At 25.3% G+C, this 66,271-nt stretch overlaps 5 protein-coding genes across 12 annotated transcripts; 2 read left to right on the plus strand and 3 right to left on the minus strand.

The window, feature by feature from the left end:
• Positions 1 to 8,950: 8,950 nt before the first annotated feature.
• On the minus strand, positions 8,951 to 24,284 carry LOC113552209 (estradiol 17-beta-dehydrogenase 11-like). Its single transcript, XM_026954961.1, has 8 exons — positions 24,055 to 24,284; positions 17,138 to 17,264; positions 16,909 to 17,062; positions 15,610 to 15,764; positions 11,792 to 11,969; positions 11,577 to 11,706; positions 9,751 to 10,003; positions 8,951 to 9,145 (listed from the first exon to the last, which is right to left on the minus strand). The coding sequence occupies exons 2-8, from the start codon at positions 17,185 to 17,187 to the stop codon at positions 9,070 to 9,072; spliced, it is 996 nt and encodes a 331-aa protein (XP_026810762.1). The 5' UTR covers positions 17,188 to 17,264; positions 24,055 to 24,284; the 3' UTR covers positions 8,951 to 9,069.
• Positions 24,285 to 25,643: 1,359 nt separating this feature from the next.
• On the minus strand, positions 25,644 to 41,716 carry LOC113554373 (resistance to inhibitors of cholinesterase protein 3-like). Of its 3 annotated transcripts, none has more exons than XM_026958189.1 (10): positions 41,563 to 41,716; positions 35,851 to 36,016; positions 35,475 to 35,786; positions 31,602 to 31,744; positions 30,352 to 30,501; positions 30,033 to 30,150; positions 29,913 to 29,933; positions 29,030 to 29,127; positions 27,541 to 27,978; positions 25,644 to 26,553 (listed from the first exon to the last, which is right to left on the minus strand). In XM_026958189.1, exons 2-10 carry the CDS (start codon positions 35,978 to 35,980, stop codon positions 26,473 to 26,475), a joined length of 1,491 nt encoding a protein of 496 aa, XP_026813990.1. In that variant the 5' UTR covers positions 35,981 to 36,016; positions 41,563 to 41,716; the 3' UTR covers positions 25,644 to 26,472. The 3 variants fall into 3 exon arrangements, with proteins under 3 accessions (XP_026813990.1, XP_026813989.1, XP_026813991.1); XM_026958188.1 differs by lacking the exon at positions 29,030 to 29,127 and adding an exon at positions 29,576 to 29,691; XM_026958190.1 differs by lacking the exons at positions 29,030 to 29,127; positions 35,475 to 35,786 and adding an exon at positions 29,576 to 29,691.
• A 335-nt stretch (positions 41,717 to 42,051) lies between these two features.
• On the plus strand, positions 42,052 to 44,959 carry LOC113554547 (RNA-binding protein 26). The gene has a single exon (XM_026958432.1). The coding sequence runs from the start codon at positions 42,261 to 42,263 to the stop codon at positions 44,616 to 44,618; it is 2,358 nt and encodes a 785-aa protein (XP_026814233.1). The 5' UTR covers positions 42,052 to 42,260; the 3' UTR covers positions 44,619 to 44,959.
• Positions 44,960 to 47,883: 2,924 nt separating this feature from the next.
• LOC113551224 (striatin-3) lies at positions 47,884 to 55,065 on the minus strand. Its single transcript, XM_026953337.1, has 13 exons — positions 54,359 to 55,065; positions 52,762 to 52,865; positions 51,146 to 51,328; positions 50,896 to 51,091; positions 50,613 to 50,834; positions 50,445 to 50,547; positions 49,681 to 49,838; positions 49,441 to 49,616; positions 49,202 to 49,371; positions 48,961 to 49,131; positions 48,742 to 48,872; positions 48,454 to 48,655; positions 47,884 to 48,386 (listed from the first exon to the last, which is right to left on the minus strand). The coding sequence occupies exons 1-13, from the start codon at positions 54,614 to 54,616 to the stop codon at positions 48,217 to 48,219; spliced, it is 2,244 nt and encodes a 747-aa protein (XP_026809138.1). The 5' UTR covers positions 54,617 to 55,065; the 3' UTR covers positions 47,884 to 48,216.
• Positions 55,066 to 58,162: 3,097 nt separating this feature from the next.
• Positions 58,163 to 62,551, plus strand: LOC113552976 (ubiquitin thioesterase otubain-like). 6 transcript variants are annotated; one of them, XM_026956054.1, is made up of 7 exons: positions 58,235 to 58,251; positions 58,322 to 58,377; positions 58,789 to 58,840; positions 61,315 to 61,367; positions 61,438 to 61,737; positions 61,807 to 61,998; positions 62,293 to 62,551. In XM_026956054.1, exons 3-7 carry the CDS (start codon positions 58,801 to 58,803, stop codon positions 62,491 to 62,493), a joined length of 786 nt encoding a protein of 261 aa, XP_026811855.1. In that variant the 5' UTR covers positions 58,235 to 58,251; positions 58,322 to 58,377; positions 58,789 to 58,800; the 3' UTR covers positions 62,494 to 62,551. The 6 variants fall into 6 exon arrangements, with proteins under 6 accessions (XP_026811858.1, XP_026811857.1, XP_026811859.1 ...); XM_026956053.1 differs by having other exon boundaries at positions 58,237 to 58,255; XM_026956057.1 differs by lacking the exon at positions 58,322 to 58,377 and having other exon boundaries at positions 58,163 to 58,251.
• Positions 62,552 to 66,271: the final 3,720 nt, after the last annotated feature.

Here is a 66,271-nt window from a genome sequence, read left to right on the forward strand (position 1 = left end):
TATGGATATTATACATTGTGGTGTTATTATTATTCATTATTATAATGAGTATACGAGTATTTACTATTTTACAATACGTATATTTTTATTTACTCTAACTTGTATGAGAACTACAGGAATAACTATTATTTATACTAGTTAATAATAATTATTATTTTTATTCATCTGGAAATAGTGGAAATATAACAATAGAATAATAACAACCATATATTTTTATTTTCTAATAAATATAAATTTACATTTCATAATATTATACTTCACATTTATTAAAATAAAGTTATTAGTTAAAATCACGATATGAATGTCTTTCATATGAAATAATTGTTAGATTTTAATCAAAATAGATAAATCTGTTCTAATAGATTACAATAAGTAATAATAAAACTGACCACTACTTTTTAAGAAGTAAAGAAGTTTTAAGAAATTGTTTTATCATGTATATTTAATTAATAATATCTACCGTTTTGTTGCAACACTAAGTTTTAATTGTTTTAATATATACTTTTGAAGTTTTAAAAACGGGACAAGCATGATATTAATAAAATACAAATATATTATACGACTATATGTAGGGTATCTACATTTATCATAATAACTAAGTACAAAAAAAAAATTACAATTGGACATTGATTAGTAATGATTGAATACTTGAATATATTATATATTAAACAATATATACAATTATTATATTGGTATCTACATAAAATATTGTAGTACATATTATTATCGATTGAATACATCAAAATGACGGAAAATAATTTGTGGCCAATTTCATCATTCAAAAAAGAAAGGACTGTTACACGCGTCATATTCTTAAGTATGTTGGTATACTAGGTATAGTACTATAAATCATTTTCTCCGACAAACCTGCAAATGGCTTCGTTAGTAAAACTATATTATCCTGAACTCTTCTGTCAGTTAAAGTCAATTATTCAAACAATTATATTGACGGTTATAGGTAGTACTTAAATTAATCAAACTTGGATTGACTTGAGATTTCGAAATTTCTATATCTTTAAAAAAAGTTACTTAAATTTCATAACTACTTAAACATATTGTGAGAAGAAATTACTTTATTATTACAGTTATTAGGTACAACATACAAATAAGTATTAATATTTGAAATTTATCACGTCATGTTATATGATACATAAAACATGATTATATGACTGTGTGAGTATATTTTATAAATAATTATTCAGTATTTTTATTTTTCTTATGAATATATGATAATAGTTATATTACTAATATTTACGTATGTTTTGTAATTCGTTGCTGTTTTTGATGTTATTCCATTAATGTCTGTATGTATATTAATTATTAATGATTATTAATTAATGAAGGATATGTAAGAAAAAATGAAATGGTGATAATCAAAACAAAATAACATATAAATTTTATTGTAGAGAGAAGTTTAATAATAATAATCTAATAACGACTTGAATATCATAAATAAATGTAGAAGACTTTTGAGGATATTGCTATAGCGAATGTATGAAATGTAAAAATATAGTAATATACTAATATATAATATATGTTATGTATAACAATAATATATTTGTATAGTTATTACGAAATAAGTATAGGTACCTTAATAACAATGATTTTTAACTTTTTGAATTTTTGTAATTTCTTCTTTAATATACATATTTTTTGACAGATTATTTTTCTTTGCCATATTTCCAACAGTTTGGATAAGTTAGTTTGAAAGTTTTTGAGCAAATGTAGTTTTTCTGAAATATTAACTCATTTAATATCCGTCGTATATAATTATTTGAAAATTTGTTTAAACATTAGAAAAAGTAACCCTAATTAAAATTTAAAGAAATTTTAGTTATATACGACTTCAAAAAATATTTAACAATATATTGGTATTTAATACTTAGTGACATACTAACATATATCAATACATTTTATGTATATTAAATTATTCATTGTTTGCCCATAGAAGAATGAGTATTTTTATAATAGTCTAATTACTATACCTATTATATAAGTAAAAAACTATAAAACATTTCAAAAGGTTAAAACTAATATAGAAACGATTGCTAATTGGTAATTACTATATAATATAAAATGTAACTATTAACGTGTGATAGATAATTAGTTATTAACGTTAGACATTGAACAATGAATATAATATTCTATTAGGTGACTATAATACAATGATCTAAATCAATCAACATATTAAAAAAAAAAAGTAATATAATGACCCATATTATTTAGTTTAAAATATGTTATTTTTTGAAACATGTTAACTATATTATAATATGTGAGGCTTTTGAGGGAGAAGCTACCCAATAGTTGCACTACTTAGTTTGAGTTTTTTTTTTTTTTTTAACTAAGTTAGTTCAACGATAATTAAGCAGATCACGACACCATTTTCGCTTTAGCTGTTCTGGGGGATTACCTAGAATAGATAATGTTGATAAATTTTTATAAGAAAATAATTACTCATCTAAATTATTATTCGGTGTACAAAATTGATTTAATTTGACAGATTCGGAGCAACATATCTAAACCTATAATTATTGTTTCGTACTGTAGTAGCCAGTAGGTAACAACTCCGGAATAATAATTGCTCCGAAATTTTCTCTTTCACTCCGGATTGAATTCTAATTTTAATAGCCAATTTTATTATTCCGGATCTAATACATCGGACTCTGATTAAAGTTTTAATCTTAATTGTATTTACTTACTATACAGCTATAGCTCTATAGGTTTTAAAATAGAACGACAGCTTTGAAATACATTTTTTTTACAAATGTTCAGCAAACTTTGTTTTTGATGATAAATGTTTTAAAATTAATTTTATCAATCTCTTTTAACTTCGACGGTATTTTCATATTTCTGAGTAATCCATTTTTATCCATTTTTATCCATCAATATCTATTTTATCAATGTTTCATATTATACATTTTTTTAAATCTTGTACAACAAAATACAAAGATATTTGAAAATTTAGTTTGAGTGTAAATTAAAATTACTTCTTACATTTTGTAATAAATATTTGAAAACATTAATATTTATTTCTATTTATATATGATATATTATATACATAAAGTAGGCACTTGGTTAATTGAATATAGTGTATACACTCGTTTCTTTTAAATTACATTCAGAGTTTTATAAATAGAAATAATTATACAAATTAAAAACATATTCCATGTTAAATAAATTTAACAGAAACTTGTTTTTAAAAGTATTTTTATTTATTTTTTAAAGAGTGTTTTTATTTAAAAATTATGGCCTTATTATGCATAATTCACTACCAAGGTACTTTATTTATAGAAAAACAACTTTAATAACAGTTGTTTAAAACAAAAAAAATATGCAATTGAGAAAAAAATCAAGACGTTAAAAATTCAGAAATTATGCGTTTTGGTATATAAAACATATTATATATAATTAGGGTTTTACTCATAGCATTGTCCTTTTACGCCAGTTTTCCTGTATGTATTTAATAATACAGTAGAACATTTATTTAATATATCTACCTAACTCTATACAACGAAATATTTTATGGAACCATTAAAATGTCTATTTAACGAATACATTTTGTATTATTTTTCTCACATACAATAGAACCTTTTTTATAGAACTTAAAGATTCTTTGACAGAAACTCGTTAAATAAAAATGTTGTTAAGAAAATAATATTTTTTTCACTTTAAAATCTTATTTTTAGTATACGAAAAGTATGTAAATAATAATATATAATATGCATGTATATTGTATAATATTAATAAATCGATTGAAATAAAAATAAAATATTTTTAAACGAGTTTATTTATAATTATGTAGTATCTATGTAAATTATAATTTTTTTTTTATGTTGTCGAAGAACTTTTGATATCTTATTGGATAATATTTGTTCCACTTTGATTTTTGACAATAAAAATGATTGCACTTATTTAAATAAGTCTGACTGACGATTGTATACTTTATAAATATGTATGAATTATAATAATTATACAATAGTTTTTAAATGTTTAGAAAAATAAAACAAAATTAATTTATTAAATATAAAGTTTTTTAATGGAAATTGTATGATTTCATAAAATATTTCGTCATATAGAGAGTTTTGTTAAACAGAGGCTCCACTTTATATGTATCGAACACTGAAACATACGTATATTCCTGCTATACAATAATATAATATATCATATATGTATAACAACATAACTACATTTAGAATTTGCAATTTGAGTCGCATTTATTTTAGTTTGTTTCATAGATAAAATAAAGTTTGATTTTTAAAGATATGATGTGAGTTTATTAAAATCCAATACTATTATAATTAAGATAATGAGTAATACATTTATTATACTGCATACACGTTAATGATTTTTGAAATTGAAACCACATGGTTTTTTTTTCTGTGGCGATGTGCCGAGTTTGTATTTCGCATGAGACTAATCTGGAAAAAATTCCGGTGTATGGGATATAGTGATAAATTTGAATAAATTCAGGCCACGTGATATTGAATTTGAACACACTAGTTAAAAAACAAAAAACAAAAATGATTCCGTTTGATTAGGTATCACCCATATGTCAACTGTTGCCCGTGGTACATCTATGATATAACTGCCTATATGCGGGCTTTTTTGTAGACGGATATTTCGTATAATTATCCGACAATTAATAACAAAAAACACACACAGACACGCAGACAGCTCTCGACAAATGACGGCAACTGTTTGAACGCTTTTATTATATTATTGCCTCATTAATAGTTGGGCGCTGCGATAACTATTATAGTAGTTGTCTCACGCCGTGCTATAACATTGCGATATATATATATATTATGTACGTTTTACGAAACACACTTACACACACACATTTATATACGTATTATTGTTGTTGTTGTACAAATAGGATACATAATATGTAGGTAACTATATGTAATATTATTGTAGGTATACACATAAAGTAGCGTACTACGCGTATTATTATAATTATTACCGCGCATTACCAATTCATCGATCATTTAATGCGATACGTCGTCAACTTAACTACAGCCTCGTCAGTTATATATAATTTATATTTTTAATCACCCGTTATCAATCATAACATTCATGACGTTCAGTCATACAGTCTTATATAGTGTACTTATTAGTCATAAACATATACGTTTATATGTATATATATTAATTATTAATATAAGACAATGTGTGTGTGTGTGTTTGTTAGCAACTTACGGCCATGTCTTTGACGCACAGTCATAATTCAGAAATTTGATACATAGGTAATACTACATACCTAAGGATGGGTACCTTAAATTAAATTTCTTGATTATACATTTTAAAAAGAGGCTTCCACGAAAATTTTTATTTTGGCTCAAGAAAAACGAATATTTTCTTATTTGTATATAATATGATTGCCAATAGTTTCAGAAAATAAAATACCTAGTTATTAAAATTGCATTTTATAATTTTAAACCTGTGTTTTATATTTTACCAAAACTACACAAATAATTTTGCTAAACATATGTGTACCTATAGTCGGGTGAATGAAAAGTGGCCGCTGGCAATATGATAGGAACCTTTTTTTTCGATAAGCCATGGCTTCTCAAAGTGAATCACGCATTGATTGATTAATAAATGATTAATAATTCGAAATACGCGCGCTTTTTTCCATAATTTTTGCGGTTCAATGATAAAAATTCACCGCTAAGCGCGTAGGCATAAGCGGCCACTTTTCATTCACCCGACTATAGTTAACATTTAACGGAGTTTAAGATAGGGTAAATCCACTGGCATTATTTAATTTGTAACGGACAATGACCGTACTGAAGAATATCTACTAGAAATAAAATAAGCCTTAGAACGGATTATTCTTACGGACCTTATGTAAATTTACAGTTTTTGACCAACTCTAATAAAATGTTCGTCAATAGATTCAATAAGATCCGTAGTTTCGTAGGCTATTTTATATTTATTATACTTTTAACTTTTCAACACACAAATGTTGACTCATAAAAAACCAATGATGTAATTTTTATTAAAGGCTCCAGAAAATAAATAGTAAAAATAATAGTTATTATGATTTAATAAAACTATATACCTTTGTTTTTTTGATCAAATTGGATCAAAACAACTCAAATATCTGTGTTGAAATCTGTTAGGTTTACGTACAATATGGTTAAAGAAGTAACTATACGGACATTTAATTTGCCATGGGAATTGATGTGCGGTATTATATACAATACACATAGCTATATAGGTATATGTTTATCTATAAACTTGTGGCAATATTTTATAATAAGTATGTACTAGGGGTGACCAATATGAATATGTTCGCGAGTTAAACATGGAAAATACAATGATACCAAGAACCAAAATCTTTAAAGGTATACAATTTGTATAATTTGATAATTTTTTTTTTTAATGTCTACCAAACAATTATGATTCATAATAAATAATAATAATAATTAAATTTTGTTTTCATAGACAAGACGCGAGCCGCATCTGACAATGACGAGAGTCGCAAGTTGGTCAATGGCCACCCTTGGTTTATACTATATATAGTGGATTCCAATTATATAATACTTGCAGATATAATTATATAAGGTTCAGACACAAAAATAAAACTAAAAAATACACGCCTTGTTACTTATAGTATATACAACAGATTGTATCGAATTTTACATCACCCAGGCACTAATATTATACGAGTAATTATGTATCTATAAATAATTAGTTCTCTTAATTTGATTTATTTAATACGTGAGATTTTATGATTTAGACTTTATCCTAAAACTTTTCGTGATATGAACTACGAAGTAAACTGTTTTCCTGTTTATAATAATATGTATTATGTTTTCTGTCGGAGAAGTGGATTATTTGACTGTGTGTATTGCCATATTGGTCGGTATAATGTCCTCTAAACGTACAATACGCATTATGATCAGACTCGTCAGGTGTATATACTATATAGGATTTGCCCCCAGAGTGTATAGGTATAGAGACGACCTCCGATGGTTTGCTCTTCTATAAAGCGATATCAAACTATGACGGAGATACTGAAAATATAACTATACTCTCGTGAGTTATGATATTACTATAATTACTCGCAATAGAACCGCATTAAACGGTACCTATATGTTTATTTCATGGAACATGATTTGTTTTTTTAAGTAATTCAAATTTTAATGTTATACGTTTACTACTTTACTATTTATAATATTGAGCATGCTACATGCGTAGGCAATCATATTGTATACACTGTCATATTTATCACGTTCGATGTTCGAATGATCCACCGATAGTGATCGATACTGAAATCGCTGCATAAAATAAACCGGTTGCTGTAGTAACTATATTATAGTGTGTGTCGGATACTCGAATGTGTGACTACTGTGACTGTACGAGTGACTAGCATATAACATTATTAAATATATTAATAATATAAAAAAAAAAAATTATTTAATTTATAATTATCGAGAGATTTATACCGCAAGCGTTGTACCGGAATTCATCGTGACGTTGATTGGTAGGTATGAAGTATAATAAATGCAAGTGTATAAGATAATGATAAATATAGGTAGATGACGAGCATCATGTTATATATCAAAAAAAATTCAATCAACCAAACTTAGTCCAGTACAGTTATAGCTTTAGTAGTTTAGTGTGACCCGTAAATGGAATTAATAACGTTTTAATTAATTCATTCTTATGATTTAAATAAACACTTAACACTTAACATAAACACCACTTAACCATCCGATAAATGATAAATAATATTATTGCAAGTAATACATCAAAACTATTTTTATTTTTTAACAACTATAGAAAAATCTTATGGTAGGTATGAAACATGAGTTACTCGATTTAAAAAGAGGAATGACAATAGCATGTTTTTGGATTATAATTTATAATCTATACATAGTAACGACCGACTAAGTTACGTGGTAGAGGCGAGGCGATAGAGCACGCCTGTCGTGTCGATGGTCCTACACTATAATATACTTAACACCTAACCCACCTATAATATTTTGTAGGTAAGTACAAATTATTTAAACAATTATATTGTATACGGTTTTTCTCAAAATTTTTATTTCATAAATTAATGGCCTAAGTAATTTTGTCGAACAACAAAAAATTAAGCCACAGGAGCTGTCGTTTAGTAGATATTTTCAGTTGATGAATATTCACACACATACACACACACACCATACACATAAAGGAAAACAAAGGCCCCCAAAGGGATTAGGCCATAGGTGAACTATATTTGTAGTGCGCCTATCTTCTATCTTCTATTTAAATATAATAATATGTTGATTATTGAATAAGATCAACCATTATTCATTACATTCGAAAATACGATTAATTAACTCACGGGTCAATTATAATTTAATTTATATTAAACTAAAATCCGTCATCTATGTTAAGTTTTTCTAAAAAATAGAAAATAATATGCTGCACAGAATTTGTTGAATCATTTTTATACACCTGCGATAACTGAAATAAGATAAATTGATTAAACGGCATTTACATACCAATCGTACTTGAAATATTCAGTTGTTAATTGTTATACATATTTTGTCAATTATATTATATGAGCAAATATTCTCAACTATGATAACTGCTCACTTGCATATAATGCAAAAACTATGTTAACCATAGGTTGGTTGGCTATTTACAGTTAAACAATGATAATAATTTAAAATTCAAACAATGCTTATAATATACAGCGGTACAGGAGTCAGTTACCCTAATACATTCTTTACACACATATTATAAATTATTTTGGTCGTACATGTCTTGCAAATAAATTATTTTTCTAGAAAAATATATAATTTTAAAGTTACATCTTGTATTTATTGTACAAACAATTATTTACAAAATCATATAATTTTAACAAGCAAGAAGTATAGTAATATTATATAAATATACAAAACCATAAATACCTTAAAATACAAATATAATTACTGTTGAAAATTCGGACATCATTAAATAAAAACGAATATAAAAAAAAACAATTATCAAGTAATTTAAAAAAAATATTATCAAAAGCTTTATAATAATATAATTAATTATGTTAGCGGTAAAACGATTGATACCTATAATTTAATCATCTGTGTGTGGATCCAAGCCGGTGTCGATGAAATCTTTAACGTTCTGAATGAATTTACCGGGCAATAGTCTATAAAATCGTGGACACATTATTAAAAATGTATAGAATTTACAAATACAGTTTTTATGACTTATCAATATTGGATAATGATATTTCATTTATACTAGTACATTAGTAATAGATATATATAAGTTAGGAGTATAGGATATTAGTCTTCGTGTAGTAGTACTTATCAATAATTTTGAATTATAGATCCGCAAATTGTATTATATTGTTAATTAAATTACCTATTTACTGGCTGAACATAATAATATAATTTATCGTGTTAATTAAAAATATAAAATAGTCAATTCATATTATTAGTTGATGGGGATATATCAAGACAAGCATGATGGGGCATATAAACATCTCGTCTAAGTATAATATAATTTCATTTTTTATTTGTATAGTTCATTCAATATAATAAACAGTAAAAATGCAATGTATCAGCTGTAAAGAATTTGTGGATTTGTATATTTTACATTAAAACTAAGTATCTTCACCAACGGTACACAATTTCATCAATTCAAAATAGAAGGGTTCGATGCGAATTCCGTTATTATATACCAAACTTTATAGTTTGTAATAATAATATTGGTACTCACGGATCACTCTGTATAATATTATATAGGTACCTGGATATCCGGTCGAGAGGCATCAGCATCCACGGTATACTAACTTCTTTGTAGTTACGCCTCATCGATTTTACAATGATATTGGCTACTTTTTCAGGCGATTGCATATCCAACAAGAATGGGAATCGATTTCTAGGTTTCTTAACTAGTCCTGTATTAACCATAATTGGGTAAACTGTAGTGAATTTGATTTCAGATTTATTGTTTTTCGTATCTCCAACTCTTAATTCTTCGTATAAGGCTTCCATGAGTCCTGCAAAACCCGACACGCTATTATATTTAATAAGTCAATGACAATATTGAAAATAATAATTACTTATTACAACTGCAACTGCGTATAATATATATTAGGAAATTGACAAAATAAATTTTAATTTATATATACGATATAATATAACTATATACGTTTTCAAAGTACATCGTTGCATATTACATAATGCAATCTGCAGAATGAATAATTCATAGGTAATATATTATAATAGTAGGTACTTTAAAATAATTTCTAGATGATAATTACTTTATAACCTTATTTTATGAAGTAAATGTAAATAAATATTATACAATTTCTATTTAAGGATAACAAAACAACATACAATTTTCTAAGAACTATTACTTATTATTATACGTCGTTGATAAAATAGTATACAATTTATATAATATGCTGTAGGAATATATCATATGGTTATCAACAACCTACTGTTTGAAAATACAATTTTTTTTAAAGAATTTTATATTTTTTTATTAGGTACTGTTGTGCAAACATATCATCCAAAGTAGTACTGAATTATAATAACATTAATAACTAATAAGTATTATATATAATACACAATCTACCAATATGGAAGACGGTGGTACCAGGTACATCATATTTATCATTTTATTTTGTTTCATGAAACAAAACGTTATTTGTTTAAAAAGTTATTTAACTTATGTTCAATACGTAAATAGTTTCATCAGTGTTTTGTATTTGCTAATGATGTAAATGCTATCACTTATCAATGTTTAATAATTATAATAATTTTCACATTTCACACATAAATATTAAACCATAAAACGTGCACACAAAGAATCGCAATAAAAAGTATATGTATTTATTTTCACTAAATGTTTTTTAAACAATAATATATAACTTATAACTCATCTGTCAACTTATAATATGCGTACAGTTCATTTGCGTGTTTTAAAAAATAATTTTAATGATTAGAATCCATCTTTAATTAAATTAATAAAATAATTAATCATCCATTCTATACATTCAATCTTAATATCTTAATATTGTACTAAAAAATTCATAATTTTTACGAAAGTTTTTATAAATGAATATACATTTCAAATTAGGTACTTGATATAGGTAGTATAAAAAAAATTATGCGTCATGTGTATAATTAATATCATAGAAATATTAATACTTAATAATATGCCATGTTTTATAATTTCATATTCGTTTATATAGCTTGTAAGTTGAAAGTTGAAACCCATAATAAATATCTTCATAAAATATACGTTTCAATGACTTCATAAAGAGCTTGAATAAACGTAATTTATTATATTATAATAAAAAAAAAATATATGTATATGATATGTCATTACATAAAAAAGCATCTCATTGGATTACTCTCATTTTTTACGACCTTGGTTCTTGACTACCTTGAATACCGCTGAAAACTCAAACGATTAAAAATTTTTATTCGTGAAAAAAGAGAGAGTTCATAATGTACACATCACATTTATTATATTTGTATTTAACGTAAGGCAATGATAACTGATAAGTGATAAGTAACTGGATTTGTAAAATTATATTCGAATTGATAAACAAACTATAATACCTCTTACGGCGAATTTCGAAGCGCAATATGGAACAACATTTGGGAGGCCAATGACACCGCACATCGAAGATAAAGCGATTACGTGACCATGGTTATTTTCAATCATGTTTGGCAAAAAAGCTTCTAGAGCCTAATAAAAATTTAAAGTTAGTACGTAGAAAATATTAATATATTAGTCAAATATTCAATTTATTTTTAGCATTGAGTTTAGGTACCCAAAAATGAGCTAAAACGTTGACGTTGAATACTTTTTCAATTGTCTCGTGGCTTTGAGAAAATAACGGTCTACATGGCATAATGCCCGCATTGTTTACCAAAACAGAGACGCTACCGACTTCCTGTTTAACTAAGGCTGCAGCATCCACAACTTCTTGTCTATTGGATACGTCTACTCTGAAAAAATATAAACAATAGTGAATTCGGATATCAATACTAGTATAAAAGTAACAATTAGGTATTCAATTTGTAAATGTCGTATTATAACGACATTTTTAAAACCTTTAATATAAACTATGTAATTTATCGTATATTAATATAAAATATTATACCATTAGGAGCTTTGGAAGGAATAAATAAACTGGACATCATATTACATAATATACCTATATTTTTATATATAAGGTAAGGTATATTAATAGTAATTTATAAGTTATAATACATTTAAAGTTACACATATATATAGTACGTACCAACTACCTATATGGCTATAATATAAGATAAACAGTTAAATTGCTTATGTTGCTTATGTAATAAAAATTTTTATATGTAGATAATGTATAATGTAAATGCGCGGCTCAAGATATACCGTAAAGATATTGTAGCATATTATCTAACTAAAAAATGATAGTAACGATAGTTACAATTAAAACGTGCAAAACTTTAAAAGTGTTTGTCCTAATTTCTAAAAATATAAAAATATCTAGGAATATTATATTAATTAAAATTATATACGACGAATTATTACTAAAAATATTTTACCACTTAATTAATATCATCTAAGAAATATAACAAAATAAAACATATACTTTCTTTCCTGGTTATTTTCTTTATAATTAAAAACTTCAAGTTTATTAAAAAAAATAAAAATACTGTTAGTCTTTAATGTTATCAAGTATTTATTTCACACGCAAATATTTAGTGTTCCTGTACATATATGTCACAATAATAACTTAAGTAATATGATTGATGGAGATTATTCGCATGAGAATATAATTTTTTCTTCATTAGTTCTTTTTTAATTCCAAATACAATATTTATTAATTGTTTGTGTCAAATTTAATTGGTGGGTATTAGGTGTACCAATGGCTGCAGATTCTTACAAAATAGATAATGTATTAATTAAATTTCCTTTTAAAGAAGATAATTGACGGTCTAAAATAATAAACGGAATTTAGGTACAAGAATCATTATACGTAGGTATTAAGTTATTCCACCATTATATATAGAACCAGTTAGAATATGTAGTTAAGTTTGTGTCGCAGATACTTTTACTTTCACTTTGTAATTTTATTTGTGTATTCGATATCCATTGGAAGGTGATCTCTGGAGTTATACAGTAAATTATATACTGTAATATAAGTAATATAAGTATTAAGTAATATTAACTGATCGTGGTGGTGCAGGTTTCGGTGGTTGTGTGTTGGAAGGAAGATTGCCTATTTATATCCTATATTTCGCTTTAGAGAAATAAAGCAGGATTTGGATATTACTCACAAGAATTTTAGTAAAGGATATTTTGAGATTCATACATTTTACATTTTACATTTTACTACATATGGCATTTATACAGATTTATTATTCATTTATACCTATATTTATTATAATTACATAATTTTAATTTGTACTTTGTATTACTGAAACATGATGAAAATGGAATACTATCGCTAATAATAATATATTTTTAAAATAACTAAACTGAATAAGTTGAAAACCTAAAACTATATAAATGAGCTTCTTTTATAGTCGTATATAAAAAATTTAAATATTTTTTAACTATATACTACAAATATGTCTATATATCTAAATAAAATAATATAAAAATTGTGTAAGATGTTATCAAAATGTTTGAAACGCATTGTTATAAGTATATACAATTCTTATGGCCTAAATTAAACCCAAATCCTATTGAGTTTTCAATTTACTTAACTATTTAAATATTTAAGATAATTATAGAATAATGTGAACGTCCCCAATTATTAAATTCTAAATTTCAAATTGAACACACTAATCTTCGAACTATGTATTTGTTAATCAATTTTACTAGTTTTTCAACTAAACGATTTTGATATCGGTAGGTATAATTTGTTTATTTTTATGTTAATTGTTCATTCGTGTAAAACATAGAGCTATAATATTTAAATTATAAGTTATTAATATAAGTCTAAATCAAAAATAAAGAATAATTTTTATAGTATATTACAACTTTGATTGGTCATGGCATACGCAACTAAAAGTTTCAATGTGTTCTTAAACTACGTAGATTTTTTCTAATTCAAACAGTTAAATATTTGCTTTCTTATGTGAAATTTCATTAAAAAATTAAAAATACTTATGTTTTTGTCTAATAGTAATGTTTCAGTCAAATCACGTATTAAGCAATTTTAACATAGAGATTGTATACGTATATCAAGACCTATGTCAATGTCATTCGTGAATTTTGGCTAGGTCAACGTCATTTGTTTTTATATTCTTTACGGTTCAATATAAATAATAGAACTATGCATTTCTTATGATGATATACAATTTATAAACCCCCGCACCTTGATTTATGTGATTATTATGCAATAATATTACTAAGTATTGTATACAATTAGGGCTCACAGTAGACAAAGACAATTCTACATACTGTTAATATTTATTATAATACTTAAATAAATCAGCATCAGTCAAGATCAACTTATTTAATATCCATTATTATCAAATTCATTAAGACTTCTCTTACGTCATAAATTACGAAATGTAAAAAAATATAAAAGACTTTAAAATACAGGGTTTTATTATACATTATAATGTATTACTAATATTTCCTAATAAAAAAAATAATAGATTTTGTAAATAAAAAAGAAAAACAATAAGTTTATTATTATTTATTGACTTATTTTAAACGGGTAATATACTTTAAAAAGCATTTTAATTATTTTAAAAAGTTCTGAAAATATTTAATTTTGACCTCTTTGAGATCCAATTTGCTTACTTGTAGTGTACAGTGTACTTATAGATACACAAAAAACATTATTTTAAAATGAATAAATGTAAAGTCTCGTTCAGAATCTAATGTGTTTTATGCTTTTACATAAAATGAAAACTTAATACCAAAAAACAATTAATCAATGATTACAAAATTTAAGTTACATCAACTATTTTTAAATTATTTATTTGTATTCAATTAATTATTTAATTATTTAACTCAAATTAATTTTTTAAATTTTAATTAATCTTTTTACTATAGTAAATACAATTTAAACATAAAGAGTTTATCTAATAGTATCAAAATTTGAATAATTAAAATAAATTATGCATTTTCTGTAAATAATAATAAATCATATATCTATTATACGAATTATGTAAAAACTAAAAATGTTAGTTCAGCAGTATATACCTATATACCTATATATATATATCTTATTTTGTAGTAATAACATCATATATTTTATTTTTATTTTGTTACCTATACAATTACTGTCTACATATAAACATTATAAACCTATAATTTAGTTTAAATGTTTGATGTTATTAATTTTTGTGTATCTATATTATGCCAGTGCATAGTGATGTTATTTAAAATTAAATGAAAAATATATATTTTAATAAAAATATGCACATTAATTTCCAATGCATATTTTATTAATAGATTTTTATTTTATTTACAAATAAATAATATTATTTAGATATCTTACTTATTAGTTATTATATTTTTATATCATTATTGATAGACTTTACTTTTTTTTGTAGGGTTGGGCCAATGAATAACAGTTAGTCAAAAAAAAAATCCTATTTCAAATGTCTAAACCTGAAATTGTAAAAATATACTTACTTGTAAGTGTAAACACGTTTATAACCCTTGATCTTAAGAATTTGTTTAGTTTCATTATTTCCTCTTTCATCTAAATCCCAGCATACAATAATTGCATTTTGTATAGCAAACAATAATGCCAATTCTCGACCAATACCATGACCAGCACCAGTTATCTAGAAAAAAAATAATATGACAAACAAAAATATTACTGCTAGTATTAAAAAAAAAGAAAATTAATTAAAAATTATAATTACGTATTTTATTAAATTGTTATTAATTGTATATTTATTTATGCAGCCCAAAAATCAATAAAAACATATATTAACGTCATTAATAAGACTGTTAAATTTATTTAAATAAATATTTGTTTTTGACACTTGTCGACCGGTTTTTGAAATTATAATTTAGAGTACAATATATGTAGTTTATGTAGTGCCAAAAAACGGTAAATACGTAACAAACTACCTTATGACAATATTGATATAATCTAATATGCACGTGGAAGTACAGTGGTTTCGTAAGGTCTTTCAATACATCTTGTTCGCTAAAAAGGATCGTTTAAATGACTGTATAATAATTTGTAATATTGAAAGACGTCTTAAATATTAGTGGTAAATCCTGTGAAACATTGAAACTTAATCTCTAAAAAACACTAAGGACGTAACTGATATATATATATATATTATAGTTAAACTTCATACCAAAGGGTCAATCCAAGCGTTCCAATATATATATCTTCGCATAGTTACCAAAGTACCCTGGTATGTCATTAATGCTGCTCTACACAAAAACCTCAAAGTTTCTATCATAAACCAGACTGCGAGCACGTTCTACCAAAGATTACACTGTAAAATGCAAGATTACTCAAATCAACTCATATCCAAACTGCACACAAAAGCACTTCCAGGTAACCCAACTGGACGACTCAACCGAAAATAATCAAGAGACCACAACATCTTGTAATTCTTCAACACTTCTACTACTTAAAGTCATTGTACAGGTAGCTGCTTTAATGTGAACTTCCTTTTCGCCGCCCCATCATTGTCAACTCCCTCCAATGTACTAATTGTACAAACTTTGTATACATTGTAAATACTCAATAAACGTCTTTAAAAAAAAAAAAAAGTTAACTCCATAATCATTAATCGGTATTATATTATTTTATATTTTTACAGTTAGATACAGTACTTAAAACACCCACGACTTATCTATACTAAATATGTATCAAGTCTAAAACCAATTAATATAGACATTAATTAAAGCATATATTAATTTTTCCCTTAAATATAGCACTATATAATATACAAAATAACTTACTAATACAATTTCGTCTTTAAGTGATTTTTCTAATGGTGGTAAAAATGTACGTATAATGGACTCAACAGTAGTATAAATGAATTTTAAAACCAACAGAATTAACTCTACGAGTAATAAACCAGCATAAGCAACTGAATTTCCCATAGAATTCGACCTAAAAATAAACAATCAATATGCAATTTTCGTTTTATAATATATATTTATTGATACTAGATTGATTTGTACTTACCTATATCTCTTAAGAGGTGGATGAGTTGATTCCTTTTTATTTTCTGTCATGATTACTGATAGCCTTGTATTTATAAAACTGTTTAAATTACTATATTTTACTTCATTCGAATAGTGTTTATGCTCACCTAAAATAAAAATAAAAATAATGCACAATAATATTATTTGTTATATAATTAATAACAATGGTTATGCAGAATATAGATATTTTATGTGTAAATATAAATACTAATGTTTATTTATGTGCAATATATATTTCTTCAGTAATACATTTAAGTATTTAATACAATAGTTATACAAATTTTTAAATCAATTTTGTGCTTAAAAATTAAGATTTAATATTTTTGTATTGTTGGAACTTTAGAATTATATATATTATATTTAAGTAATACTATAATTTTGCAAAAATCATCATATTTTATTATAGAGAGCTTCTAAAACTATAACTTACGAAGAATAAAGTTATAAATTATACTGGGTTACTACCCTATCACTTAACAACTATTTATCTAAATACATAAAAATTAAAATGCATATAAATAAAAAACTATTGGTTAAATATAAGATATTTATAAATCAAAATCTTCAAAATGTTCAATAAATGAAATCAAAAATATGGTGAAGCGCAAAAACTTTCTAAAAATGTATAATGATAAAAATTATAATTATATTTTTTTACGAAAATAACATTTATTAATGACAAACTTAAAATTATATGTACACTTTTTTAAACAAATTAACTGGGAATCGGGATAATCGACAATGAGGGTTTTACGTCAAATTACTCATTATACTTAATACTTTTTTATTATATATTTTACATAAACCACAAATTAACATTATCAACAATTATTACTTTTTTTTTTACTGTATCAATATATTAATATAACTATATTGATAAATGATGACTAAATAGTAACGATTAATATTATGATATATAAAATCATAAAATAATCATCTCATAAATAATTATTATTACACAATTTAAGCGTTTATTTCCTAAAAAAAACTAATGAAAGTGAAATTATATTTTCTATAATCATTATATTCTAAAGTTTGAATTTCTTGTACTATCACTTATCGGGATGTACATGGCTGCATAGTACATATGCAACTAGAGATATGTTTTACGTAGATAAATCTACATTTATAATTTTTTTTAAAAATTTTTTCGTAGTTATCTTTTTGCAATTAAATACATGTTAATATTTATCAAAGTTTTGAAGTGATAAAATTAATTATAAATTACGAATAAATTACGGTATTCGTTAAGTATGTAACCTACCGGACGCGTGACCTACCGTAAAGGATATTCGTTTTGTATGGGTGACCTACCGGACCGATAATTAAATAATAGATAATTAAAAATCATAAAATTAGGTTATTTTATTATTACAGATTACGGATTACATTCAATATCAGCCAACAAAATATCAGTGTAAAAATTAAAAGTCATCAATTATTTTATTATAAATATTAAATTATGTTTGGCAATACACTTTTTGTACATCACTCAAAAATTAAAAAAACATTTGTATCTTGCCTGTTAATAGATCAGTACTATGCCTCAATTAAATGACAAGGCAACATTTCAGCTGATATTCTATGCATTTTTCGTAGGATTTTAGTTTTTAATTTCACCAGTAGCCAATCTTTTTTTCTTCGTGTACGGTGTACCTACATATTTGTTTCACCATGACATTTATGGCATAAATTAGCAGTGGTGTATTTAGACATTAATTTCAGGGGGGGGGGGGTTGAACTCCTAAAACACTCTTATATACGCCACTGTAAATTAGTTTCGTATTTTGTGGTAATAGTTTTGGTAGGTCACATACTAAACAAATACCAATATCATGTGAATATTTTAAAATGTTAAAATTATAATAATAATAACATATTATATAGATTTGACTATAACCTACCTATCTATACGATATTTGCACATAATTCTGTTAAAATGTACCTATTATAAAATAACTTGATGAACTAGAATATCTTTAATAGTGATGCAAGGAAAGGAATACATCAGTTTTAAAATACGTTCTACGTTCTTTGTGTGATCACTTTTCAGAGAAAAAAAAGATAGTTTCATCATTTGAAGTTTAGTTTTATTAATCTTTTTAGTTTTTTCGTTAATATAATAATATAGCAATATGTATGCCTAATATATATTATATGAATATAATTATGCGACTACAATTATTATTATTTTACGATATTTATTTTTATAAAATGTATAGTTTATCTTGATACTAAAATCAAATGTTTAAATATAATTTCGAAAGAGGATAGGTTTAAGTTACCTACTCTTTCATGATTCATTCAATAAATTATCATACATTTTTTATGGGAAGTCTTTATAATAATATTATGATTATAGCGTCTTATATATTAAACTAATATTTGAATAGTTTTGTTTAATAAGATGAATTAAAATTAAAATTTAACTTACATTTATAATATTATTACTTCATATATTTTTATAAGCTACTATCTTAAGTGGAGAATATCAAAATGAACTGAGTACCAAATACCTGAATCTTGGATCTATATCCTGTTTGGATTTTATTGTTTTTATTATTAATTATTATATAATTTATTGTAACTGTTTATTCATATATAGTTCGTATATCACAATATATCTACTCATCATAATATTTATGCTTAAACGATTGATTGGAAAATAAAAATCTTATTAACATTGTTTGTAAGTGAATTAAATAAATTAAAATTGTATTCGATATATTTAAGATATTCAAAGTAAAATATTTCTAAGAGAAATGTATAGGTACTCTTAGTAAATAATTTGTTAAGCGATACATCTGATGTACAAAATATGAATAAAATCGTGACTTCTATTCACATCGAAGGCCTATTACGTAATGCAAAATACCATTGAAATTGTTTACATAATTTCATACATGGCTTTATTTTAAACCTATTGATAAATTATAATTAATAAATAATATTGTTAAGATTCTGGAAGTTTAACACACATAATCATTTTCAATTTTTTGTTATTTTTGAACCTATATCATACATGGTAATAAACTCTAACATGATATAATTTTACGAATATTTTTATGAACTTGGTTAAATTTAAATAATTATACATATTTGATTCATAAATTGAAGTACATAATTATCTACACAACACTTTTTAAACTAATCCCTATGCTTCTTAAATGTTAAAATATTCTTAGATGACCTATACTCACATTATGTAAGCATACCTACTGTATGTGTATAACGTAGTATATCGGTGTATACTGCGAACATGTATATCAAACATATTTACAGTACACAATAGGTATATGTCACTCATTTTTTAAGATGCAAAATATATTATCGATATATTTTTAACTTTGACCTATAATATAATAACTGATTTTAATAGCTCAATAATGATTTCATTGTTAAAATTTGAAAAAAAAAATGTGTGGACTGGAAGATAAAATGAGAGTATGTAACAAATCAGAAAATGTAGAACAGTAAAGTAGAACACAAATTAAGCGGAACATCATAAATTCCTACCAAGACGTTTGACTGTTTAAATGTAATAGGAAATAAAAATTCCCAATTTCATTACTTTACAATTCTTGAAACTTGCTTTTTTTATCGGTATGTATTTTAACTTAATTATGTCATAGTATAATATGCAATAATATAGTATAACTATTGTTATGGACGTTATCATTATATTTAGTATCAAAATTACTTGTCCCAAAAATTCACGGGAAAATAATAATAACAAGTTAAATGAGTAAAATTGTATAATATTAAACAATTTAGAGATTGTAAAAACGATTATCCTAAAATATAAAATATAAATTAATAATAATTGCAATTTATATAGGTATCATAGATAACTAACATTTCACTCAAAATCAATTAATTTCAAAATTGATATTGTACAATAATATATGTATATAAACTTAACAAAGCTCAAGCTCAATTTCATTGATCAATATCCAGGAAACGGAATTTGCGTTTAAAAAACAGTTAAGTTTTTGCAATGTTCTTTTTAAATTTAAAAAAAAACTAGACTTGCATTTCTATAAAAAGAATGAATATTGATGATATTCATAATATGATTAAATTAATAATAAATAACGTAATATATTTATTTATGATTAAAAATAAATATTATATATCACAGTTATTAATTTTTGTTATACTACTTAATATAATTAACATTTGAAGCTTTATTTTCTTATAAAAAATGTCTTGTATTCTTCGATTAAATACAATATGTACCTACATTTGAGAAGATTGATATCATAAACATGAGGATAATATTATTTCAAATTTTTTATGAGAATTGAGAAGGACCCTGTTATAACTTATATTATATACCATATACATATTATTTGATGGTTATAATTAGTAAATTGTAGTAATTATGATAAGTGATAACCATTAAGCATTAAGCAATAAAAATAGTACATAACAAATAGTATTCGTTGGTATATTATGCACAAATAAAATCATGAGCATTTGTTATAATATATGATCTGATAAAAGCAAAAACTCTACAAGTATAAAATTAGAAAATCCTGGAAAGTCATTCGTAGTGGGTATAGTAGTGAGTCTCAACTTTTCAAACGTACCTCGTCATTGTAATGGAAGTATTCAATTTAAATTCAATGTATACAATAAACGATTCTGATGAAGACGGTGTTCTAAAAATATTTTTAGCACTATTTTTTTTGAGTTAGAAATATACGGTACTTTGAATTCAATAACCAACATATTCATAGATACATTTAAAATTAAAAATCTTAAATGTTATATAATTTAACTACAGATAATTTATTTAACCTATAGTCCTTAACATAAAGCGATATATATCTTTATAATATATATTTTTTTAATATTAAATTATTTGAATTTTGAGAAAGTACAAATATTTTGTTAAATATATAATAGGTATATTTAAAAAAAAATTATTGTTCAAATCATTTATTAATATAGGTATTACTATACTTTTTTTTTGAAAATCAACAATTACATTTATATAAATTTAGATACAATAAAATCAGTGACTATTAAAATTTATTTTAAAACAATTTCAATATTTTTCTGATATTATAATAATATTTGAAATATGTATATTTATAGTAAACAGGTTAAATTAATTATACTCATTTTATAATAATAAATAGAAGTATTATTTATAGAAGTAATTAATTTTAGTAAATAATACTGATAAAAGACAAATTGATATAGCATAAATGAAAGCCACACGTTCCTATAAATATATTTTTTAAAGATTTCACTTTCCTTAAAATTTACGTAGGAACTAGTTAGCAAAAGTAACGCCTTCCAGCAATGATGCAGTATTCACAATATTGAAACCAGTAAAACTAGTATAAGATAGTAGTAAAAATATAATATTCTGTATGGTACATTTTTACTTGATTACCGTTGTTATTACAACTAAGTACTACCATGTGTTTCTCAAAATATCCAAATTTATTTATTGTTCTTTGATTAACAAAAAAAACTTAGGTACTTCAAAATAATTCATACTTTTAATTTTTTCATACAATATTTGTTTTTGAATTTTTTGTTTAAAAAATAAATGAATTGTTGTTTTTAAATTATATTTAGAATAACAAAAAGTTTCATTGTATTAAATATCAGGTCGTTTAATTTAAAAAAATTTAGGTATATAATTATGAATTATACGAGTATATGTAAAAAAAAGTTTTTAAGATCACTTAAAAATTATTTTATTTCTATCTTATTCTTATATATTTTGCTAATAGTATTATCATTATTCTTACCTAATATTAATTAATTATAAACAATACAATTAATAACTTACAAATATTTTATTATTTTATTTAAATGTTTAATACTAATATATTTTTGTATTTAGTATAAATTATGTTTATTGTTTAATAATCACTGCCTTATTTAAAATGCAAATGTTGCAGGAAAACATGAATAAACATAAAAATAATAATTATATGAATAAATCAATAAATATGTAATAACATAGGTAATCATTAATTGAAGATAAAAAAAATGGATTGTAAGTACTAAAAATTTTCATCAAAGAAAAAATGAAGGTAATGGGAATAATCCTCATGTCATCATCGCGAATTCTGAAAAGTAAAAACAATTCGTAACCAGCTTACGTGTATTGCTATAATTATAAAAAATCTAGACTTTTTGAGTCTTTAATTATATAATTTTAGCACCCTCTACACGGTTGCATACTTTACTTACGCTTTCGTTAATATATGTGGTATGTATTATATATGTACCTACTATGCATGGACATAATAATTACATTATATAATATACCGACATAATTATATTTAAAACTAACGTATTAGAATTATTTTTAATAAAAACCACAAACACAAATCAACGTATTCATTATCACACACTCACGTTCATAAATTCAACGATAGCCCTGTAATATAATCATATAACTATAACCACGGTTGACTTTATGATATTACCAGTATACCGGGTTACAGCTGTCCATAAAATCAATATTCCCGTCTTCTGCAGCACTAGTGCAGACACGGTTTACTCTGCCTCTGCCCGACGTGAACACAAATATCGAAGTACATGAATATTACATAGGAAATATACAATAATTAATAAATTTCGTATAAATACATTTTACACATCTACTGAGATTCAATAATCGCGAGTCATAAATGCGTGATTCAGCTGTAGGTTATGGGTCTGCCTACAATCTAATATAATAATTAATAATATAAAATATAATAAACCAAATTTATATTTTTTTCCTACCCCTTTAAATTGATATAAACAAAACCTATACAATATTTATTTAGACACGTGATTCTGTAATACTATAGTAATTTCTCCTTCGACTCCTTTGGTATTTTTAACAAAACTAATTATTAAAACAAATTTTGGATCACTTACTTTATTTTGTTTTTGTCGAATAACCGTTCTCTAAGTATGCAGTGATGCTTGCTGTAGGTAATATTTTTTTTAACGAAAACTTCGGTTTGGATTTTCTGACAGGAACGATGTTTTCACGGTAAATACCTGCAGAACACCACTACAGTTGCCAGCCAAGTACTGAAACTGCCGTTCACACACGTGTGAACACACTGCCGCGGCAATACAATACGCACTGAGGTCTGAAACGCTTTCTTGCTCATTATCGTGCGGTCTCCCGTGACAACAACTTTCCACCTCTTCGCCAATCATTTTAAACGCTATCCAGTTATCGTGTTATTATGTTCTACGCTTTCCTTTCTTTTCTTTTTTCGCTACCGTGATTTCGAGAAAACTAGTGTTATATACAATAATTTTTAACGGTTTTGGAAATAATGCGACAACAGATAAAAAACAACGAGAATCCATAGTCCATACAATATACAAAACACATGATAAGTACCTATCAAATATATGTTATTTATTATGTATACAGAGTGTCCCGTGAGGATTTACTCATTGCGATATCTCCTGAAATAATGGAGTATCATGATTTTGGTTTTTTAATAAGATTCACAGGTACAAAAACTACAAATATTTCATGTTTTAATTTATTTTAATGTTTTGGTAAAAAAGTTAAAAAATATATTTTTTTATTTAATTATTTTCAAAAAAATTGAAGATGGCCATTCCGAGAGTTTATTTTTTTAAAAATATTGACGTTACAAAATTTTGTTTTCATTAATCTTATAATTTTTAATACTTTTTCTAGTTTCGAGAAATTTAAAACCATATTGATTATCTAGTGTTATGTATCTATTCATATAATTATTTAAATTATTCTAATATACCTAACCGTATTAAATACTTGATATAAAAAAGATGTACATATTGACATTTTGTACAATAGTTATTAGTTTTTATTTAAAATTTCAACAAATTATTGAAGAAATAAAATATGTTTATTGCAAGTCACGCTGAAACCGGCCGTACGAGCATGTTTGATACAATAAGTCAATAATACCACTATTGTATTAAATAATTTAGTTTTTTTTTTCGAAACTAGAAAAAATATTAAAAATCAAGAAATGAATGAAATTAAGATTTTAAAACGTCAATATTTTTCAGAAAAATGAACTCTACAAAAAAGCTATCTTCAATTTTTTATATATTTTTGAACTATTTTACCAAAACATTAAACAAATTAAAACATGAAATATTTGTAGTTCTTGTCCCTGTGAATCTTATTAAAAACCAGAATTAGACACTCTGTACATGCTTAAAATTAGGTTTGTGTCTAATGTAGGTAGGCAGGTACCTATTTTTCCAAAGCGGAAATCTTAGAATTCTATTATTTATAACTTTGTAATTGCATATATACATGTATACCTATACGGCTATACCATACCCACAATAGCAATTTAAACAAGGATCAAGGAATCAAGGAATCTTCAATAATTAATACCTAGTCTATAATGACATATCGTGAAAGTTAATAAAGTATTTTATATGGTGTATTGGATACTACTTTAAATTTTAAAGAAAAATATATTGATAAGATGATCAGATTATTTATTTTCTGCTCCATTTTATTTATACTTCACACAGTAGCAGGCCCGGCTCAAGTGTATAAACACACCTAGGCAAACTTCAGTAAGATCAAATACACAATTTAAAACAAAACTATTTAGTTGAAATCAGATTTGTAGTAAAAATTCCCGTTTTTCTCAATTGTATCTCTTGTTTTTACCGATTATTTTCATAAAATACCAGGAAGTTGTTACTCTAAAAAAGTACTTTTTAACCACAAAGTACCAATTTGCTACGAGAATCCACTATAACAGCTTAAGATTAAAATATTTTAACAAAACTTAAAAATTATATCAACAAAATAAATAGAAAAAAAAAAATCACATCTTTGTAAAATTAATAAATTCGTTGCTCTGCTCAGAAATATAGTTCTTTTGATTTGACACATAAAATATTTATTATAGGTAAAGAACAATAAATTCAAGTAATATTTGCTAAACATTTGGCAACATTATCAGTCTAAAGTTGGTACTTTAAATATATAAAAAAAAAATGGACTTATAAATTGACAAACTAGATACTTAAATACTGATCATATAATCACTTATCTGTTAACATACATTGAAATGTTTATTACACAATGGCTCATTCATGTATATAGTAATAAAATTAAAATCTACCACAAAATATTAAAGTGCATTATAAATGTGCAATTAAAAACTTCCATTCCTATTCCCACATTAATTACTCTTTGTCAAGTTCCAAAACAATATCTATTTTTAAATCGTGCACGTACGTTTAGTTTATTTACTCGTCATATATTATTAAATATAAGAAAATCGTATGGTTATGTTTTCATTTTTTGTCATATTACTTAATGTTTGATAATGTTGAAGTAGTATTATCATCTTCTGCTTCATCACTAGTCAGGTATTCTTCTATCCGATCATCCTAGAAATTAAATTAAAACAAAATTATTATCTTAAACCATTCACTGGTGACAAGCAGTACTCTAAAAATAGTATAGTACTATAGAAGGTATTCAAAATAAACTGTCTTTACTTCTTTAAGGATTGTAACATTCGTTACACACTATATATATACATGTGTGTGTATATTTATTATACAATAAACACACTTCTATGATTGGCCAATACAATAAATACACACAAAACACATTTCAACACGTTCGAATTATAAGTTATAAATTATAACTTATAATATATTAAAATGACACATGGTAAGCAGTTAGACGCAAACTACCAACACCAGCGAACTCAGCAATACCTACTCTTATTAACAGCCATCTTCCGAAACAATAAAGTATCATTTTAAATATAATAATTAGTAATTATTAATTACTATAGATTTCATAAACCAAACGTGTCTTATTATTGATAAAAAAAAACTCATACACGGTGCTCTATAACCCCCCAACTACGGAAAACTTACCCATAAGGCATAGTAAACTTTTTTTGGATAACTAATATCGAAACAATCCCCGACCACGTTACAAGGTTAAAATAATAATCTCCTAAAAAAAATTATGCTTGTTAGCTATGTTAACAGAAAATGTAAATTATAAAACCTGTATAGTGTATATGGCTGTTCATAATTTATATTATTTTATTTTTAGTTAGGGTTATTATTGATATTTTCAACGTGATGTACCTAGTATTATCCGTAGTGTAATATGTAGGTATTACCGATTTTATCGATTATTAATGTTCACATTTTTTTGATTGCGTATGATTATATTATTATATCATTTATTTATTATTAAAAATTATACAAATTGTTAGTACTAAATAGTATTATTTCTATAAAAAAATAATTTATCTGATAAACACTTAACTTTAAATCGAGAAAGTAAACCTGTACGCATTGAAATCTCTTATTACTTAATTTTAGTATAAAGCGAAATCATAAGTTACTCACGGGTATTAATGATAATGTAACTTTGCTTGAAATTACTGCTTCGTGATCTTCAGTTTCTAAGGGAGTGTTGTGTGGACCATCGCTTATTAAAACTTGAGAGTTCTTAGGAATCATACCAGGAATAAGTAGAGAAATGGGTTCTTCTATAGATGTTATTTTACATTTTGACGGTATTTTCTCTTTTTCAGTCGGAGTCCAACAATGACCCCCACCAACACTTTCAGATGTTTCCATATTAACTACTTGAATTATTTTTTTTACGGAAATTTCTGAATCTGTAGTATCTTCGTCGTTTGGTTCAGAAATGTTTAAAGACTTAATACTTTCTGATTCTTCTGACGGAGCAGACTTTTTAGTGGTAATCTTATCATTTACATTGTCATTGGATATTGTATTTGTCAGACATTCTCCTTCATCAATATTTTCATTTTTAAACTCCTAAAATAAACAATAATATAAGCTGTAATTAAATTCAAAATCATTGATTAAGTGTTAAGAAAAAAGCAATTTAAAATTAATTATGATTACATAAAAAGCGAAAAAAAAAATTAATGCGTGTATTTAAACAAGAAATAATAAATATAATTAATGAATCAAAATTAAACTAAAAATTACAGGTTAGGTTATCCCAGAAATTAAATGGTTAAAAATACGAAAGTTAAATAATTTTAAAAACTGTACGAATACTAATTAGGATGTTAAAAAGCAAAGCTTATCTAGAGTCCGGATTTTTATGCAAAAACATATTTTTAACAAGCGTATGCTTTTTGATGGGAGTAAGAAATGTTTACATTTCATAACCTGTAGAATTTGTAAAAAAAAGTTTTTTTTGCGTATTAGTGCATATTTTGACTTCAGAGAATATTTCAGAATATTTTAGTATATGGCAGTGGCGCCGAACACCTAATTTATCTATGACATATATCATAGTAGATTTTATAGCAGGAGGCCCACCACCAAGGGTTACTAAAAATACATTTAAATATTTTTTCGGCTAAAAATTGAAAAAAAAAATGGTTTTACACTAAATATGTGAGTAGTTTGTTTTGCATTTAATTGTTACATTGAAAAAAAAATTGGGGCCCAAGCTCCAGAGGGCCCCTGGATGTACGATGTCATAGTATTTTTTAAACACTTCAGCGCCACTGGTATATGCTACATATAATAGAATATTTTAGCGTAATATTGGATTATATTAAAGGATATTCAGCATATATAAGACAATAATGTAACATAAGATATAATTATATAAATAATGATAAATTATAAATTCATAATCATAATCAATAATCATATTTTTTTTTTACTTATCAGTTAGTATTATTAATATTTTTCAGAATATTAAAAATATTTTTGGGAATATTTCATTAATTTTAGCTGCATATAAACATCATATTTCAAACGTTTTAATAGAATATAAATCCGAACTCTAGTTATAAGCATATAATAATATTAATGCAACTTATTATGTTCTTTATCCTAAGGGTACCTCGTTTTCAATTACTGTGGGAACATTTTCTTTTTCAATTATAGACGATAATATTTCTCGATTCACGTCTTCCAATAGAGACGAAAACGCATTCACGACTAAGTGTAAAAAAAAAATATATTTTGTTTATTCTTTTTAAAATATAAATAACTCTAACACCTACCTATAATATATTGTAATTATTTAATTTTATTTATCTTTTTACCAAGTCGTGTTAATTCCTACATATTTAATTAATAAAAATTAATGATTGTGCTGCGATAACATTTGATATTTATTCTAATTATTTGATTAACTTCCTATAAATATTTTCACAGTAAATATATATCACAGGTATATATCAATCAACATCTGATTTCTATATTTATTTTCATCAATAGGGGTACGACTAACAAAAAATAATCGTAATTATTCTACAATCGTAAATACAAGTCAACTCCATAAAATATACATTAAGAGGTGAAATTAGTGTAGTAGTAAGAAAACAAAATTGCCAATAATATTACTGAACACATGCGCATCGAAATGTTTGTAAGTCTTTCAAACCTTATTCCCATCCATCCCATTGCACTCAGACGCCAATATCATTTGCTTAACAATGCGTTCCATCGCAGCTTCTGTTTCTTCTAGCTTGCGACGGAGCGCATCTATTTCTAAATCCCCTATGCAAAACATAAACTACAATCAAGAATTCATTGGAGTATTGCTCTAGGTATTACTGTGTCCAATATACCTATGTATTAGAGTTATTAAATATTTTATAAAACAAATTCCGTTATTAATTAGTTATTACTACTTAATATTACAAATTAATATGTATATATATTATAAGAAAATATTACAATAATAGAATCTGAAATGTAAACAAATCGTTTCAACTTACTCGTATCCTTTTCAATGAATCCTATGCAGTAATAAACAGAATAAAACGTTATAGGTAACTATATTTTTAAATTTAAAAATATAATTATTAATTGTTTATAAATATTTTTTAGAGTTTCACCTAATTTTGTAGGAAGATTCTGCGGCTGTAGCTTTGAATTATTATCTCTGTTACAAGGATAATGTGAAGAATATTTATCACCAATAGGATCTTCAACTTCGTCTTTTTTCGACAACAACTATCTCAACATTTTTTTAAATTATATAAATTATTAAAAATAAATGCCGGGTTGTATAAATATATGTTAGTTTTATAAAATTACTCTTTGTTCATCTATTAAATTTGATAAACCGTAAAATAGAACAACATTTTTGTACAACCTGGCATTAGTTTGCAGATGTGCGTTATCTATACATATAATAATATCGTCATTTTATACCTTCATCATAGTATATACAAAAAAAAGAAGAATTCCAATCGTATACATGGGCATTAGTATATTCATAGCACTACCACCATCTCCTCCAGTAATTTTATTACTAGCAACGCCCATACCTCCCATTGTTGGTCTTGAACCTGGAATTGGTGGCTAACAAAAGGAAAATATTAAATATTAAAATGAAATTTATACAAAACTGAAATACTAATTACTAGATACAAATATAATGTTAATGTAATGTTCATTAGCATCGAAGCCTATGTTTGGTTATGCAACGTCCTAATAATATTTTTTAGAAACGTAGATGGAGGCTAAATAGTTATAATTCATATCAGAATATTATGTAAGATTACTAAACTAAAATAAGGAAAAAATTAATACTTATTTATATAGTATAGACTTTCGACGATATAAAGATATAAATAGAAATGCATAATGTATATAATTATTAATAAATATAATATATAATTTGTATAGTACTAATTTTAGTTAACGAGTAATAAATATATCAATTTTATTGCATTCTATTATCAATATTTCTTTTGGGACTTATTTTCAAACTTTCACAAAACGTTTTTCTATACGAAGTAAAAATGTTAACTTGTGACTGCGTGGCAATTTTAGGGCTATTGAATTTTCATTTGGCCTAAATCTATTTTAAGAAGTTTAGTGCAATTATTATGGCTTATGAGGGACATGGGGTTATATTTTGTTTTCATAAGATATTATGACAGACAACTATTTGGAAGTGCTAAAATTTGTATAAACAATGCCAGCATAATAGAATTAAGGTAAACAACTTGATATGATTGTAGCTAATTTTTTGTAGAGCTATAAGTTTGTATTTGTGTTCAATTTTCAATCTATAATGAAACTACTTTTAATATTTTAATTTATTTTTAAAGTGAAAAAATCTTAGAAAAAAAGTGTACAAACTAAAACCCATAAGAAAAGGAGGATGTTTTCTTACAATTTTAGTAACCCCTTCAAGATAACTAAGTACTTTTAAGAAATATTTTGTTATTAAAGTATGTTGTATACAATATTTAGTTTGAAATTTGTACGTTAAATACATAAAAAGATTATCAAGATAACAAGAAAATAAACATAAAAATACATGGCTTGAATCCAAAACTAAAATAACATTAATAATGAAAAAAAATTGGCGAGTTTTGGATTAAAGTTAAATTTAAAACTGAAGCGAAAATGTAAATTATCAAGTTCATCTATACTGTGTCAAAAATGTTTACTTTAAAACTATGAGGAGTTGCACTGCCATGTCTAGGTCCAATATGAGGTTGAGGAATTGCCCGTCCTTTTTCCATTAATGCTGGATGCATTGAAGCTTTGGAGGCTCTTAAGTGAACAGGAGTTCTTTCTTGGTAAATATTATCTAAAAAAAAGATACACAAATTAAATTTTTAAATATAATATGATATTTTATTTATTTTAATGCCCTATACTTATGATCAGTTATTAATTATTACTTTGTTAATACTATAAATTGTAAAAATCACTTGTTTTTAAAGAGCTGAATATATATATATGTATATATACAGGGTAATTCTTTTATCAAACAACACTCATTATTTGAAAAAGTATTAATGTTTTTGAAATTATTTTTTTTACGTTGTTTCAAATTATTAAAAAAAACAACGGTTTTATTAAAAATTTATTTTTTTAAATATTTTTTATTCTCATAATTTTTAATTTTTTTACTTTTTTGAATGACAACATAGATTTTTAATTTCAAATTCCAAAGCAGAATACTTCTTTGAGTATTTGGATACATAAAATTCGAATTTAGGGTGAATAGGTTATGAGTTATACTTATTTAAAGTTTAGACAAGCAAAGTAGTAGACAAACATTTTGCGGGGTAACCCCGTACCACTCCACTCCGCGCAACAAAACTTTAAATACATATAACTTATAAAATACTCAAAAAATTATTCTGCTTTGGAATATGAAATTAAAAATCTATGTTGTCGTTAAAAAAAAGTAAAAAACTTAAAAATATTATGAGGATAAAAAATATTTAAAAAATAATTTTTTAATAAAAACGTTGTTTTTTAACGATTTGAAACTACGTAAAAAAATATTTTCAAAAACATTAATACTTTTTGATATAATGAGTGTTGTTTGATAAAAGAATTACTCTGTATATATATATATATACCAGGTTATTTTTTAAGCATGCTCATCCCATTATTATGCTTAAATAATACATTTATTCAAATTCTGATTTTTACATAGTTTCGAGTAATTAAAAACAACGTTTTTATTAAAAATTATATTTTTAAATATTTTTTATCCTTATATTTATTTGAATTACAACATAGTTTTAATCTCATATTCTAATGCAGAATATTTTTATAAGTATTTTGATACATAAAAATCGAATTTAGGGCGAGTAGTTTACGAGTTATAAGTATTTAAAGTTTTGATGCGCGGAGTGGAGTGGTCGGGGTAACCCTGCAAAATGTTTGTCCACTACTCCGCTTGTCTAAACTTTAAATACGTATAACTCATTAACTACTCGCACTAAATTCAATTTTTATGTATCAAAATACTTAGAAAAATATTCTGCTTTGAAATAGGAAATTAAAACTATGTTGTCATTCAAAAAAATATAAGGATAAAAAATATTTAAAAATATATTTTTTTTAATAAAAACGTTGTTTTTAACAACTTTAAACTGTATAAAAATAAGAATTTTAATATATTCATAATTTAAGCATAAAAATGGAGTAAACATACTTAATAAATCACCTTGTATATATATATATATACTATGAAGATTACAATAACGGATGAATTATTTTATTTTTATAGGTTATGTCATTTAACAATATGAATCAAAATATGGAATTAGTTTTAAATAACCAAATTAGTCTTACTTTTAAAAAAGGTTGCATACATCAATAACCCTAAAATAGTTTTACAACTACCTGTGCAAAATCCAAAATAATTTTGATTCTGTAGTAGGTTAGTAAGCGCCATGTTTTACGTATATATACAGTGTCCCGCGAGGATTTACCCATTGCGATATCTCCTGAAATAATGGAGATATCATAATTCTGGTTTTTTAATAAGATTCACAGGGACAAGAACTAAAAATATTTCATGTTTTAATTTATTTTTATGTTTTGGTAAAAAAGTTAAAAAATGTATTTTTTTATTTAATTATTTAAAAAAAAATTGAAGATAGCCATTTTGTAGTTTTTTTTTCTGAAAATATTGACGTTTTAACATTTTAATTTCATTAATTTCATCAATTTCCTGATTTTTAATATTTTTACGAGTTTTGAAAAAGCTGCGAAATTTTTATTATGTTTATGTCTTGCCAAAAAATGGGACAAGATAATAATATCGAAACATTAAATTAGGTATTTAAATTGCGGACTATGCCATATTCAAATTACCAACAAGCCATAAAATATGAACTATTACGTATTTATACGTTGGCGGACAAAACACCTTTTTTTACTAAATTCAAAGTAAACAAAATACATTTGTTTTATTTATTTATTATAATTATTATAATATAACCGTATTTAATAAAACTAGATATAACAAAAATGTACATATTGATATTTTGTACAAGTTATTAACTTTATTTAAAAATTTAACAATGTTGAAGAAATAAAATATGACGTTTATTGCGAGCCTCACTGAAACCCGTTCGCCAGTCGTACGAGCACGCGGGCCACATGTTTGATGCAATGCTACTATGGCACTAGCGTATTAAATAATTCGCAGTTTTTTCGAAACTAGTAAAAATATTAAAAATCAGGAAATTGATGAAATTAAAATGTTAAAACGTCAATATTTTCAGAAAAAAAAAAACTACAAAATGGTTATCTTCAATTTTTTTTTAAATAATTAAATAAAAAAATACATTTTTTAACTTTTTTACCAAAACATAAAAATAAATTAAAACATGAAATATTTGTAGTTCTTGACCCTGTGAAACTTATTAAAAAACCAGAATTATGACATCTCCATTATTTCAGGAGATATTGCAATGGGTAAATCCTCGCGGGACACCTATATATGTAATGTAAATAATGTTCAAAAGACAAAAATTAAGATCCTTTTAGTTCTTATACTTAAAATTAAAGTTTAAAATAGTAGTCATACAATTATTTATTTTAAATAATTATTGTATGAATAGCTATGTATATTAAATATATTAGTAAAATAAAATAGATATTCAATCAACTGTTTAATTATTTTAGTGGCGGTAAAATATTATGTTTAAGAGCACATACCCGCATGTGGTATCTTCGTCACTCTTACTAATTTTATGTCCACGGCCCCAAATATCTTTATTTATATTTTAATTTTTTAAGCAGATTATGAACATTTTCGTCAGTATTCTAATAAGTAATATTACCAGTGGTGTAATAAGAGTATGGGTGAAGTGTACCTATGCCAGGATCGCAAAATTCAGCTTTGAAAGTAGTATTTTTATTCTACTTTCAAAACTTTTTTGAAATGTGTATGATTTTGTTTGCTTATATGTATAGTATACATATATACATATATGTATACATGTATACATGTATACATTGTATACACTCTGTGTATATTTAATAATGAAATTGTGATTTTCACAATATGATTTTTACAGCATAAGGAAAATTATAAATTAATTAATTAATGTTGTTTAATAAAAACAACATTAATTATTGTTATTAACGCGTACATTACGTCTTTAGTTAATTTTTTTTATTGGTAAAAAGGCGCTTTTTTAAGATTGATGAGGCTCTAACGAGTCTGTTTTTCTACGCTACCTACTGCATATTACCATTTGATAGATAATACACTAATTTACTGTAATATTATAAATAACAGATTCAAATGAATTATTCTAAACATAAAATTGTTTATATGTTTGTAAGACGAAGCCACATGTAAGTATGTAAGATTAATGATTAATTATTATACATGTCTGTGAATGAATACAATACTTTGTTTACAGTCAAAGCCCAGAATATCTATTAATTATTATTCTCTAAAGTGATTACTAATTAGTTGATAATTTTTTTAAAAATGCATTCAAGTTAAGAATGTTATGATTAAATTATAAATTTTGAAAATAATAATGATAATTCCTTACTCATTAAAGGATCGCTTTCTTTAAGTCTATGTGTAACCCCTAAACTTGTCAAGGAAACTCCATAATGATATTTTAGACATAGAGATCCATTCAAGGATCTTATTTCATCAATTAAACGTTTATTATGTGTAATTTTTCCAACCTTATTTTCATTGGTTAAATCAGTTATATTGATTGCACATGTGTTGAAAATTTCCTGACGACATTTTTCCAATTTTGTTTTTTTGTCCGTTGTTTCAATTACACGAGCACATATATCCGTTACTATTTTAACTATATTCACGTCCGTACTAGACAACACATTGCAACAGCCTACTCCACGAACGTAAATTATAATATCAAAACTAAATATTATTCAAAGAAATTATTATTTTACCTGTGTGCGTCGGAGGCGCAAATGATCCTTTTAGCATTGGATAAAATAAAGATGGCCATAGAATGGCAAAACATCCTGCTACAACAGCTAGAATGCAGATTGTTTTGCTTTGACTTATCTCTGTTGCCATGTCTGTTAATGTTATTATCTTCAATTATCCTAAAATCTAAATTTAAAAGTCAATAATGACAATTTTATGAAAATCTCACAATACATTATTATTATCAATAATAACAGTGTCAATTCACAACTACGTATGAAAAAAGTTTGTCCTTAATTAACCTAAGGAAAATATGCTTCTGATATTTTAGATAGAAATACGAAAAGATAATAATTATTATACCTGACCTACAAGTATTTTTCAACACTCATGACCAATCATAACTGAGATATTACATTAATTTTAATTTCAAGTCTATTATAAAATAATAAATTATACCATAAATATTTGAAAACCTCGTGCATAATTATTTATTTATTGTCAATTTGAAAATGTAAAATCGTTCATTGTACAAGTACAATACAATTTCCAATGAAATTATGTTTTTTAAACAATTAGATAGTTAAAAATGAACGTAGTCCATTCCTTTATCAAAAAATCAATTCCCAAACGGCTCCGATTTTTTACACCACAAATTCCTTCTTACATCATACAAACTTAGAGTTGAATCAAAAGAAAGGTGGTTAAAAATGTGATAGTATACACTAAGTAAATTATAAAAATTATACATAAAAATCAAATTATTTTGAATTAAATTTTAGAGTTAAAATTGTAAAAAATGTATGTATATGTAAAAATATAAAAAATCATACATTGGGTAAATGTAATTGGCATAATTTTTTATATAATCCATACGCATTATTTTATTCGATGAAAACTCGTCAATGTTTCCAATGAGCTCCTGTTTTTTTTTTAGTACGTATATATTAATTTCATTAAAGGAATTATGTTCAATGTTTCGGTATTTTCGACGATATTAATTAATTTCCGATATTTTCGATATTCCGTTTTATAAATTTTAATTATATTAAAAATATATATTTTATAAATTCCTATAAATTTAAAATTTTAAAATACGGCATATACCTACCGGTATGTTAACCTCAAATTAGTGTACCAGTAATTTATTATCATCTGCAGTTTGGTACCTGTTTGTAAAACTTTTTTCGACAGAAGCCATTTGGGAATTTACCTGATTGTAAAACCTTAATTGACAGAAGGCGTTTGAAATGCCTTGTTAAAAATAAGTAATTAAATATAATTAACAATATTTTTTTTCTTAGAGTCAATAAGAACAGTGTTATGATCGATATCTTAGTGTAGCGTTTCTCAACCCCTTGATTAGGGGTCGCATAGATCAAAAATAATAAAATATCTATTTAGAAAATGAACCTACTTATTTAATATTTTTTATTTAAAAATAAATACTTAAAATAATAATTTATAAATTAATAAATAAAATGGTATATTTCTTTTGGTTAATCAGTTAATTGATATATTTTTATTGTTCAAATTTGTATTAATGTAGATAGGGGGTCGCAGGATAGTGATAGACCATATTTTATACTTATTTTGGGGGTCTAAAACGCTAAAAAGGTTGAAAAACGATGATAATATAGTGTATACATAGAATTCAAGTTTAACAATTTTCGTTTTGAGAACTACTTTAAAATTTTCCGATTTTGGTCAATTTTTGAATTTTTTAGGTTTAGATTTGGATTTTATGTTTAGGTTTTGTGAATGGTATTTAAGTTCTAAGATAAGCAATAAGTCTCCAGTCCTATACTCTATATTAATAAGTAACAATAGAAATATTATAAATATTACTATCATGCAATACACGCGTATTGCACACTAAAGCATCGAGTTATCGTTGATAGATAAAAATCATCGATAAAATAGACCAATTATTAGTGCAACTATAATATTAACAAATACTTATTGTCTGAACATCATTGCAAGGTTTTGTCGAAGATATATAGGGATGGTACTCACATCCTTTCTTAAATGTATTTCTTTCTTTCTAAACCCGCAAGTTTACACTTTTCAATAACCTAATATAAGTGGACATAAGGCCATGAGTGTCTTGAAAAATTCATATCAGGTATACCTAATCATATTATTAATAAGGTTTCCTGAACCTGTTTATTGATAAAAACAATACGAATTATAAAAATATCTTTTTATAGTTTACCCAAAGGAATTTAAAATTAGAGCATGGGTCGTGAACGGTAAACGTGTTAAAAATGTAATAAGTTCTATACATTATACTCACCAACTACTGGAATATCAAACAAATTAACAAATATTGATTTAGAAACATGGTGAGCGTTTTCAAAAATATCGTCTCTTTATTAATAATTTACAATAAAAAAGGTAATTTCTAGTAAAAAATCACTTTAAATTGTTGAATATTTAAAAAAAACTAAGTGTTTAAAAAGTAAAATTAATAGATAGGTACTAGGTACACTTAAAATCATATTTTGAATAAATACATTCTTTAAGGATAAATAATATATGTATATATTATATAATGTATACAGTCACACAGGTATATCCATAACCAACTTATTATTTCTTATATATTTTTACATTAAAAAAAAAAAGGGTAGGCAAATACAAATGGGTATCGCTCTGCTGTATAGTAGAGATGGAGAGTAGGTCACTATAATGGATGTGTTAAATTTGAATGCAATGACAGGTATCATTGTTTACAAAAAACGATTCTGAACGGAGATGATATTTTGTCAGTCTAGGATAATTAGTAGGATATATTATATTATTACCTATATTTAAATTGTAATATATAGTTATTATACGCGATTTCGTAAAAAATTAAATGTCATACGCTTATACAATTTTTTCTATATTGACACTAGAATTTTATTTTACAGTTATTTGAACAAAAAGTTATGGAGAACGAACCTTGTACTGGGATTTTTAACCTTAAGAAAAAAACACAAAAATGTTATGAATTTTCAACTTCAAAATTTATTGCAAATTTTCGTGACTATGATATATTTTGTTAACATTTGAATTTTAAATGCTTATCAACAAAAATTGTGACTGCCGATTAGGAGTTTCCTGGCGCTTTTGAAAACAACTGAAATATTTTTACTCTTGACCCCAAAGTACCAACTAGATTCATTTTCTTTTTCAAAGAGGAGCTGAAGTAAAAAATCAAAGCACTATTACTACTCCAAAACGTGATGACAGACATAAAAATAAAACATACATCATTATAAAATCAATACATTCATCACTCCGTTCAGAATCTAAAATTGATAATAAGACTGAATAGTATACATATTTGCATCAACTATAAGTTCTTATGTACGTGGACACAACTAGGCCAAAGTTGAGGAGGGAGGGCTCCAACACTTGGGTTTTTTATAACGATAAGCTAATTAATGAGAGGAATACAGCAGTACTCCCTCTCCCGCCATTACAATAATTGTTTAATGTTATAACAATAAAACCATGTAGGTATCAATAATCAATTCTTGTGTGTAATGACTAATTGTGTTTACTTTATTGACAATTTTTAATTGATAAATACATATTTTAAAAACTATATGTTATAACGTATTAACGTTATAATACTATATAATTATACATACTAAGATCAAATTATTAGTTATTACGTAACTACCATTTGTGTGATTAGAAATTATAACAAAATAGTTAAGAAAAAAGCTAAGCTGGGGGGGGGGCTAAGCCCCTAAGTCATCGCCTCCCTCACTTAAGCCGATGTAGGTATATCTACACATCGTAAATTACGTATTACGCATAAAGTACTTAATCATATAATATATAAGTATCAGGGATGTTTTAAGAAACTCTATTAAAGTAGGCATATATAGTTTATTTCTTTTAATTATTTAACGTATAATATGACTTATGAAATTCCATACGCAGAAGTCGAATTAAATTTAAACTTATTTTGCTGCCTTCCGTGAATTAACAGCAATATGTACTTTACTTTTCATCGCAATGGTCTTAAATACAGCACTCCAGCTTATTAATTGATGTAAAATATGTCATTTATTACTTTCCCCGTCACCATCAGCGTATTTCTCATTGTTTATAAATAAAATAATTATGATTTACGACTATTACATTATAACATATTACAATATAACTAATTAAAACTATTAATATCAAGACAATTATTATATTATGCTACTAAATAGTAGTTTTTGTCACTAATTTTAAATGTGGTTAAAGTGGGATATAGCGTCAGAATACAGGAATATTTTCTAGAATATACTACACTTCGTAAAAGAAACATAAATATATATTTACTGAGCTAATAAGTGATACTTAAATAAATAAAAATTATTAATGAATGATAGCAATTAGTAATTACCTACTACTAAATATTATGATTTATATAATACGTATTCAAGTGATATTGTTGCAATTTTTTTTTTACATAGATATAATTATAAAATTAGTTTCATAATTAATTGAAATGGGTTTATATTCCATATATTCAGTACGGAAAATCGAACAGTAATAAATATTTTTAAAGTCCCCTCCGCTCATTAAACAAAGAATTAGCTTCTCTCCCCCCAAAAAGAAACTTGTTTCTATTTAATAAGTGAAAAAATAAAGTTTTAAAAAGTAGGTATACTCATAATTGAAAGATATTTTCAAAAAACACGTCAAATATAATAATTCAGTACTTATTGTACTATTAGTACTTATTTCTTATAATATATTTTTTCTTTAAAATTACTTATTTTTGTGAATATTTTAATTCAATTTTACGATTGTGCTGAATTTGCTTCTATATGTATATAGGTATAAATACAGTGATAAATAATCTATATTTGTCAGAAATAAGGTAAATTTATGTTTAAAATTGTAATTTAGTTATTTGCATATGCAATTCAAGGAGAGGGGTGGGTGATGTGTGCTTAATACCTTCATAATGAATTCTTAATCTTATTAAATACAAATAAATTAATAAGTTAACTATACTAAGGAATTATTAAATGTTTAAAAATGGAATTATAAAATAGGGGTGAGGGGCAAAATTACTCATTATGTAAATCATTATAATACAATACTATTAAGACTTATTGGAAACTAGATGTTTACAGCACATCAATTCAACCAATTATATAATTGAAATCATGTCCCTGATTATAATATAGGTATTATTGTGAGTTACTAACACGAATGTCAAATTCGTAATATTGAATAATATATTATATTATATTATGTAGTTACGAGTTGCGTGTGAGGGACTATAAAGAATTACTCTTCTCCTACCACAAAATCCACCATTATCCAATTTGTTATGAGTAGGCACATAGATTACAGCTAGCTATTACCATTGATTCTATATTATAAAATTATTTTATGTTCATCTATGACCTACATTAAATATATTATATTGCAATTGTAATAGACAAAACCAATATCTCATTTTAAGTTAAAATTAGACGCTCAGCAATGATATAATTAATTTTACTTTCGGTTAAAAATATACTTTAACTACTAAATAATATATCTATATATTTTTGCGACACACTTCGTACTTTGTAGCTTAAGTTTAACACAGTAGGTGGTCACTAATGGGTACAGGCTACCAAGTATTGAATACCTAGTTAAAAATGTAATTATGGTAAGCTATATTATGTGTGTCAAGTACCTATCGTTCAAATTAAATTTATAAAAAAAACGATAATTATAATACTCACGGAATATTATGCCAAACTTCGTCAACCAATTTACGGCATTTTAAAGCGATCGTGCAACAACACAGATGTGAAATTTAAAGAAAATCCTATAAATAATATTAGGACAGTGGCTAAGTAATCGGGACTATCGGAGGGATAAAAACAAAATTACTGCGCGGTCGCAGGAGGGATCTTGAACCATGGAAATCGACCGACTTCTTTAAGTGTGTTACCAACATACAATTTTCAAAAAAATTAATATCGTCATAAAAATTGTTTATTTTTTATTATTGACATTATTGACATTTAGATTATTATACCTAAATTGACATGTTGCATTTTACGATTTGTAATCCAGTTATCCGTAGTTAAATTAATTTAAATATCGCAATATTATATGAGTTTTATTTTTCAAAACCAGTGTGGCCAACAAAGGGAATTTTTGGAATTATGGGCCAGTGTAGACCACTTACGTTGACATAAATGTCCGTGTCAATGAAATAGCTAATTAATAATTTGCCAAAAGCTAACTATCCACTTAACAACACTGAACTACATAGTACATACACCTTACAAAATCGGAGATTGAACATTTAAATACTTAAACCGTTCTTGCTAAAGAGTAGAGTTATTAATTGTTGGTATATAGTTAAAGATTGATTCATTCATCCCGTTTTAAACAATTTTTGTTACTGGTGTTTACCATCAGTACGTGAAAGATGCAAATCAAGGATCCAGAACGTTTCAAAACCTGGCTGACAGCCGTCCTGGGACCAATATGCGAAGCTGATCCCGCAGCACTGGCTAAATATATATTTGCATTATTAAAACGTGATCGACCGATAAATGAACTACAGAAGTTCCTCCAGTCACAACTAGAAGAATTCTTGAATAACGACACTGAAGGTTTTACTGTTTTACTAGTAGAGACGTTACGAAACGAATCTTACTTGATTGATGACCCGGTCGAAATTAAATGTGAAATTGCGGTCACTTCATCTGGTGAAAAATCTGATACTGGTGAGAAGCAAACTATTGATAAACCAATTATTAAGGATGATGAAAAACCTAGGTCTAGGTCACGTTCTCTTGTGCTATCAAGATCGCCAAGGACTAAAGATGTTAAATTTACTAGATCAAAACGTTATCGTCGCGATGATCACACCAGTGATGAAGATGAAGAAAGAGAATCATATCGTAAGTATCGTTACCACGGTCGGTCATGGTCACCAAGACGATCAAAATCTCCAAAATTTAAACGAAGATTTAGGTCTCCAAAAAACCGGTCTCGGTCTCAATCTGGATCACCTGTTAAAAAACCTAAAGAAGATATATTTGCAGAGTTTAAAAAATCTGAAGGTATTGAAAAGAAGACATTAGGACGATGTGTTGATTTTGATGAAAAAGGATACTGTATGAAAGGTGATTTATGTGTTTATGATCATGGAAAAGATCCAGTAGTATTGGCTACGGGTAATGGTGTCTTAAGTTTCCAAAATGCTGGGGCATCTTTTACAAACCCATTGACTCCTACGTTTCCAGTACCTATTGTTCAAAATGTACCTGTGCCGGTACCAGTACAACCTTATCCACCAGCCCAAAATCAGCGAATGTATTACCCAAGTACAGAAGGATCTTATTGGGTTCGAGGCAGTGGAGAACAGAAGTTTTCAAAGCAAAAACGTGAGTTAGTTAGTGTACCTACTGGTGAAATACAAAATCGTTTTAAAAGAAAGAACTTTAAAAAAGAAGAAAATAATTCCAATAACAATAAAAAACCAAAGTTTGACTATAGACGTTTAGGTCCTAAAGTATCTTCAAATGAAGTACAATTGAAAAATGTCCCTGAAAATTTAAATAATATTAGTAGCTTGAATAATAGTTTTATGAAGTTTGGTAAAATCACCAACATTCAAACAAGTAGTGAAAATAAAGAAGCCACAATTACATTTTCTGCTTCTCATGAAGCACAAAAAGCGTATCAAAATATAGAAACTGTTTTTGGTACTTTACCAATTACAGCTAATTGGTTTTCTGATAATTCAGTAGAAGTAAAACCAGTGGAAGACAAAATTACTTCACCACCCCAAAAACCTAAAACTCTATCGTTAGATAATAGAATTACTGGTCAAACACGATTAACAAATGAAAAAGAAGCTGAAGTCATCAAATCATCGTTACTTAAAAAACAAGAAGAAGCTAAAAAACTAGCTCAAGACTTTTCTGCTGCCATCACCAAACGTAAACAAGAACTGTTAGACAAACAGTTAGAACAATTAAATAAATTAATAGAAGCTGCACCTAATGTTAAAGGTGAACAAAAACAAATGTTAATGGCTACTATTTTTCAACTTAAAACTAATATTGAAAATATTCAAGCAGACCTGGCCTCTGCAGTAAAAAGACCAATTGTATCTCAAACTAATGTAAAAGTTCTAAATAACCCAACACCAAAAACACCTACTAAAGAGGATAAATTATTAGAAGCCAAACAGGAAGCATTGAAAAACTTGCTGTTAACTGACTTAGATTTATTTATCAAACAACAACAAGGACATAGTGACGAAAAAGAAATATTAGATTTGAAGAAAAATGTTATTATTTTGAGAAATAAATTGAAAGGTCTTGGAATTACACCTGTTTCTGGAGTGGCCAAAACTGCATATCAAATGAAAGAAAAATTGGCTATTGCTAACAAATTGCTGGAAGCTAAAAACAAAGTACGTGAAACAAAAACTACTAGTATATCAGTTGATCATCGACCTACTCAGTTATTAGTGTCTGGGTATGAAGTAGATGATGAAGACCAAGTTGTAACACACTTTTTACAGTTTGGTAATATTATTGAATATATTTCTGATACAATCATTCCTGCATTAGTCATAAAATATGAAATAAGAAAAGACGCTGAAACTGCACAGATCAAGGGTAAGCTCTTCCAAGATAGAAGGTTGTCGGTTACATGGTATAATTCACAACATGATTTTGTTGATACTTCCAATATAAAAGCAGGACCATGCATGGGGGCCCGGTTAGAAGACAATTCAACTGCCAAACAATTTGACGACAAGGAATAATTATTGTTTATGTATTTTGTTAAAAATGTGTGATCTATATACCTAAATTATGTATATAATAAATACAATTATAATGGTAAAAATTAATATTTTATCATGTATCCCATTGTTAGAGATATATTTCCTTCGTGTATCTAATGTATTTAGATTTATAAATACCCATAAAAGGGAGTTTTGCACCTTGAGATGAATTGTGCATTTAATTCTTATAATTAGGTAAATTGAGATAAAACAATCTTTATTTATGTCATTAGAATTTACATTTTAATTGTTAAACTTATCTTAGTAGATTAATAATATTGTTAATTATATTAACACCGTAATAAAAGAAAAATTATAGTTTCCACAATTTTAAAATTTCTTTTATGTTATAATATACATTTTTCTGTTAATAATTAAAAATATATTGTACACTTAATTTAGAGAATAATTGCAAACATTTTTTTAAATATAAGACTGAATTTTATTTCTTTAGTCATTTTTAATTGTTAAAATTTCTAATTTTTCAATAATGATTAAATAAATGTATTTAATTAAAATCTGGATGTTTAAATATTTATAATCTTAAAATTTGATGAAGTCCCTCATTAAAAACGTGTGGAATTAAAAATTAAAATTTATGATGTACATTGCAAAAACAATATAATGTAAAAACCACCGTATTGAGCAAAATACAACTGCATTATAAGTGTATATTAAATTTGAAACTAATAATCATTCAATTTAAGTTCTTGCTTTTCACTTAGGGATTAGCTATATGTTTTAGTTAATACATATTATATAGTTACATTAAACTTTTGGATAAATTGTCCAGAAAACTGGTGTGCTTGGAAGGAACAGTTTCCTTTGATTTCGTTCTATTTTAAGGAACTTATCGGGAACAGTTCCTTTTTCATGTTAAGGGACATATTGGAATTTCGTTCACTTTTTAAATGAACATGAACAATTTTTTTCATTCATTTAATTTAAATAAAAGTAATTAAATCGTCAAAAAAGTATAGCTTTTTTTATTAATTAAGTAGCTGAGGTATAAAAATAAACCTGTGTAAAATATTATTGATAATGTTTACAAAAGTTAAAACTATTACTAAATAGTAATGTGGTATGTTTAAAATTAAAACATTTATAGTATAAAAATGTACCCATGTTTTTTTATTTTATTTTAATTCACATTAAAAAGGAAACAGTAAAAGAACTTTCCAAGCACTGAGAAAAGTATAAGACATTATATGATTGATGTACATATTCATTAAAATCTAAAATATGGTAAAATAATATTAAGTATGGAAATAATTTAAGCAAAATTAAATCATCTAATATGATAATTTTTATAGCAATTTTAAAATAATTTAATGAAAATATAAATTAATTAATGGTTTAATAATTTTTAGAATACAATGTATTATTATCTATAAGAAAATTAAAATTTTTGAAATCATTACATGTGATACATAAAACTACTTGGAACAAAGTACTTTCCTTGTAATTTAGTATAGAAAAAAGTGAACATTTTGGTTAAACTTTACTTTAAATAAACTACTTTAATCATCAAAATGTACCAATTTAGACTATTAAACCTTTAATTAATTTATATTACATTTTAAAGTGTAAAACACTTTTTAGATTAAAAAAATTTAATTGGTTATTATCGGCAAAGGAATTATGGTAGTAATATGCCACATTCTATGTAGGATGCTTTTCTATAAATTTTAGGAAAAACAGAATCCAGCATAGGCACAACTAGAGCTCTATTTTTAGGTAGGATAAATTGTTATCAGCAACACGTGGAGGCTTTGCCCCTACACCACTAGTATTGATAACGTATGAAACTGGGTGGGGTACAGACAAAACTGGATAGGCTAAGCCCATCCAAGCTCCCCCCCCCTAGTTGCGCCTATGGAATCCAGAACAATAATACAACATTTATGATAATAATTATATATTTTTACAACAGTATATAATATTATACAACAAGTTATAGTATAGGTACATAATGTTTTTTCTTTTTATATATAAATAATATATTATTCTACTTTTTTTTATAGTAGTGTTGTTGATCATACACTTTTCTACAGCAATCACATAAGATCAACACACTTGGGTAGTAATGATACTATCTCTTATGATATTATATTTGATAAATAATTTAAATAATAATGTGCCTTTTTCATTTTGCATATATTTATTGCACTGAGAAAAATATAAAATATTTTATTTGTAAAAACAAAAATGGCAGAACATTTCTCAATACAATAAATATATAAAATATTGATCTGTATTTATTTTTAGTTTTGGTATAAAATAAAACAGAAATATAGTACCATCCTTACATTGAAAGTACCTCACAATACAACATCACACTATTTTAAATGTATATCAAACACTAGAATATTTTGAAACAGGCACATAATATTATTATTATACTTGATTTAGATATTATATATAAATATTGTGGTGTATATATTTATTTTTAAATGATATTGTCAGACTAGACTTAAATATAAATTATTCTACAATTTAAATTTTATTTTAAGAGTGTCAGAGAACTACTTAATTATTCATTTTTTTGGATCTTTACATATTTTAAATATTACATTTTGTTTTATATAATTATTAAGTATATAATGATAATTTATTGTTATAAGTTAAATGCGAAATATTTCAGTTTTAGAAATCAAGGTCCCTTTTGAGTTTTAAAAAGTGAATGATGAGTCAAATCAGGGAAAATAACAGAAAAATGACTAGAGCCAACACTGATCTAATTGCAATATTAAAATATAATGATAAAGCAATTTTTTTGTCAAGGTTTAATATTAGTAAATAAATAAAATAAATAAAGAATACACGGTTTGATGGACACATAAGAGCCTGGTTTGATCTCCAAATTAGGGTGGTACTAATTTTGACATTCGATTAATAAAATATAATTACATTTCATTTTAAAGAGTAAAATATCCAGAATAAATTTAATATGTATATAATATCAAAATTAAATTTCAAAACATATATGCACAGTACAATGAAAAAAAACTAGTATAAACTGATCTTTAATTTTCCAAATTAAAAATATTCAAGAACTACGAAGTTTCAAATTTGATCAACAAAGTAAACCATTTTGTAACAAGATAAGGATGGAATATAGTCATTATTATAACAGAACTGAGAAAAAAAATTAGCTTACTAAGTGTTTTTAACAGCATCACCATATAAATGTACATTTAACAAAATCATTGAAATAATAAAAAGGGATTAAAAAATATATATATATATATAATTATTGATTATTAATAATGGGGAGAGTTCAATCATATAAAGTATGATAATACATAGAAACCTTAAAAACTATAATTTTACTAAAAATTAAAATCACAGAAACTTAATAAGTTATGCACAATAATTTACTTTTAAAATGTTTAGTTTAAGAAAAAAATGAATATAATAAAACAATTTCAAAGAAAAAGTAATAATTCAACTTAATAAATCATGATTACTGCAAAATACTACAATGATGGATTTGATCAAAAGTCGGTCAAAACATAAGACACTAAGATAAAATTAACTAAGTGTCTTACTAATTTATATTATACATTTACTGTACCTATACAAATACTTTGACTAGGCTGTCAGCTCCAGCACTGGCAATATATGCTTCAGATGGATGAAATGCGACATCTAATATAGATTCATCTAACTTTTTTCGATGTGCTGTGATTTCTTGTACACAGGTTTTACTTTCTAAATTCCATATTCTAATAGATGAGTCATGACCTAAGACAATTACAAATTGTTATGAGTATTTATTATTGTGTATATTTTTGAAAATTGCAAGTCTTACTTCCAGATAATAAATATAAACCATTAGGATCAACAGCCAAACTAGTTACAGCATCTAAGTGGGCAACCATAGAATGAACCATTTTTCCAGTATTGTTATCAAAGAAACGAATATGATGGTCATCATGTGCTGTAATAGTTAGAGGTAATGTTGGGTGGCATTTAACCCGATGAATTAGCTGAGTTGCCATTTCAGTTGGATCCTAATACAATAACAAACAATAAATAATTTAATATAAAAATAAATTAAAAATTATAATATAACATTTGTAAATTTGTAAATATTAACCTTTGAGCATTCTAATCGAGTTATAGGACTCTTTGTTTCAATATCATAAATAACACAATGAGATGAATTATAAGATGCAACAAATTGACCTTCTACATCTCTGACATAATCAACTGAAGTAGGAATTTCATCTGTATAACAAATTAAGATAATTAATATATTATATTAATAATATAAAGGCAACAAAAAATTTTATAATTGATTTTAAAATTTTTCTACCTTGATCAGAAACATACGACGACAAACATGGTGTCTTGAGATTGGTTGGTGACCAGAGTTTAACTGAACCATCAGCTGAACATGATAATAATTCTGAACGATTATGATGAACTGAAATTCCCCATACAGCATCTTCATGACCTTCTAGGTTGTTGATCAGAATGTTTTTATCTAAACACAAAATATATAGATAAATATAATTGTAACTAGTACAGTTATACTGTATTTTATATCCAATTACCATAAGAATCATAGGGATCTATATTAGCTGATGGCATTGACCATACTTTGATAACATTATCCAATCCACCACTATAACAATGTTCACCATTTTTACTGATTGCCAAACAAAAGACTGGTCCAGTATGGCTTCTAAATGTATATAATGGCTCTACATCTAAAGATGCTGATCTATAAATTAATTTTTTATTTGAAAATTAATCAATTAAAGATACAATATTATGAAAACAATGTTCATACTTTTTTGGAGCAATAGTTTTTTGCAAATTCCAAAGCTTCATAGTATGATCTTCACTAGCAGTTATTAAAATAGATTCAGTTGGATGAAATGCTAAAGCACGAACGCCATCAAAATGACTACGTAGAGTGTACTTAGCATTCCATGTTTTTCTTGATGCAGTTTTCATATCAATAATCTTGAAAAAAAAAATTTAATAATAAATCAAATAAGAAAAGTACTGAATAAATATTTCATCTTACATCTGCATTAGTCTCGGATTCATTATTTACAGTGAGTTGTGCCAATTCTCCTAACCCTAAAGCTAAATCCATATTTCCATCAACCATTTCAACTGGTTCATTTTTTATCCAATTAGCATTGTTTGAATTCTTGTTAAACACATCTCTATTTGAAACTTCTAAAAAAAAAAAAAGAAAGAAACATTGATAAATAAAGCCAGGATTTTAAAGATTTTACATATCTCAATTGAGTGTATATAGTTTGACAATAAATAAAATCAGTTTAGAGGAGTGTTTTTTAGAGTACATGAGACTATTTTAGGGATCGAGAATACTTAGTTTCTTTAGCATATCTTGAAATATGTTGTTAACAATAAGAAAAAATACTTATTTATTTTTATTTGGATCATTCACAAATTATAAATTGTTTGTGATTTTGCTTGAAAATAATTATAAGTTGTACCTAATTAACTTTGAAACACATGCTCTGATAGTTTTATTAAGCTGCCATGTATCCACTCAAAATACAGTAGCTCAATAACTAGCTTTCATTTGTTTTGTATGTTTAATTGAATTAATAATAATTTTTATTTTTTTTTAAATATACTTAATTAAGCATAAATTGATATTCTTTAATTATTTTTGCATATTTTTCTCATATTTAGAGAATAAAAGAATTTTAAATTTCTTTTAGAGCTATAAGCATTAGATTTTGAATTTTTGAACCTTAAAATCTGAACTTTACTGATACAAAACATCTGATATAACATAATACAATAACATACTCCAGTCATTTTGTTCATTCTCTTTGTTACTTATGTCTTCTGTCAATAACTGAAGCTCATTCACAACTTCATCAGCTTCTGCATCTACATCATCAGGGCCAAACTAAAATAAATAATAATAGTACATTTTAAAAATAAATATTTTTAGAAGTTTTAAAGGCATCATACTTTACAAATAGATGTCATATCAATGACATCATCTGCCATCCCCATCTCATCATCATCTTCATCATCATCATCGTCATCATCATCAACACCATCATCATCCATATCTACATCACCAGAATCACTAGTGCTACGCATTTCAGATAAAAACTCAAAATTTGCCATAACAGCTGATTCAACATCTAATAATTTCTTTTGGTTTTGTTGTTGTTGTTGCTGCTGTGTCTAAGAATATGATTATACAAATAATTTAATTATAATTTTTTTAAATTTTAAGAATACTTACTCGCTTGGTAGGGGAACACTGGCCTTGATTGTCACTAAAACGTTTATTGTAGTTGTTACCATTAATCTGATTATTATCGCTTTGTCCTTGTTCTATACCACTCAAATTATTATTATTATTCAGACCTAAAAGGTTACGAACACGTGATGACCGAACATCAATTATTGTATCCGTATACCCTATTTCATGTAGATATCTGAAAATATATAAAATATGAATACTGATATTATAAAATAGTAAATAAACTCACTCTCTAAGTAGCTGTCTGCCTTGTTTCCAACTGACATTTGAGACTGATGATAATGGAGCTTCACTATCTGCACCAACTTCTGGTATAGAAGAATATTCATCTTGTGCACTTGAAGAAGCAGAAGGTAATTGCATTTCAGATTGTGGAATTTCTGTGCCATATTTTAATTTATGATATTTTGCTCTAAAAATTAAATATGTATATTTATGTTTTTAACATTAAAATAAGCAAAACATGAATACAATAAAAATATTAAATAAATACTTTAATGTATATCACATTATATTATATCAAAAGAAGTATAAATTAAATAAAAGTATCCTAGATTTTTTTTATAAATGGTTCCAAATATGTTTATAATTTTAGCAGGGGCGCAGTTTTTAAAATTGTATGTGGTGTGAGCATATATTTTACTTTTATGCAATACATTTGCTGAACATATTAAATAATATGAAAATGTTTCTTTATGTTATTGAGTTTAATTTTAAAGTAGACAGGTCAAATAAATATGTAATTTGCAGTGTAATAATTTCAAAACAATAATAACAATTATTTTTTTGCAATTTCATGTAGAATAGACTTAGTTGTTGCAATGCTGCGGAGCCCAGACTTTATTAATAAGTGGTATATGGTATATGAAAATACTATGAAGTACATTTTGATTTACACATGGGGCCAGTGGCACATTTTGATATTATGTGCACAGAAATGAGCTGTATTTTTGGGCTAATATATCCTAAAACCCCATCCTCATTTGAGGAATAGCCATTACACTTTTATCTATAACTGATTTTTATTCAATACATGTAATATTGAAGGAAGTAAATAATGCATTTAAAATAATCCTAGTATTTACATAAAACTATATTGAATATGTTTACAATGTATCTTATACTAAATTTTAGTACTAGTTTTAGAAACTAAAACAATTAGATGTTGACTTATAAGTTAAAATTAACAATATTATATGATAAGATAAATGAATTCAATAATTATTAATAATATGATATAAATTATATTTGGGTATTTTGTTACCATTAAAAACTAATTCAAATTCAACTTATACCATATTACTAATAGAATAATAAATTACTTTTAGTGATATAAGTATATAATAAAATATCCTAAGAAATAGTCTGATACAACACCTTTGCATAGAATCATTTTATGTAGGTTTACAATAATTTATCAATGAATTCAAATTTAATACATCCATTAAAGTGAACTACTCATTGACAAAGTACATACAAAATCAATAAGCTATCTCGTCAAAATCTATTTATATAAACACCAGGAACACTGGTTAGATTTTAACCATAAAGTACATTATTAATATTTACTGCCCTTAGAATTTGGAACTCGGGTCATTCTTTCCATTTCTCTATCTACTTTAAACGTGCCTTTATGTGAACTACAAAACTAGGTATTGGCAGAATATATAGACAGGTTACAGTACACTGAATAAGAATATTTACCATCACATAAGCACAGAAATAAAATAATATATTATGTTCAACAGTTTGATTACAGTTTTTAAAAACATTACAGCCTGCTTATATTTTCCGAAGAAACACTTATAGACTATAAAAGTTTTATTAAAAAAATATTAGTAATACCTCTCAGCTCTTAGTGCATGTTCTAACATTTGAATCCGACGAATTAAATCATTTTTCAGATTGTCTTGACCTTTTCTTTCACCTTGAAGAAATGCAATCCTTGCCTAATAAAACAAATAAATTAAAAATTAGAAATTAGAAATACATAATAAAAGTTTTATTAAATATTATTCCAATCATTAACAAAGTTTAGTACAGTATATTAATTTTTATCTCTTGAAATAGTTTTATAAATGTTTAACAAATCAATAATATTTTATAGAAATATAATTTTTGAACTTAAAACACAACAAAGTTACTAAAGATTTTAAAATAGTTTAAAGATAATTAGCTTTTTTATAATGAAATAAAAATGGCACAATGTATATTCTGGATAAACTATAGGTATTATTTCTTATACATTTTTTTCTAACACTGTAGTTTAGTTAAAAGCTATTAGGCTTTAACTAATAAACCAGCCTCAAGGATACAAATGTTATCCGAGAAAAAGCCACTTGTATATGACTTTATGCATAAAATACTTTTGGTTTTTTTATTTTTATAAAAAGCAATATTTATGATAGTCACTTGAGTACCCTCTACCTCAACATACCCCGTAATATAAGTCATATAGGCAAGACTGGTCTATGGTTTATGTATTATATAAACGTTTATTCCAATAAGTCACATCAATATTATTAAAATAAAATGTTTGAGTATAGAATAAATAGGTAAGGTGTTTTAAAAGAATATTTAAACTTGATGAAACAAATAAAAACTTGTTTTACAAAAATTAATTTTCTTAATCTTAACTAGGTACCTAATACAAGTTTTATAATGTGTGTTATAATTAGATATACCTTGAAGTATCATAATTTAAATTACATTAATATATAAGATATTGTGGGTATCAAGTGATAAAAAAATAACTACAGCATTTTAAAACAATTTAATTTTTTTAATTCTATTTATTGAAATCAAATTAATAATTTTTATTGATAAATATTTTAAAAATGAGGTTTGTTTCAAAAATTAAATTTATAATAAATAATATTATGAAAATCTAACAAATCTAGGTAATTATAAAAAAAAATGCTTGATTATTTGATATGTATATTTATAAATGATATATCTACATACTTAGGTAAACTAGTAAATAAAATAAACATAAAAGTCTATCATTAATGTATAAACAAGAAAGTTTGTTTAAGTATATTTTTAATTATAAAGAACCTCCCTCCTATCCATTGAATACTTACTACATATAAGTCATAATAAAATGTATTAATTAAGAAGACAATTTAAAATGAGTATAATATCATGGATCAGTATTATGTTTAAATAAATATCTAATACTAAAAGGTGGATACTAGGATAGACTAAAGATATTAGAAAAGCTATATGATATTTATCATCCAATATCAGAAAAAACAGTAGCCAGGTACATAGGACTATCAACTTCGTTAGAACTTGTACGCAAAATGGAACAATCTGAATAAGTAGTCAACAGTTTGGATAACAATTTAGGTCGAAATTTCTAGCACTCCGAAGCGGGTAGGTAGTAACTTGTAAGGCTGTAACACGTCCTACCCGAACGACAACGACAATGAGTCCTCACCTGTAACTCGGCTCTGTCGATCTCCCAGTGGGACCGCTCCAGCTCGAAGCTTGACCACTCGTGCTGTATGTAGTGCAACACGCCGGGCATCGTGTACTTCACTTTGTTGTTGATGCCACTACCATCGCCATTGTCGCCCTTCTGCCCGAAACCACCGCCCGGCTGCTGTTGCTGTTGGCCCGGCTTACCGCCGGTGTACGACCCCTCTTCCAAATTATTCATTGCCGGTAAACTAAACGGCGTTAGTGGACCCCTCATCTAAACGCCATCGCACCGCCGAACGCGCGCGCACACGTACACACACACAAACACACACACACACGCCCCGACAACAATAACAACTGTATTGCCGCACGCAACTAAAACATTTATATGATGATGTCTAATATATCCTTATATATGTATAGTAATATGAACAAATGGATCTGATAATCTTGCAGATCCTAGATACGTCAGCGGTCGTCAATCGATCAGAATTCGCGGTCTGTTATTTCCAGAACATTTGATTTGTTTACGAATTTTAAAAAATAAATTGTTATTTTTTACCGTGTTTTTAATTTAATTACGGAGACGCACAAAATACAGTTTCCGATTAAAACTCGCCAATTATTGCGCGCACGGGTAACGAGTAACGGGTTGACGAAGTCGGCCGGACTGGACAAGACGGGAATTCGCCTCTGTGTGGCGTTCAAACACGACAAAATAACATATTATAATTATAATAATAATAATAATAATAATGAAAAAGTCGTAGACCGTAGTTGCCATTTGTCACATCTGCAGTGAACATACAGACCAATGTTGCCAACGGAGGGTGTGCGGCGACCCCAGTCATTGGTTCTCAACGTTTTCCCGCGATACTTCAGTGCGCTGCGCCTAACGTGGATTACAACTCGCCATTTATAAACTTTAACTATGCAGAATGCAGATGTTAAAACTGATATTTAACATTTTTCAAAAATATTAATGATGCTTACGGTGTATCCACTACTTTGAGTAATGTTAAAATAAAGTCGATTGACTTCCGGTATGTAACAATTTTTTTTACGGTGATGCTATAATGTTAAATATAGTATAAGGAGTTACACTCTTGTCAGTTTGGTCTAGTTAATAATTGGTGAAAAACAACTCGCAAAAAAAATTTATTCTCAAGGTTAGTGGTCCATTTCCGTTCCCCTAAATGGGTATTTATAATCAAAATCCTATTGGAGAAAAAACAAAACAAAAATATATGCATATATACATTGATTAAATAATCAATGATATATTATATATAATTATTTTTTGATTTTTCCTTTACTTTCTTTGGATAAACATGTACCTATGTACATTATATTGTTATGGTCCTAAAACGTTATTTAGCTGAATCTTTAAAAAGTAGCCCTCCAAAAATATTAATTGGGTTTCACTATGCTCGGGCATATAATTCTATACGATATTTATCATTTATAAACAATTTAACTAACTCGAAAAAATATATAAATAAAAAATTATTTCCGCAATGTTTTTTGATGAATCATTTTTATGTAATTTTTTCCGTAAATGCTAGTAATTCCACGAATTTTTTTAGAAATAAACATTTAACTTATTAATAGAATAATACGATGATGACCAACTATACTAAAAATAGAATTTAAATGAGATTTTTGAAAACTAATTATTATAAAACGATTGTTGTGGTAAAATAAATATAAAAAAAAGTGCAATGGGATTTTTAAAATAGCGTGTATAATTTATATAGTCAATAGGTAATTTTTTTAAATTGTGAGCTGACTTATTTTGAGTTATTTATAAGGCCTTAAGGGAGTTATATGTGAACCTACCGTAAATATCTAACTAATTCTACAAAATATAACAAAAAATACTTCATTCATCATAGAAATAAATGATAAACAAGAAACAACTATATACATTAGGAATAATTTGCCTGTTAATTTTGCTACCAAATACAAAAATATTGTACCCTTTGTACCTAAAAAATACTTGGTTCATAAACATAGATTTACCAATATCTACTATTGTCCGTTTCAACTGACCATAAGTGTGTCTTTCGCTTCTCTCTGATCACGCTTATAAACTTGGTTTAAATTACTCTCCTCTTTGGATCTTTACACACAACATTTCACCAAAAGTGTTTACGACTTAAGACTTTCAACATATACTTTTTGATTATCCGTCCTTAGACTCCAAAGTCCAAAGTCTAATTTTGTTCAGTTCCCCTAATGGCCCTATTATAGTTATCCCTAATATCCCTCTCAACATTTTCTCACATACCATGTGGCATGTGCCTTTCGTATTTTATCGTCTGCCGAAAACGGACATCCTAGAATTCACTTGTGTAACAGAGTCTACGGGAGGGAGTGGGATTATTGAGCCCTGCCCCCTTAGATCCGGGCCTTGATTGTATTATATGCCTATAATTTTAAACTTTAATAATATATAATTATGTACGGTTTTTGGAGTATCCGCATGTAGAAACGTAGAGTATAATATACCATAGGTAATCACTAGTCTATAATTATTGATTTCTTATCTACAACCTACTTGATATACAAACTTAAAAACTGAAATACATTTATCTAGAAGAATGTAAATTCAATAGTTTTATTAGTTTATTTTATGAATTATAATGAATTTTAGACTATATTATAAAATTATTCAATTATTCCAAATAAGCCAAAACAAAACGAAGGAAAATATTTAGTTGTGTGTAAAAAGATTTGATCCATAAAATAGCGTTGTGGAACATAGGTATATACAAATATAGCCATATAGTTATATAAATAGCACCATCACAAATTTAGTGGCACTAAGACCTAGTATGCAATAACAGTATGTCGTCATCTCGGCATACTTGAATACTTCTCGAACGTAAACTTACAAGTAATAATTAATAATAAGTAAGAAATGTAGAATGAATGGTGTATATAAAATATCATTTATACCAGCATATTATAAGAAGCTAAACGATGGGAAATTATGAGTAGGTAGTGCATGATATAAATCTAGTGCCAAAATATATTTTAGATTCGTAGTTCTGAAATTTGTTAAAAAAAACTCAAAGCTTACTCATATGATTATGTATAAATTAAGAATAATTTATTGAACATTCGCCTAACATACTTTATTATTAAAAATCGTAATTACTAATCTATTCAGTAATACACTAATACCACAGAATATATGAAATCCATATAATATTATAAATTGTAAATTGTAATAGGTAGTTATTTTAACCATTAATATAAGTATAAGATAATTTATAATATTGAGGTAATTTTCTTTAGAATATTTAATGAATGTTATATAAATTTAATAAAACTACTATAACTTGCTGAACAGTGTATAATACTATAATAAGTGTTATATATTATACTATATATAAATATAGGCGTGTGTAAATTTAAAAAAATAATATAATATATTCATATCTCGAATTCTTGAAATACATAATATATTAGGTATTACCACAAATATGTGTGTTTATATATTTTTATATGTTTTATAATTTTATATTATTTATGGGTATTATATGATAGATTTCTGGTAATTGGTATTTTACTATTTTTAAATTGTACAATTAAATTATTTAATTTAATTTTTGTGCGGCTATTTAGGAACCCATTTCTACTGCAATATATAATCTATATACAATATAATAAAATAACAATTCTTGTATTTGTCAGAGGTTATTTGATTTGGTAACACTGCTGCTATCTTTGCCGATAGCTTGAAAAAGAAAAAGAGTACAATGATAAGCTGATTTGTATCTTTTTACTATTAATTCTATATTATTTTCATATTTCTATTAAATATTAATTAATAATTATAACATTTCATAGGTATTATTATTTATTTATAAGATAAACCTAAGCATTAAGCTAATAGGCTTAGTAGGTATTTACTATTATTTATTTAGTCTAAACTTAAGTAAAAATTATACCTAGCATTATCATATTTTAGTTCTTAATATATGCTGATTGTTTGTCGCAATTATTCAATACATTCGATTTAAATCAGTAAGTTTGTTAATATCACATTTTAAAAATAGGTAAAAATATATAATATGTTTATTTTTTTCAAATGTGCAAATTTTAAACAGTTTTTAATATTAATCTTTTATAACCCTGTGATTTTATTCAAAATTAATATTTTTTTTATTTAATTTTTGCTATTTGATTAGTTAAATAAGAAAAAATATTGTTTCAATTTAATAATCCAAATATTGCTTATTAATTATGCTGATTACAAATCATATTTAAGATTATTTATTATTAATCAGTCTTTTAATTTGTTGGTAAATAACATTTACATGTCACCCTATCAGTTACAATTTTTCCCATATTATTACTGTTAAAATTGTAAATTTAATATAGGTATTACGACCATTTAATAAATTTGTTTTTATATATGTATTTTATTTGTTTTAGGCTTTTTATAATATGGATAATAATCATGAAACAGCAGCAACTAAACCAGAAGGTAAAACAAAATATTTTTAACTGTAAAATTATTGAAATACTTAACTCTATAAATTAATTTCACAATGCAAAAAGTTGCCTTTTAAAGGTGTTGACTTCTTAAAACAGTCAATATTTAGATTTTCGCATATATTAGTATAATATACTATTATATTAATGTTGAATACCTTTAATATAAACAAAATAATAAATTAAAAGGTAAATTATTGGAATGATTTATTAAATTAAATAAATACATTTAATTCAAGGTATTCTCATTTAATGTATTAATTTTTTTATTTTTCCTAAAATAAATTATATTTCAATTAAATTAAAACTAAGAAGGTACTTTTATACTTTTATGACTGAAAATTAAAGAGTACCTCCTCAATGCAACCATGTTAGCTGGTAGTGTCCACCCATCCCCGCCCAGAGTTAGCTTCCATAGTTATTGATTATTTTAAGCCTTTTTGACTTGATAGTTAAATACAAAGGTAATTGTGGTAAATGGTTGCGATCTATGACAGGAACCTAGACAACATTACACTTAGAGTGTCCTACAGTAGTCAACAGCTCAATCTATATGATAGTAGTTCACTCTTACCTTGAAATATAATATGGGTATAGAACATAGGTATTATTAAAGTAACATCCCATTTATAAAAATGAATTTAGAATGAAGAAAGCAAAGAACATATAAAATAAAGTTTTTGCAGTACTTTTTAATTATCACTCAACTACCATATGTATATAATGTATCATCCTACATTCCTACCACCAATGACTTAGGCATCTATGGTCTGTTATCTAAAAATGTAAGGTTTATGAATTAAATTTGTCTTGATCTTAATATCTAACATATAGATAAGTCTAATATGTAATTTATTTGTAATTTTGAGGAAAATAATTAGTTGTTAGGTGAATCATAATATTCATATTATGTCCTATCTCAATCTTACTAAAATTCACCATACCTAATTGGTATTCAACAAAATCCATTGCATGCTGTTTGCTTAAATATTCAAGTCAATTCACCTACGATTCGGGTAACCAGATTATTAAAAAGAAAAACCGGGACAAATAAAATATGTTTCATAAAAAAAATTTTTTTTTGAATAAAACAAATGTATAATTTAGATATGTATTTTAATTTATTTTGATTTATGTAATTTTAGAATATATAATATTGTTAAATTTATTGTTAATCATATTTGAAAATTGGATTTTACAAGTTTTAACAGTTCATTTTGGTTTAAAACAAAATTATAAAATTTTGAATAGCTAACTTAAGATTGCTTTAATTAAAATTAAAATTTGATTAAAACTAGAAAACAAAAGATACCATTAAAAAAAATCTAGTATGTATTTTAGAAGTCCAAATTATAAATACTCAATATTTTCAATATAACTAGACAAAAAACAAAAAATGTTACGCAAATCCAATTTTCAACAAAATCAATTTTATTTTATTGGTTTAACTCAAAAACGAATTACTGTGTAAATACTTAAAATTTTTACTAAATGTTTTTATGATAATTTCTTATACATAAAATAATTTTCAAATCATGAGAATTTTAACTCTTATTTTGAACTATTAACAAATTAACTTTTCTGTTAATAAGAATAAAAATTTAATACAGGGTATCCTTATAAGTTAATAATTTACTTTTAAGAGATTTTATAGTTAATAATTTATCTTCTCAATTTTTTTTATATCTAAGATTTTGAAATTGATTAAAAAATTTTTCTATGAGTTTTTCAACCTAAATTTTCAAAAAAAATTCAAATCAATTTTTATGAGCGTCTGAAGTTCAAATTGTATAACATTCTGTACTCACTATTCACCTCTAATATATTTTTAAACTAAAAAATTAAAAACAAAAAAAGTAGATACTTGAAATTTTCACAAAACATGTAGTGTATGATCATTTTTTAGTTTTAATCCTCAAAATACGGATATTAAGTTTTCACTTGAAAATTTAATACAAAATCCTACATATTATTCTTACATGTAAATAAAAATACATAAGCACAGTTTATTTTTATGAATATCTAAAGTTTAAATTTTGTCAAAATCATGGAAATGTATAAAATATAGAACTTTTCTAGCTTAAGATATGAACATTTACTTCGAAGTTTTTCATAAATAAATCATCATTAAATTAAATTTATCACATCTATCATCTTAATCCACTCGACACTTACCATATAGTAGAGCCCACATTTTTACTTAAAATGTTTATTTTGTGAATTGAATAATGACATTTTCAAATGCTTTGTCCTACATTAAAAATTTGAGTTTAGACCTCTTAATCCAAATCTCTTCAAACAGAAACTTTCAAATGGTATTTATCTGTGTTTATATTTAAGTATCAAAAAATGAGATTTATGATACTATTTTTATACTTGTATAATTATTTATTTATTCACTCAAAGTTTATTATCAAAAAAAATAGTTTCGTGTTATTTATTTTATGTTTGTTTTAATATTTTTAGGTCTAGAACAAGATGAGTTAATAATTCAACAACACCGAGAAATTGAAAAGGAGGTTAATAAAGTGTTTTCTTAAATATGTTATTGTTATAAAATATGTATTTATTTTACAATTTTGATTATAGATTTCTGATTCTATATTGTTAATTGGTGAAAAAGAAGAATTAACATCACTTGAAACCGAATACATCAATGATCCCGTGTACTTAACTAAAATTCAAGATCTAAATAAAAAGTACAAGTGCATGAGACGTGCAAGACCAGATGGTAACTGCTTCTTTAGGTCATTTGCTTTTGCATATTTTGAATATTTGATAGACCATAATGAAGAATATAAGCATTTTAAAGAGCGTGCTCTAAAAAGCAAAGATGAACTGATCTCTTGTGGTTTTACACAATTCACATTGGAGGATTTTCATGATACAGTAAATTTGTATTCATTATTTATTTTGTAAATCAATTTTAACCAATTTTTTTTTAAAATTTTATCTTAGTTTATGGAAGTGGTAAATTTGATTGGTGAAGGCCAACATGAAAAATTATATGATACTTTCAATATGCAAGGTTACTCAGACTATGTGGTAGTGTATCTTCGTTTGATAACCTCAGGACAACTGCAAAAAGATGCTGAGTTTTATAAACATTTTATTGAGGGGGATCGGACTGTTGTAGAGTTTTGTCACCAGGTAAAATTATGTTATCAGCCATAACTTTCTTTTTTGCTTGAATTGGAAAAAATAATAGATACATTATCAACCAACTCTTTTAGTTTGCTGTATGATTAGTAATAATAAGAATGAAACATAAAAAGTTCTAATTGCCCAATTTTAAGTGATTTATTGAGAATAAAACTATATGGTGTGTGTTGAAATATTTTCAAAAAATAAAAAGTAATCTATTCTCTTTTGTTTTTCCAGTTCAAGCACCGATACATTCTAGAGTAATAATTTAAACTAACATTATTGTACTTAATTATTCAGGAAGTAGAACCGATGTTTAAAGAAAGTGATCATATTCATATTATTGCATTAAGTACAGCTTTAAATGTTGGAGTTCGAGTAAGATATATGGATAGAGGTGAATCATCTGAAGCTATTGCTCATGATTTCCCTGAAGGATCTCCAGTTTGTGTTCATCTTCTCTATAGGCCAGGCCATTATGATATATTATACAGTAGATAAAGTCAAATGTAATGAAATATGGAGTTATTTAATAATACAATCAAAGTCAACATCATTATATAGGTCATTTTATTTAAATATATACATAATATATAATATATGTATATATATACAAATTGATAGTTCCATGTCTAAATTACTACAACTCATCAAATAATCAAATATCTTAAGCTCGATTAAATATATTTAATAATTTTTAAATAAAATAATTGTACACTCATTCTATAAATTTACATGTTTACAAATTATGTGTTTTAATGTTTTAACATTGTCTTAAAAGCATATAAATTGCTGTTTTTAATGTTTCTTGGTGATGTGCAATAATAATAGTTCTTTAATTTTGAAAAAAAAGAAGTTAATTTTATTAAGATAGTGGTTATATCAGACAATTAAACCTTAATAGACAAAAAACAAATAATTTATAGAAGATAATTATATTTTTCAAAATATAGCACTTATTATTTTATTTATTAAATGATCAATTACAAATCAATTTGAAAATATTTAAATTTAATATTTGTCATATTAAAGTTTTATAATAATATTTGAAACAGGTAAATTAAATATACTTATTTGTGTAGTAAGTACATTATTGCATAACATATTGAATAAAGAGTAAAGACTATTGAAACTACAATCTACTTAATTAAAGTTAATAATCATTTCTTTCTACTTGTTTAAATGACGTTTAAGTTTATTATACTGTAAATCTTATAACAACCAAAATAAAGTTATATATTGGTTAAATAGTTTGTTATTTTCAGTGCTTAAATTCGAAAACCATACAGAAGATCTATACAGAAAATTATTGCAAATAATAATTATTTAGGGTCTTTATCTAAATCATGTAAATAAATAGGATGTTCTGTTCTAGTAAAAATTTCTAAATTATGCACTGTTTATATCAAGTCCAAACTTCTTTTAATATTTACTTTCATTTATATCATTTTATATCTTGGTAATTTAGAATTTTTTTTTTAAATGTCATGTCCTACAACACAAATTAAATATTTTTAGCTTAGCTTATTATCTTCTTTTTAGGTATAAACATTTTAGATCTTAATTTTTTTTAGAATGTTAGTTGCAAATGCTTAATTTAAATATTTGTTTTAAACATGGTAAAATGCTATTTTAGTTTTTTTAATGAACTTCCTTTTTGTACATTAAAAGTTAGATTAAATACTATAATTTATATTCTGTTGTCTTTTGATCTCATAATAACCTAGATTTTAAAATTGATATTAAGAATCTTGAGTTACAGTTTCAATATTATTAAACTTTTATGAAAGTACAAGCAATAATTTACATTTAATTAGTGTTCACTGTAAATACTTATGAACTTTATATTATGAAATTTGAGTAAAAAGAGAAAAAGTAAAAGTAGGTACTATTATAGCTTAATTTATTATTTATCAATAAGACAAGTATGTTTTTTTCCTTATACCCATATATAATTTTACAAGACAATAATAAGTTTGTGATGATTTCTTAAATAAATTAGTTATATTAATTACAAGCCATTAATATGTCTATTGATTAATTGAATCAATATTTTTCATATTTAACGCTGTAATACAAATTTATTATAATCATTATATACTTATTGAATTATTGTTGTTATTCTTTAAAATTATCTTTTTATAAGGATGAATTAAATGAAAATATATAATGTACCGAGATGATATTGTTTAAATTTTAAACAAATAAAAGGAAATACTAGTGATAATTTTTACATGTTAGTAATTTATGCTTAGTATGCATTTTTGTTTCAATGTGGTTCACTACTTTATAAAGTATGATATTCTTCCTGACGCTATGTAATATAATATAATTAATTGGTAACGTTTAAACAAATATAAAGACAGAATAACATATCACCAATAAAAAGATTCAATTAACAAATTGTTAGAAATACCTGTAATCACATAATTACTAAATCCTCTCTTTATCAAGAGTTAATTGATTATACAATAATAACAAAAATAATATATAACTTTCACTTTTAAAAAGGCTTCACAGAGTAATAAACTTTGTCAACCTCTTTGTCTGTTTCCATAATGTTTGTCCTATAATCTATATATTAATTAAAAATAATCACACATATTACATTTATTTCCATATAGTTATTTTCTTTTTATTTATATAAATTCATTCATAATAATTAAAATAGAATATATCAACATCATTACGATTCAATATTATTAAGATTATACAAGTAGAAAGTATGTATTATCGTTTATTGAACTTGTTTATATATATTTAAACGAATAATACTTTAAACATTAATAAGAGATAAGGAATAAAAATGTTACTCATGTGCATATCTCAACTCTAATACTCTTCTTTTAATATTTTTATTTCTTATTCCTATTACAGTAATGCTCAAGCTTCCGTTTATAGTAGTGTGTTTAAGCCATAAGGGCACTTAAAAGTCTTATAATAAAAATTACCCATATTATTTTTAATGAAAAAAGAGTGAAAAAGTGGATACCGTTCTGCTTTACGGTAAGTGACGAATGGTTTGTAATATTGCTTTTAAAGTAATTTATTTTACTATTAGTAATGTCTACAGTAGGAGATTAGTTAATTTTTGATAAGAATATTATTGTGTGTCTAAAATATAATATATTTATAAGTTTTATGTTCCAGGAACATTGTTCTCACGAGTAATGTTTTAGAACTATAACTGAAAATTAATATTGTTATTCATAATTTAAATATGTATTTTTATCAACATTCTGACTTCAAATCAAATGCATAAATTAAAACTTTCCAAATTCAATGATAATATCAGTATTACTTATGAAGAATCTTGTAGTAAATGTTCATATGTTGGTTATAAAAATTACCATGAATACATTTTCAATTGTAAATTATGTAAATTGTCATGATTTTGATGTCAACATTTGAACTATAAATGCTTATAAAAATAAATTTTGCCTATATATTTTAAATATTTTCCTATACAAGTACAAGAACAACTTATTTGGGATCTTATATCAAATTTTCAACATTTTTATCTATATTTATGGAAATAGAGCTAAAAAAAAATTTTAAAATTAATATATTATATATAAAAAAAATGTAATAAAACATTTGGTCTGTATTGTGTCTTTTAAGTTATAATTAGGTAATAAATCAAATGGTTTTATATTAAAAATATATCTTGAATTAACTTTCAACTAATTTAACTCTACTGTCTCTATTGTATTATTATGTTAATTTCAGTAATCAGAATAATCCATTTTAATTTTTAGTACTACATTATTTGCACAAAAAATAGTAGTCATAAAAAATGTGTACGTTATCGTGTATATACTAATTCATGTTTAAAAGGAACCTAAGTAGTTAACTTGAACACACGACTATGGCTTAGATTTACTATACTGCAAGTATACAGCTAGTTGAATAATGTAATATGTAAATGGTATAAAGTATATACCAGTGCTTCGAAAGTTCTTAAAAATGGAACTGATTCACCTTCATGTACACCTTGGTAAAAAGGACTAAATCCTTTACTGTTCCTATCTTGTAGAAAGGAACTAGTTTCTTTCCTTAACTATTCCTTTTAAATGTGAAGTAAAATAAAATAAAAAAACAGGTAAATTTTTAAATTCTGTTTGTTTTTAAATTTAATCATGATACATTGTTAATACTTAATAGTTATAACGTGTACATACTTCACGTCTGTAAATATAACTATTACTATGATATTCATTATATACAATGTATATTTTAAATATAGATTTTATTTAGCTTTAACATATTTAAGGTTTTA

Source organism: Rhopalosiphum maidis, chromosome 2 (genome assembly GCF_003676215.2).
Source record: "Rhopalosiphum maidis isolate BTI-1 chromosome 2, ASM367621v3, whole genome shotgun sequence".
Classification (NCBI taxonomy): Eukaryota; Metazoa; Arthropoda; class Insecta; order Hemiptera; family Aphididae; genus Rhopalosiphum; species Rhopalosiphum maidis.

Excerpts from the sequence above, each read along its gene's own strand:
- LOC113552209 (XM_026954961.1), bottom strand. The coding sequence starts at position 17,187 with ATGACAGAAAATAAAAAGGAATCAACTCATCCACCTCTTAAGAGATAT. Across the intron at positions 15,765-16,908 it reads TTAAAGACGAAATTGTATTA|ATAACTGGTGCTGGTCATGG; the intron begins GTAAGTTATTTT and ends TTTTTTTTCTAG. Across the intron at positions 9,146-9,750 it reads CCTCTCGACCGGATATCCAG|ACTATTGCCCGGTAAATTCA; the intron begins GTACCTATATAA and ends ACGATTTTATAG.
- LOC113554373 (XM_026958188.1), bottom strand. The coding sequence starts at position 35,980 with ATGGCAACAGAGATAAGTCAAAGCAAAACAATCTGCATTCTAGCTGTT. Across the intron at positions 30,502-31,601 it reads CAACTCCTCATAGTTTTAAA|CCACCAATTCCAGGTTCAAG; the intron begins GTAAACATTTTT and ends TCCTTTTGTTAG. Across the intron at positions 29,692-29,912 it reads ATTCATTGAAAAGGATACGA|GGGATTTAGAAATAGATGCG; the intron begins GTAAGTTGAAAC and ends TGTTTTGCATAG.
- LOC113554547 (XM_026958432.1), top strand. The coding sequence starts at position 42,261 with ATGCAAATCAAGGATCCAGAACGTTTCAAAACCTGGCTGACAGCCGTC.
- LOC113551224 (XM_026953337.1), bottom strand. The coding sequence starts at position 54,616 with ATGAGGGGTCCACTAACGCCGTTTAGTTTACCGGCAATGAATAATTTG. Across the intron at positions 50,548-50,612 it reads ATATGACATCTATTTGTAAA|TTTGGCCCTGATGATGTAGA; the intron begins GTATGATGCCTT and ends TATTTATTTTAG. Across the intron at positions 48,656-48,741 it reads CTCGATTAGAATGCTCAAAG|GATCCAACTGAAATGGCAAC; the intron begins GTTAATATTTAC and ends TTATTGTATTAG.
- LOC113552976 (XM_026956057.1), top strand. The coding sequence starts at position 58,801 with ATGGATAATAATCATGAAACAGCAGCAACTAAACCAGAAG. Across the intron at positions 61,738-61,806 it reads TGGAGGATTTTCATGATACA|TTTATGGAAGTGGTAAATTT; the intron begins GTAAATTTGTAT and ends ATTTTATCTTAG. Across the intron at positions 61,999-62,292 it reads TTGTAGAGTTTTGTCACCAG|GAAGTAGAACCGATGTTTAA; the intron begins GTAAAATTATGT and ends TTAATTATTCAG.